Source organism: Spinacia oleracea, chromosome 5, assembly GCF_020520425.1.
Source record: "Spinacia oleracea cultivar Varoflay chromosome 5, BTI_SOV_V1, whole genome shotgun sequence".
In the NCBI taxonomy this organism is placed as follows: domain Eukaryota; kingdom Viridiplantae; phylum Streptophyta; class Magnoliopsida; order Caryophyllales; family Amaranthaceae; genus Spinacia; species Spinacia oleracea.
In genome coordinates, this window is record NC_079491.1 from 43,675,782 (window position 1) to 43,745,536 (window position 69,755).

The window sequence follows — 69,755 nt, forward strand, 5'->3', positions numbered from 1 at the left end:
GAAGTGATTAATTTTCGTAATTGTAATTAATTGCAAATTTGCGTTTATTTAATTATATGTACGCAGTTTTTTGGCAGTTTCTTCGTTACTCAACGAAATCGAGTAGTTTTTATGTCAATTCCGCATGTAAAAGGCGTTCTAAATTTTTGACAAAAATACTGTTTTTCGGCCGAACCCAGAATTCCCAAATTCGAAGCCTAACTATGACTTTTCGGGGTTTTAGTTTTTCGAATGCAAAGTTTGTAATTTTAAGATGTTAAATTTAAATATTTGCGATTCTTGTTGTTACATCTTGAATTTTTGATTGACCTACTGTATATGTTTAACAAATTTGAATGCCTAATCTTGTTAATTATAAAAACCTAATTTGTAATTGTAATTAATTTGTTGAAATTCGAATAATTTAGAATTGATTTGATTTTCATAATTAATTGACGATTTAATTAGGTATCCATGATTAAAAACCACCATAAAATTTGTTAATTTATGATAAATTTTAAATTTTTTATGACCTAGATTTGAATCCATAATAATCGGAAATTAATTGATTAAAAATTTTTCGATTTTTCTCTCTAAATTTATGAAATTAATATGTTTTATTAATTTGTCAATAAGTTTGAATTAAAAAGTTTTAATTTTTATGAAATTCGCTCATAATTGTTGCACGCACAAAGCAAAGGACGCTACGTGTTACCCTTAAGGGGTGTTGTGTAGTGCGGGCATGCGACGACGATAAAAGGAGCTCGTCGCCCATGCGGTACGAATGCAACGAGCAACAAGGAAGAGGCGCGCGCGCGAAGCAAGGAAGCTGGGCGTGTGTGGTTCGATGGGCGATGGGGCGAAGGGAAATGCGGGTGCCAGGCGAGCAGTCGCGTGTGGGCAGCGAGCGTGCTGTGCCACAGCGTGCGCTGCTTTGCCCAGCGAGCAGGGCAATGGCGTTGTGCAATGCGGGCTGCGCGCAGCGTGGCCTCGCATGGCTGCGATGCGTGTGGCCTGCTCGTACGTGCCTAGCGATCAGTCGATGGGGTGTGCATGCCTCGTGACTCGATGGGGCTTGGGCGCAAGCCCAAGTGCCTCGTCGTGTTACGATTGATGCGTTTTGAATTTAATTTTGAATTTTCAGTTCGGAAACGATATTAATTAACTTTAAAATTCGTAATTTAAATTGTTTTCTCGGAATTTAATTTTGAATAATCTAATTATTATAAATTTTAATTTATACTAATTATTTTACTAAAATTAAAACCTTGAATAAATTTAAATTCATTTAATTAATTCAACTGAAATAAATTAAAAGGATTCAATTATAAATTTATATGAGTTTTAAATTTTAATTAAATTTGTATGTTTCCGGTTAGACTAGGAAATACATTTTTATGTTTAAAATTAGTAAAGCATGTAAATTTATTGGTTTAAGTGGGAGCGTTTTAGTCATAAACTCTTGATTAGGTCTACATTCCTTTAAGGTTAAAACAACTTGATTAGAATTAATAAGGATTGAATAATTGGTAGATTATTGGAAGCCTTGATTAATTGCTGCAAATGTTTATGTGATGCATAATATGTTCTACTAACCAGCTATGTGGGCCATTCATGATAATGAATGGGTACGTGAATGGTATATATTGTATATGTACTGTTTTGCAGGTTATTGAAAAGTGACTAGTATGACCCAAATAGGATAGAAAATATGGTCTGCGTACCATTAATTTGAATGTAATATTGGTCTAAAGTACCAAATTTTATTGCTTTAAATTGGTCTGCGTACCATCAAATAGTTGTAATTAGTTTAATTATAGCTTATCCTATTTGAAGAAAATGGCACCTCCCATAGTGAAATTCAAGACGGAGTTTCCAATCCATTTTCAAGACGGACTTTGAAGTTGAAGCTTCAAGATGAAGTCGGGCCATACTAGATCACATTTATATCTTATGCATGTTTTAAGTTATTTATTGCTTCAAATATGTCTTAATTATGCATGAGATTATGGCTTGATTATGTTGCATGATTAAGGATTTTAGTTCACTTAAAATCTAACCAGCATAGTAAGAGTCAAGTTCCAAACTTTAAAATTGAGTTAAAAGGTGTCATGCCAAAATAACACTTACTTGGATAACCTTTACATCAATCTTAGTAATAGTTTTCCGCCATAGCGAGATGTTACTTATTGATTCTAAAGAGGTAAGGTACACAAATAATTGTGAGTACATGTTAGTTTTGGTGAAACTCAACGATATAAGTAAGGAGTCCTTTTACGTCGTGGCAAATGAGATAGGTTTACCTAAAAAGTTCTTAGACGTACCTATCAACCAAGAGTAGTTTCTAGACTATTAGCAAAGGCTTTGCTTACCTAAAATATTTTAGAATTGAGTCTAAATACATAATGTGCTTAATTCTTCAATGATTTAAGGATCTTGGAATCATTTTATTCACACCTGCCGGAACACATAACTTGAATAAAATGGTTAATAAATAATAAATTATGCATGTTTGCTAGAATTTAAAGTTTATTAAGAGAAACTGTGAATGGTTATTTATTTGTTTATTCTTTTTCAATTGTAGTTTTAACTATGGAAAACAACAATCAAAACATCATCATGGGTTCTGAGCTTATGGTCAAGCTGAACCTAACAAATTTGCTTGAATGGGAAGCTAAGCTAGTTGAAGTAGTCAGACTCAATAGACTTGAGTATGTACTGTTCCATCCCATTCCAAGCTACTATGCCAGAGACATGACCCCTGAAAGATTTGCCGCCTGGGATGCGGATCTCAAAAAGGTTATGAGTCTCATGCTGAACAATATCCCTGATGAATGGGCTAGAAGGTTTGTAGCTTATGAACCTTTTACCCTCATCAAGAATCTGAGGGATATCTGTCGTGGAAACACAGAGGACAGGGACCTAAACGTCCATGAGTTGATTGAATCAATGTCTGGTCTAAAGGTTGGTTCTCCTAACAGGTGTTTTAGGATGGAGGTCCAAGAAACTCATGTTCAGCTCATTCGCACTAAACAAAGGGTAGGCGTCCCACTAAGATTCCATGTGGAGCTTATGCTTTCATATATTGATCGCCTAAGTCTGCTAGGAATACCAATAAGCAAAAGGATGGCAGTCTCTATCTTGCTCAATTCACTGCACAGTGGGTTTGGTCGCTTCAAGAAACTATACCTAAGTGAACCAAGAGAAGAAACAGTTTCAGAGTTTGTTCACCTTGTCAGAAAGGCTGAGATAGTACTCGACTGTGAAGCCAAAGATTTACTCAAGGCTAAAGGGAGACCCTTCAAGAAAGGTGGAAAGTCCAAGGGCAATGCTGAGTCAAGAAAGAAGACAAAGCAGGACAAGTCCACATCAAGCTGTCTTTATTGTGATGGAATAGGCCATTACAAGAAAGAATGTCCAAAGCTTAAGGAAGATCAGAAGAACGGAACAGTCGTTCCATCTTCAGGTATTTTCGTTATAGACTGTATACTTGCTAATTCAACTTCTTGGGTATTAGATACAGGTTGTGGCTCACACTTATGTTCCAATTCGCAGGGACTAAGAAGAAGTAGAAGGTTAAGCAAGGGTGAAGTCGACCTACGAGTGGGAAATGGAGCTCGGATTGCTGCATTAGCTGTAGGAACTTATTATTTGTCGTTGCCCTATGGGATAGTTTTGGAACTAGAAGATAGTTTCCATGTTCCAAGTCTTACTAAAAACATCATTTATGTTTCTTGCTTAGATGCTAAGGGGTTTTCCTTTTTAATAAAAGACAATAGTTGTTCGTTTTATTTTAAAGAGATGTTTTATGGATCTGCTAGATTAGTCAATGGACTTTATTTATTAGATCACGGCAAACAAGTTTACAGCATAAATACCAAAAAGGCCAAAAAGGATGATTCAGATCTCACTTATCTGTGGCATTGTCGATTAGGCCATATTAACTTGAAACGCATAGAAAGACTTCAAAAGGAAGGAATTCTAGAACCATTTGACTTAGAGGATTATGGTAAGTGCGAATCATGTTTACTTGGGAAAATGACAAAGCAACCTTTCTCTAAAGTTGGAGAAAGAGCAACTAAACTATTGGGTTTAATCCATACAGATGTATGTGGACCAATGAGTACAAATGCTAGAGGTGGTTTCAGCTACTTTATCACTTTCACTGATGACTTCAGTAGATATGGTTATGTCTACCTGATGAAGCATAAGTCTGAATCCTTTGACAAATTCAAGGAATTTCATAGTGAAGTAGAGAATCAATTAGGCAAGAAGATTAAGGAACTGCGGTCTGATAGAGGCGGTGAATATCTGAGCTATGAATTTGATGACCATCTGAAAGAATGTGGAATTCTATCAGAATTGACTCCTCCTGGAACACCACAATGGAACGGTGTGTCGGAACGGAGGAATAGAACCTTGCTAGACATGGTTAGATCAATGATGGGTCAGGCCGAACTTCCAATAGAATTTTGGGGAAATGCACTAAATACAGCTGTACTCACTATAAATAGAGCTCCGTCTAAAGCTGTTGAAAAGACTCCATATGAGTTATGGTTTGGAAAGCCTCCAAAAGTGTCTTTTCTTAAGATTTGGGGATGTGAAGTATACGTCAAACGATTAATTTCAGACAAACTTCATCCAAAATCTGACAAATGTATCCTTGTGGGCTATCCAAAGGAAACAAAGGGGTATTACTTCTACAATACATCTGAGAACAAGGTGTTTGTTGCTCGAGATGGTATCTTTTTGGAAAGAGATCACATTTCCAAAATGACAAGTGGGAGAAAAGTAGACCTCGAAGAAATTCGAGTCGAACAACAAACTCTAGAGAATGCTCAAGATGACATTCAGGATGAAACTCAGAGATCTTTAGAAGTATCTGGTGAGAATCAAGGACCATCTAGAAATGTGACCCCGCGTAGATCGCAAAGATATAGATCTCAACCGGAAAGGTACTTAGGTATTTTGACGAACGAGAGCTATGAAGTTCTATTACTTGAAAGTGATGAAACTGCGACTTACAAACAAGCTATGACGAGCCCTAGCTCCAAGAAATGGAAAGAAGCTATGCAATCTGAATTAGACTCCATGTCTGAAAACCAAGTTTGGGATTTGGTCGATTTTCCAGATGGCTACCAAGCCATAGGAAGCAAATGGGTTTTCGAACTGAAAAAGGACAAGGAAGAGAAACTTGAAGTTTTCAAAGCTAGATTGGTTACAAAAGGTTACAGGCAAGTCCACGGTGTGGATTACGATGAAACTTTTTCACCAGTTGCAATGCTATAGTCTATTCGGATAATGTTAGCAATCGCTGCATATTACGATTGCGAAATATGGCAGATGGATGTCAAAACCGCTTTCTTAAACGGCGTTTTAACAGAAAATGTGTTTATGACACAGCCCGAGGGTTTTGAGGATCCAAAGAATGCTAAAAAGGTATGCAAGCTTAAGAAATCAATCTACGGATTGAAGCAAGCATCAAGGAGATGGAATATACGTTTTGATGAAGCAGTCAGTGACTTTGGTTTCATCACAAACGCAGACGAATCTGGTGTATACAAGAAGGTCAGTGGGAGCAAAATTGCTTTTCTAGTATTATATGTCGACGACATATTATTTATCGGAAATGACATTCCTATGTTGAACTCTGTCAAGATTTGGCTTGGGGGATGTTTTTCGATGAAGGATCTAGGAGAAGCACAGTACATATTGGGCATCAAGATTTACAGAGATAGATCTAAGAAGATGATTGGACTCAGTCAAAGCATTTATATCAATAAGGTGCTTGAAAGGTTCAATATGACAGACTCCAAGCGAGGCTACCTACCCATGTCTCATGGAATGACTCTAAGCAAGACTCAGTGCCCAAAAACACTAGATGAGCGTAGACGAATGAGTGGGATTCCATATGCATCATTGATTGGTTCAATAATGTATGCTATGATATGTACACGCCCGGATGTTGCGTACGCACTCAGTGCTACAAGCAGATACTAGTGAGACATAGAAGAGGCACATTGGACTGCTGCTAAGAACATTCTGAAGTACCTGAAAAGGCACAAAGATGATTTCCTGGTCTATGGTGGAGATGATGAATTAATTGTTAAAGGCTATACGGACGCAAGTTTCCAAACCGACAAAGATGATTACAGATCACAGTCTGGGTTTCTCTTCTGCCTCAACGGAGGTGCAGTAAGCTGGAAAAGTGCTAAGCAAAGCACCATTGCGGATTCTACAACTGAAGCGGAGTACATTGCTGCACATGAAGCAGCAAAGGAAGCTATTTGGCTAAGGAAGTTTATAGGTGAACTTGGTGTAGTCCCCTCCATTAAAGGACCAATAGCTCTGTATTGTGATAATAATGGAGCTATTGCACAGGCAAAGGAGCCTAGACACCACCAGAGAGTCAAACATGTACTTCGTAGATTTCACCTTCTACAAGAGTTCGTTGAAGGAAAAGAAGTCGAGATAAGCAAGATTGGAACTGACGACAACATCTCAGATCCATTAACTAAACCCCTGCAGCACAACTCGCACACTACAGCTATGGGAATCAAGCATGTTGGAGAATGGCTTTGATGTCCTTATTTAAATAGTTTTAGAGTTTAATACTTTGTAAAACGTTATTGGTTAACCATTCACATTAATGAATAGAATTCATTTTTCCATTTAATTTGTGGTTTATTAAATGATGAGTCCCTTCAATTTGATGATATATTCAAGATAGACTGTCGGGACCAGTCCTGTGACTAAGAAATGTCTATCAAGTGAACTTGAATGTCAAAAGTTGAAAATGGTCCCTGGTCGGAGTTTTCTATAAAGATGGACGCATAGAAAACGCTAGACGACTAGAATGCAAGATGACTAATAGTTCTGTTCATGCAAAGCATACATACATACATTCAAGCGTAAATAATTGGTGAACTAGTATGGCCCAAAACACTTGTCTTGAAGCATCCAATCTTCATCACCATCTTGTTAGCTTGGCATCGTCTTGAATCTCCGTTCAATTGCTAACTTAAAGTTTTAAACTTAGAAATACTTGAAAATAATAAAATTACATCAAAATTTCCATGGTACGCTGACCATATTTAAAACTTTACATTCAAAGATAGAACGGTACGCAGACAGTCTTTAACTATCCTAAATGGCCATACTAGTCACTTGGAGTACCTGCATTACATAAATTCTATGCATTCACCCATTCGTATGCTAAACGAATGACCCATATAATTATGCAAGTATTTACGTGAATTAATTAAAATTGACTTAAACGCGTCCTAAAAGATTAATCAATTTCCAAATTATTAATCCTTAGACTTTATTCTAATTAAAATTGAATTTAATTAAAATAATGCGACCTACCAAAATAATTAAAAATAATTATTTCATTTTAAATTTCATTTAGTGGCTCCCACTCAAACCAATAATTATTCCAGATAATTAATTATAAAATATTAAATTAAAACTCGCGGCCCGGCCTAAGCAAATAAAATATTAAATTAAATATCCCGTTAGCCCAAATTAATGCAATCATGTTAAGCCCAACGAAATAAATAATTTTCAAGGAAAAAAGTCTAAGTGCATGGTTGGGCTAGGCTTGCTCCCAGCCCATTCCGCCCTTGTGTGGCCTACGAGACACACGAGCAAGCTCGCATACCTTGCAGCCTGGCGCGCGCGCGTGCCCACAGCTCGTCGCTGCCGTGCGCGCTTCGTCGTGCTCGTCGCCACGCTGCGCGTCGCAGGCTTCGTGCCTTGCTTCATCGCAGCACTCGCAAGCCAAGGCGCTGCCTTGCTAGCCCTTTCCTCGCCCAGCGCGCGCGCGGCACGCAGCTCGCTTGCTGCTGTCCGCGTCGCTGCGGCTCGGCATAGGCAGCCAGCATGGCTCGTCGAGCCACACGTCCACCCCACCCTTGTGTTCGTGCCTTTGGTTCGTACTACGGACCAACTTAATTAATAAAAATTAATTTCACGAACTTTGCATTAATGTTATTTTTCATAAAAAGTTACGATTTTTATTTTCGAAAAACAACGGTTTTTACGATTTAATAAAATTTAACGACAATCCAATTTCGTAAAATATTTAATCAAGGCTAACATTATTCAAATTTTAAGAACGAACGAATCAACCAAAAATTTGAACTTTTTAAATAATAAAATCTAAAACTTTAAATCGTTCTTCAAACATTTAAATTTCAGATTTTAATAATTAGGTTTAAGTGCAATTAAAATTAACGAAACCATTCAAAATTTTAATCCAATAATTTTTAAAATTAGCCACTGACCCATGAAATTATATTCCCTTTCCCAATTAACCGAATTATTAGATCTAAAATATTCAAAAAATCAATTAAGGATCTAAATTTTACGAATTTGGGAAAAGCAAAATTAGGGTTTGTACTTATCGGAAAATCTGAAATTTTTACCATAGATTAAAAATATACCCAGTGTCATCGTGTCAAAATTTCATGAAATTCCGAGTAGTTTAGGTTGAACTTTTAATTGAATTACTTTCCGACACTTTTAATTTTTATTAAAAAATTAACAAAAACGCCCAAAAAATGACACTTCGAGGCCTGTTTTTGCAATTCCGTTCTCATGAGTTGATCTTAGAAAATCGTTTTCAATCAGATTAGGGTTTGAAAAGTCGAAAAAACCGAACCTTTTTGAAATCATACCTTATTACACAATTCATCCAATAATTCATAATAAATCCGAAAATACAACAAAAATTCCCAAAATTTCGACAACAGCAAAAAAAATAAAACATGCTAAAATATGCTTTGAATACATTAGGCTCATGATACCACTATAGGGGAATACAGTTAAACATAATAACATGTGCGGAAACAATCCCCAAAGCCAGGAAGCATGTATAAAGCACAGATTAAGCATACTTACGTTTGAAACGTGTTTTCCTCAGTAATCTGTCAATGAACACGACTTAGAACTCCACTTGTCGTTCCTCTACTTGGTTCACCGACACGATCAGATCCGTCTTGATAATCGTAGCTTAGACAATCGATCAAGAGTGTTTGCTTTTGGGAAGAACTCAGTTTGGAGGCACAGAGAGAATTAGGGTTCTCTGAGTCTCTAGGGTTTGAGTGTGATTGAATTGTGTTAGGAAAACTTCGTTGAGTAGGTTATTAGTATAACCTACTAACTGGCCAAGCCAATAAGGCCACGACCGGCCAGCAAGCCCACGCGACACACATACACACGCGAGCATGCAGCCGGCTGGGCCATGGGCCGCGCGTTATTGTTGTTGCAGCAGCTCGGCTATGGGCCAACGCTGTTGTGCTTTTGTTGCTTGCGTACCAAGCGCCCAAGCGCCCATGGGCCTTGAATGCCTCGTGCATTCGGCTCGTGGGCTGCTCTTCGTATTCGCGACTTAATATCGTTCCGGATATTATTTATCGTTTCGTATACGTCGAATCACCGTCGTACGATACGATTTATTCGTTTCGCCTAGCTTACGAATATTCGTGATACGATATACGATTCCGATGCAAGGTCGTATCGTATAATGCGTTTTCCAAAACTAATTCCCGAAAAGCTATTAAATGAATTTCCGATTCATTTAATCCGGTGATGTAATCCCCCGTAAATTTATAAATTTTATTAAATATATTTTAACGTATATTATTTATAATTAAATAGAATTTATGAAGTTTAGTAATAAATATATATTTAACGTAATTTATTTTTATACGTTCTAAATATTTCAACGATTTATGAAATCAAAAAAATAATTTTAGAATTTTATGTTGAAAAGAATTTGAATTGCGAAAACACGTTCGATTGAATTTGGAAAACAATATTAACTGGTTTTGGATTCAAACAAACTCAATTCTAATCCTAGCCCAAATTGACAAAGCCCAAAACAAGAAAACCCATATTATCAACCCATAATTCAACTTCACGTAAAATCAAGAAAGCCAAAAAAAACCCTCTTCTCTCCTCTCCTCCAATTCACGTGAAAAGCAAGCAAACTCTCTCTCTGCTTCAGCCACCGCCGCCCTCCTTGCTGTTGTCCCTCACGCCGCCGGCCAACCACCTCAGACGCTCCTCCTCCGTCGCGTGCAACCTTCCTCGCCGGTAACTTCTTCTTCCTCCTTTTCTCCTTCGGTTTTCCTTCTCCCTTTCGTTCTCTCCTCCTTAATGCTTGTGTTCATTTGTTGCGACAGCCACCTGCACCCCGTCGCTGCCGCCAACCAACCAGCACCGGCCGTTGGCCCCTTCCCTTCTCCTTCGCGAAGCATCAACACCCCTCCTTTTCTTTCTCCTCTGCGTGCGTTTCCTCCTGCTTGCACCACCAGCCACCTTCGGTCACCCTGCTGCGCCACCACCCATCGCCGCGCTGCCACTGTGGCATCGCCGTGCCGCTGCACCAACCGCCGTCAGCTCTTCCTCCCTTCACTTTTTGGTTTACTCCTAACCCTAAGCTAATTTAATGTTTTAATTATGTTTAATTAATTTAATTTATGTTTTCTTGAATTAAATTTTATAGTTTTATAATTTAATTATGAATTTCAGATTATACGTTTTGCATAATCAAATTATTAATTTTCAGATTATGTAATTGAATTGGAATTTGAATTTTAATTATTTAAAGCATGAAATTTTAAGGTTTTAAAGGTTTAATAGTTTTGAAATCATGGTAGAATGATTATAAATTATTAAAGTTATTGTTTTTATGATTTCAAAGTTTTGGGAGTAGTTTGAAATTAGTTATATTGCTGAAAATTTAAAGTATGATGTTTGCGAAGAGTTTTCAACGAATTTCAATAATTAATATAATAATTATGATGCTAGGAAACCAAATATTCAAGTTTCGATATTGAAAAATGTTCTAATTATGTTTAGGAAGGGTTTGAAGCTCCCTAATGTTGTTGAAAATTCAATATGAATTGATATGAGTCTATATTGGTTGTTGTTAGGTGGAGAATTCTCCGTAGGCGACTTTTGAATTATTAAAGTGGTCTTGCAGTTTGTTTACACAAGGTACGTACATACCTGTGTGCTTGGAATGTGTGCTAATTGTTGAAATCATGTTGATATTATTGTTGAACTTGGTGATGTTGATATTATAGACAAACTTGGTTATATGGAATGTGCATGTTTAATACTGTTGGACAAACTTATTGAACTTATTTTGCACTATAAGAACTGTAACATGTTAGTATGGATGTTTGATACAAACATGTTGGTTGGGAACACTAGATTATTCTATATGATTGGGTTGGATCAATTGGTTGTTGTTCCCTTTCTATCTTTTCACTACTTTATAAGGGCGGAGGACCTTGTTTAGTAAGTTGAAACTCTATGCCCATATACAGGGTTGCTCATGGTTAAAGGAAAGGTTGGTTAAGTTGGAATGAGTCTTGATTGATGCTTTTATGATCACTTACTTAATTCCAAGATAAAAACAGTTGTGAACAAATGTGAATTGTCTGTCTTATGTAATGGTTGAGTCATAACGGAATCTCAATTTGTAAATCATGTAAACTGAAACTGAATAGCAATAGCTTTAGACTGTGCACGTCTGAAGTGACGGACAAACAGGAGTTGGGGTTCATGGTGGTAGCCCATGGCCTTTAATTCGGACCGGATTGATCACCGTGTCCTATTTTTATTTAAATGTTCCTCGATATCGCAGGTCACTGAGGTTACGGAGTCGCGCCCGTACTTCGTCTTCCTTAGTGAAGACTTCTGGATGGTCAACTCGGTCCATTGTCTATTTCAACTAAAATAATATTTTTGCTAAAAGTCTAGCCTAGTCTAGTCTGGTCAAGTATGGTCGTCAAACTATCATGTTTTGTCTGCCCTTGTTTGTGTTCATTAGTATCATGTTAGGGTTGTTCGTTTAATAGAATCATGTTAGGATTATTATTGATTTAGTATGTAGTACTCAGCTTTGCTGATTACGTGCTTTTGCTTGTGCATGTTGATCATGGCTATGCCTTATTGATCCTGTGATGACCCAATCTTTGGTGAGCAGTCTCTAAGGATCAATAAGCATTGTCCATCTGCAGGTTTGAAGATGTTGCATCATTGGGATCGGGAATAGAGAGCTTGTATTTAGTTTTGATTTGCTAAGTTGACTTGGGTTTGCTTAATTGGACTTTAAACTTGTCATACTATTTATATTTCCTTATTTTCGTTGGTTGATTTTTGGGACTAAACCTGTAATCGATTATTTATAAACCTAAAGTTAGTTTTATGTTTTCCGCTGCAAAATTCTGAATAAGCTGTTACGTTTTCACACGGGCGATAATGCCTTGATAATTCTCTACGTTTATATTAAAAGGTTATTTTAGAAAAGAGAGAATTGTCGGGGTGTTACAAAGTGGTATCAGAGCTTATGGTTTTACTTCAATGATTTTTAGGCGCCTAAACTAGCTAGTTTCCTAAAACAAATTTCCTAGAATTGAACTTCTACTTATTATATCATTCAAAAATGCGTACTTTTTTTTGGGGGACCAAATTCATTTTATTTTGTTTAAAAAGTATATTAATATTTCTTATTTAAGTTTGAAATTAATTTATTTATTCGAAACTTTACGTTTATGTGAATTAAGTATGTTCTTCTTTTCGAATTTAAATTAAATATATTCAAAAAAAAAAAAGAAAAAAAGAAAAGAAAAGACCTTATTCTATTTATTCGTTATTATTTATTCGTTTAATAAAAATTTCTTTCTTATTAATCATTCTTGTTTTATTTTAAGAGTTTCAATGTTTACTTATTTTGATTTATTACGAGAGATGGGTAGTATAAGAAGGGCATATAAGATAGAATTATATGTGCATTAGTAGCTAGTTAATGCTAGCATAAGAAATTAATTGTTATGTACGTGCAAGTGTTTATTGTTTAAATGTTGTAATTATATGTGCATAATAGAAATTGTTTGCTTCCACCAAACTCATTGTGTTATCGAACTTTGATTATGGTTTAGTTGGGAAATTGTTAGTGAAACATTAAGTTGTTTCTTTCAGGAATAAAATATCTCTTTGTGAAGAAAGTCGTGTTTGGATGCGAGTATTTTGCTAGATACAAGACTAACCCATCTTAATGAGAGAAAACACAATAGCATCCACTATTGTTAATTGCTTACCTAACAAAATACCATATCTAGAGCTCAAAGATAGGTTTAAAGACATGCATTTTGAGGATGGAACACCAAATTTGGCCAAGCATGGGACTAGGGATGGTAGGTGGATATACGACTCAGAGATTATGACCACCATTATTGAGGCGGCAGAAAGTGGGTTTAGAGACGGTAAAATAGTAGGGAGTCATGTTGGAGATGCAGTTACAAAAGAACCTATGGGAGTAAGTGTAAATAATGACCTAGAGGAAAATGATGTAGCTGTGGAGAATGAGAATGTAGGTGTTGAGGCAGAGAATCCTAACCTAGTGGCCCATGAGCCAACCATTGAAATTTCTAGTGATTTAGATGCAGAGCTCGAAAGTGAACATGAGGTGGCAAATGAGCCTAATCAAGATGAAAATATGGAAGAAGATGAAGACCCTGGGGAAGAGTTTGATGATCTTGAGATCTAAATTTCACTCCGCAAGTTTTAGGAGCAATGGATAGGCAAGAGGCCACAAATATTTTGAAGTCATAAATAGTTAATTAGCTCTTTTATGTTTTAAAGAATAAGTAGCAAAGCTACAACAGTTTAAAGTTAAAGTTTATTGAAGTTTGAAATGTTCTTTATTAATTTCAAGGATGTAATAAACCTTTATAGAGTTAGCAATAGAAGTTAAAGTATTCATTTCCAGTTTGAGAATTCCATTATTCGCCAACAATAGTTTATGTTTGTGTCGTAGAACCTTTATGTTAATTTGAGGACAAGTGCGTTATTATGGTTTAGAAATTGTTATTAACATTCTTTTGAGGAATAGAGTTAGATTATTGATAATCCAAATGATCAAAAGTTTATTTTGGGCACGCGAATGGGAATATTATTACTTATTTGTTGTGATTGAACTTCCATTCATTGGTTTTCAAATTGTATGTCCTTGATATGGATATTTTCTTGAATGAGTGACAATGATTGCTCTATTATTGGTGTACATTCTTGAATAAGTGTTTGTTGATGCGATCTCTATGATCAAATCTAAATTTCTTTCGTAGAGGGGACATATGAGTTATGTATCGTAGAGTAATTAATTTTAGGTCGCACACTAGAATGTCAAGCAATAGTGAGTTAGTTGCTACTATTCGCCTTTTGGCGGGAAGACTGGCTGAAGAGAGAACTGAGCGTCCTGATTCTACTGGGGACATGTTTGAGAGACTAACCAAAGTTAAGCCATCATACTTTAAGAAGCAAGCTGATCCTACCTTTCTAGAGAACTGGGTTAGAGAGTTTGAGAAACTGTTTGGGGATGTGAACTGTCTTGAGAACATGAGAGTGGGTCAAGTTGCACTGTACTTGGAAGATGAAGCTGATTTGTGGTGGAGAGAAAATGGGGTTAAACTTAGCGTTGTTGAGAGATTCAATTGGGATTCATTTGTTACCGTCTTAAGGAAAAAGTTTTATCCTCTTTTTATGAGAAAACAAAAGGCACAAGAATTCATAAACCTTAGGATGGGATTGGCTAAGTTTGTACAACGCTAAGATAGACGTACTGTGAAATTCAGAAAGTAAATTTAAGGAACCATATTGGAAGATTGACCTCGTATAGATGTTTTGAGAAGTCCAAGAACCTTTAGTTATTTCTGTAATGCAAGTGAGGACTTGATGAACAAGAAGTGTGAACTATTTTTCGATAGTGTGTTAGAGGTTAGTAAAGAAGTTGGAGTGAAAATCGAGGATGTTACCTTTGTGAATGGATTCATTGATGTGTTTCCGAGTGAAATTGCGAGTATGTCACCTGCTAGAGCCTTTGAGTTCATTATAGAGTTAAATCCTGAAAAGACACCTATATCCAAGGAACCTTATAGCATGACACCTCCTGAAATGAGCTAATTAGGACACAGTTGTAAGAGTTGTTTGGTCAAGGAATATATTAGGCCTAGTGCATCACCGTGGGGAGCTCCTGTGTTGTTTGTTAAGGAGAAAGATAAGAGTATGGAATTATGCATCGATTTTAGGGAGCTAAACACCATCAATAACAAGTATCCCTTGCCTAGGATAGATGACATATTGGATCAATTGAATTGGGCGAGTGTGTTCTCGAAGACTGATTTGCGTTTGAAGTACCACCAATTGGGAATAGCTGATAAGGGTCTAAGACCTCATTAGGATTCGTCATTGTCATTATGGGTTTTAGAGTAACGTCTTTTGGGTTAACCAATGCACCTGCATTAATTATGGATTTGATGAATGATATTTTCTACGAATTCCGAATTAAGTTCGTTATGATGTTATTAATGATATCCCCATTTATGCAAGGAATGAGAAAGAGCATGACAAACACTTGAGGATTACTTGGAGACGCTTAGGAAGAATCTAGTTTTATTAAATGAAGTATACAAATCTTGAAGTCATATGTGTATAAGTGACACCGACAGAAAAGTGAAGGACTAAATTGATTGAGAACTATGTTACGTAAGGGAATAAATTTAAGAGAAGATTTGAGTGGTCCAGGATCGTTGGAAATCATTGTTGGCTGGAAAAGATGAAAAGAAATACATGAATTGGTGCAAGAGCTAAGAGTTAAGCCCAAAAGTTATACACCCATGAAAAGTGTAATGAGGTTCGGTATCAAGGAAAAGTTGAACAGAAGGAGTTTCTGTAGATCATGCTAAGATTCAAGCTGTGAGTGAGTGACCTACTCCAAAGAACGTGTCCGATACTTGAAGTTTTATAGGCCTAGATGACCATTATAGGAGGTTGTGAAAGCCTTTTGGAAGAAAGCAAAACCAATGACCAACTTGTTGAAAAAGGAATCGAAATTCAAGTGAAGTGAGAAATGTGAGGAAGCTTTCTAGATTTAGCTGTTGTCGCGTCAATTGAAACCTTATAAGGCTAATTACCAAACCCATGACCTAGAGTTAGCTGTTATGGTGTTATCTACGAATATTTGGAGACATTACCTTTATAGGGCAACATATAAGATCCTTACCGAGAACAAAAGTCTGAAATTTTGGCAATAAGGTCCAGTTGAATCTTGGGGACAACATTGAAAATGAATATTTCTTTCCACCCTGCAACCGATAGACAGATTGAGATTACTAACGGAATTTATGTTGAAAACCTGTGTTATTGACTCTAAGGGTAATTGGGAAAGCCACCCAGGTTCGATTGAATTTTCGTGCATCAATAGTTACCATGCAAGCATTACGATGTCACCTGTTGAGGCATTGTGTGGAAAGAAGTGTAGAAATCCCACTTGCTATGATTTTAGTGGAAATATAGCTTTGGGGGCATGATTCGTTGAAGTAGAAATATCCAAAGTCATTCCCTGGGGTGAGTTACGAGGGCGTAACTCGTTTTCTTTAAGGGGGTAGAATGCGATAGAAATTCGCGCTTTTTACCTATTTTATGGAATTTTTATGCATTTTATTGCTTATTTTAGCAAATTTTACAAGTTAATGCAAAGCAAATAGATTCTCCGCATAAGAAAAGGTGTTCATGAGTAACACAAATAGCTTTGAGTTGGCAAAAGAGTGCACATCGGTGGCACAAGTACTTCTCTAGTAAGAATAAGTTAAAAGCTTTTGGGAAAAATGCGGGAAATTTCGTGTCAAGTTTCGGGACGAAACTTCTTTTAAGAGGGGTAGATTGTAATCCCCCGTAAATTTATAAATTTTATTAAATATATTTTAACGTATATTATTTATAATTAAATAGAATTTATGAAGTTTAGTAATAAATATATATTTAACGTAATTTATTTTTATACGTTCTAAATATTTCAACGATTTATGAAATCAAAAAAATAATTTTAGAATTTTATGTTGAAAAGAATTTGAATTGCGAAAACACGTTCGATTGAATTTGGAAAACAATATTAACTGGTTTTGGATTCAAACAAACTCAATTCTAATCCTAGCCCAAATTGACAAAGCCCAAAACAAGAAAACCCATATTATCAACCCATAATTCAACTTCACGTAAAACTCTTACGTGCCATTGGTGTGACCTTGTAGGTTCAGTCAAGAGTAAGTTGTGATCTTAATATTCATTAGAACTCATTGATCGGAAGCATTGCTCCAGCTAGCTGTTCCGATCACTTGATCTCACTAAATTAATTGTTCGCAATTAATCTGAACCTTGGTATTAGACTTAATGCACCTTGGGTGAAGGACATATTTCCTTCAGGACAGACCTATGAAACTTTACTGTAAGAGATGAAAATCTGTCATAAGTAAATTTCATTAAAATTATTAGACACTAATCCTCAATACCTGAGTGATTTGAGATTACTTGTTTGAGAACTGGTTACTTTGACGTTGCCAAGCGTCGCACCGTAAAAGGAGGCTATAAAGGCAACGCTCGGGTAATCACCTATCAAACGAAGTCTAATCTCAAGATCGCAAGATTGGGATTGTCCTCCCATAAATCGGGATGAGATGCTGAAAGTTTTACAAGGCCACTCGGAGAGCTAGAAACTGTAAAATGCATGGTCGTGCTCAGATGAATCATAGGCTATGATTATCTGTTTATTTGATCAGTTGAACTCTAAAACCGAGAAACACCTCTGGACATAATAAGGATGACAACTCTTACCTTATGTTCAAGAGCAAGCATCAAGCGACAAAGGAATTAGGAAATGCACACTTGTCCCTAAGGACAAGTGAGAAACTGAAGGAAATAATGCCCTTGGTCCAAGTATGCATTTAATGGTAAGTCTAATAAATGCGGTTCAGTATTAATTATACAAGTTAATAATTCAGTGAGATCAAGTGAACTGTATGCCTAGCTAGAGGCCGCTTCAGTTCAAGTGGAATTAATAATATTAATCCACAACTTACTCTTGACTGAACCCGTAGGGTCACACAAATAGTACGTGAACGGATCAAGTATTTAAAGGAATTAAATACTCCATTTATGGATATTCGGAATCGACTGATCTCGGTTCCAGTGGGAGCTGAAATCGTCATAGGCAAATTATGAATACTCCGGAATCGATGATATTGCCGGAAACGGAAATATGGATCGTATCGGAAATATAAATATTATCCAAGTCGTGGATGTTGCCGAAAACGGAAACATGGTACGTATCGGAAAATATTAACGGAAATGGAAATATTGCCGGAATTGGAAATATTGCCGGAAACGGAAATATTGTCAGAATCTGAAATATTATCGGAATCGGAAAATAATTCCGGAATCGGAAATATTAAATATTTGTTCGAAACGGAAATTAATTCCGGAAACGGAAATATTAAATATTGCTCAAATCAGAAATGAATTCCGAGATCGGAAAATTAGTCGGAAGCGCATCGTACGAAATAAACATCGGACGAGCTTGCTAGACGCAAGGCCCAGCACGAAGCCAGGCCCACGCCTAGCATGCCCAGCGCGCAAGGCATAGCAGCAGCTGCCAAAGGCACGCAAGGCCAGGCCCAGCGCGCCCATGGGCTGCGAGCACTCGTGGGCTGCGAGCCAAGTCGTGGGCTTCTCCGCGCACGCGCGCGCATGGCCTGCGCTCTTGTGTGTCGTGCGCGTGTGTGTGTTGAAGTTCGTGCATGCATCGAATCCTTAAGCAATTAGGATTAGATTAAAAAGATTAATTTCCTAAAGTTACTAGTTTTAATTAAAGTCTAATTCTAATTGAATTAGATTACTTGAAACCTAGTAGACTTCTTTATACCCGGCCCTATTAATATGTGATGGCATTCACAATTTATAAACACATAATTTCAAGTATTCACATAGTTTTAAGGATTAAAACTAACATTAATTTGCCACAAATTATTCGAATAACATAAAACCTTAGGTGCAATTCTAGTTAATTAAATCTAAGGTGGATCCGAACGTGTTGTGGACTATCTACGGAGGGACGACACTTGGAGTCCTAAACTTGTTCTTGTTCGGTTCGGGAGCAGCTAGGGAAGGCACGCTTCACATGTATGTATCCTAAATTATGCTAATTGTTATGTGGCATTTAATTTGGATTCCGGCTTAATGGTTTTTCCGCATGAAATATATATGCTTTATATGTATCATAACCTAACAATTAGTCCACTCACCGAAGGCGGTGGGAACTCCTCGTAGTAGAAGGATTTCATTTCTATCCTCTAATGAAGCAAAATCCAGAACAAAATAACATTCATCATGAAGGAAACATTTATGGTAGTAACCTAGTTCCATTCCTTCACAATGAACCTCATTACATAAGAATAGAGATGTCAATGGGGCGGGGCGGATGCGGATATAGGTCCCTCCATCCCCATCCCCACCTAGAATTTTCATCCCCATCCCCGCCCCATCACCCATGGCGGGTACAAAATTCATCCCCATCCCCGCCCCAACGGGTGTAAGCTAAAATCCATCCCCGCCCCGCCACCCAACTGGGTATCCATCCCCGTCTTATCCCCGCTTCATACCCGCGCTAATACCCGCCTAATTTTTCTTATTTAGCAAACATTTGCCATATATACGAAGTAATTAAAGTTAACTATAGAAAAAAAATACCTTATGACTAAAGTAAACTATATAATCGAAAAAAATACTCGTCATAACAAAAAAAATCCAAACAAAAAACATAAAAATCTCACCTAAATTTATATTATCACATAAAGATGCAAATAAATCCAAATTCACCCATCACCCATGGCGGGTATGAAGCGGGACGAGTGGGGATGGGGCAGGGCGAGTGGGGATGGGGCAGGGGCGGGTGGGGATGGGGCGGGTTCAACATAAAATCCACACCCGCCCCATCACCCATGGCGGGTACAATTTTTATACCCATCCCCGCCCCATCACCCGCCAAACCTACCTCCATCCCCGCCTACTTGGGGCGGATGCGGGGCGGGTCTCCCACAAAACCCGCCCCACTGACATCCCTACATAAGAAATGGTTGGATTTTCCCCAAGCACAAAAATCACTACTGCATTTTCCCATTTCCCATTTAGCAGTACATTTATCAATTTCAGCTTGCTGTAACTAAACAACAACCTTTCCCTCAGTACATAAAGGAGCAACATAGGTCAGTGCTTGCACTTTTGCAGCAAGATAACTACCCTTGAACATACTAGACCAGGTTTTAGGAGGTTTCTGGACATTATGGTCTTATGGACACTAGAATCAACCCCCATTTGAAATTTTCTACTAACAAAGTGCACAAAAATTAGATCCAACAAAGCTACCCAGCTCAAGAATTGCATCCAACATTCCAGTACGAACTAGCCTATTAGCTAGATTGACCTTTTTCAACAGAAAATAGAGAACACATTAAACTCATGAATTACCTCTTGAATTCTAATCGGAACAGGTCCAACACTAGGATGAACCAATTTTGGGCCAATAAGTGACTTAGGTTCGTGCAAGGGATCCTCGACCATGGCAATGATTGAGGTTTGAGTGTTCTCCAAGCTTCACATGTGAGTATTAGATTGTTGTTCAATGTTGACCGGAGAATAATATCCATTGTTACCGGTTTGGAAACTTGAGTTGGCTTCTTCTTCCTCCCCATCAATGGACGTAGGCACAAGATAGTAAATTGCCCTTATCGTACGCCGCTCACCACGAGAGAGAGAGAGAGAGAGAGAGAGAGAGAGAGAGAGAGAGAGAGAGACCAAACTTATTATAAACTTTTTGCCTGCATACAACTTCAAAATATTCTATTATTCAACTTTGAGTTGGTAATAATTTAGGGCTCATTCGGTATCACTGTGAGTTTCCAATTTTTTGTTTTTTGATTTAAAAGTCATTTGATTTTAGATTGAATCGTGAACCAAAATATAGTCATACCTATAGTAATCATGTTGATTTTGAAAACTGACAACAAAAAACTTAAAACTAATTTTTGTGATTTTCATATTTTGGTTTTTAGTTTTGCAAAAAACCAGAAAACTAAAAATAAAAAATGATACCGAATGGGCCCTTAGTTTTTCACTCAACATTCCAAAACTGTACTTGCTAGTAAAAAAAAACTTTTGAACGGAATGAATTGATTATAATTTGTCTAAAGACGACATTATTTAAAACAACCATAATTTGTCTAATAGTACAAGATGGACCAAACTATTATGTACTACTCCCAATTAAAAAGAAACTATTTCTTGTATATTAGTTGAAACTATCTTGTAGTTGATCATTGATTCATTGCTTTGATGAGGGAGAATAACGCAAACCAATCCATAACTTTATTAGGTTTTCGATATACATGATGAATATTAAGTATATTACAAAGTTTCATAAAATACTCTTTGTACTAGAATCTCAATTTTCTTTCACTGAAGATGTCGATGGTAAAAAATACATCTACTTATTTTCATTTTTAACCAAAACTTTTCACAAAAATTAGAGTTAGAGCATGCTCCCTCTGTCCCTAATTGTTTGACCCATGCACCAATGATGCTTTACTAAGAACTATTTGTGTGGAATTGAGAAGAATTCTAATTCTAGAGAGAGGGGCTCTCCCTTCTCTCTAGAAACCCTAGCCCCAAATAAGAAAAAAAATCTAGATCTAACCCAAAGCCCTCTCAAATTCAACCACCTTCTTAGATATTCTTCTTCTTCAGTTAATCATCTTCAAGACCCAGCTTTGCTTCCTCTTTGTCTTTGGTTTGAGTTATCAAATGGGGAAACACTTTTTTGAGCCCAAATCACCCGAACAAATATCCAAGTGAGTTGTTAGATTTCGATCTGAAACTCAGCTACTCGTTGGTTTGGTTCGTATCTTCGGACAACAGAAATGTTCTCGACACCACCAAATCCGAAGACGGTGGCTAGAGCCCAGCCGTCCTCTTCGTCCGGCTATCCCATGTCGGTATATTCTTTGTTGCCAGTTTGGTATCCATGGTTTTTGTCCTCAATCGGACATACCAATTTTCCGTTACCATCATGACCATTGTTTCTTCGTTCCCTGTTCAGATTTGGTTATGGAGTTCCTTTTCTTAAGAATCTAATTTGGTATCTCTTTATCTTGGAGCTGTACATTGGACTCCATTTTTTCTTCTCTTTTTCATGTAATTATTACTTGTATATGTTTAGATTTAGTTTTAGCTAGATTTGGTTTCTTTTTGTTAGGTGTAGTGCAGTAGTACTAATAACTCCGGCCTTTAATTGTGTTGGTCTTGGCCTCGGAGCACTGTTATAGGTCAAATATGAGAGTAATTTTTTAATAGTGTAGTGTTTCTTGCCCCCTGTGAAAGACTACGTGAAGATTTCTTCGGTCGGGTCTAGGGAGAGGCGTTTAGTGCCGCGACAAAATTAGATGTAGGTGTTTTATGGCGCTCTCCAGTTCTGTATTTTTGTTTCTCCGATGCTTGTATCTCATCATTGATTAGTGCTTCTTAAGTAGACACTATTTGGTTTCATTTCCTTATTAGAAAAAAAAAAGATTGTGTGGAAATGAGAAGAAATAACGTGGTGGCCCAATTGTATTTTATGTGAGAGTAAATTGTGGTCCATTGAGCTTTTATAGTAATGCACTTCATCCGATTCTTTTTAGTCACAACACTTGCTTTTCCCGCTTGCCAATACATATCTTGAACAATTAATATATTTAATAACCGATAAGTAAAATTATAAAAAAATTGATTTTCGCAAAATATACACTAAGACGAATCTAACAAAAATACCACATTTTTTTTTTTTTTTTTTATAAAGTATAGATCATAATAAATAAATAAAGTAGATTATGTGAATAATGCAAAAACAAAGTGTTGCAACTATTTTAAATCCGAAAAATACTACATAACAATATTTTAAGAACGTGCTATCAGCGCGTCTCCTGTGAGACCAGTCACACCATCAACTTGATGGTGTGACGAGCGCGAAACCAATAGCGTACCTCCCCTAAAACTATATAAAAAAAAGTAACAGATCTAAACTATAGAAGTAACATACATAAACTTAAAAAAGTACCTCCTCTAAAATTATATATAAAAAAAAAGTAACATGTCTAAACTATAGAAGTAACATACCTAAACTAAAAAAGTACCTCATCTAAAATTATATAAAAAAAAGTAACATGTCTAAACTATAGAAGTAACATACCTAAACTAAAAAAAATACCTCCTCTAAAATTATTAAAAAAAAGTAACATGTCTAAACTATAGAAGTAACATAACTAAACTAAGAAGATATCTCCCCTAAAACTACTCCGTATAAAAAAAGTAACATGTATAAACTATAGAAGTAACATACCTAAGCTAAAAAAAGTACTTTGTCTAAAATTATAAAAAAAAAGTAACATGTCTAAACTATAGAAGTAACATACCTAAACTAAGAAGGTATCTCCCCTAAACCTACTCCGTATAAAAAAAGTAACATGTATAAACTATAGAAGTAACAGAACTAAACTAAAAAAAGTACCTCCTCTAAAATTATATAAAAAAAAAGGTAATATTTTTTTTTTTTTTTTTTTTTTTTTAATAGGTAAGAAGAATGGACCCTAACTGAACCAGCACCTAGCACAGGTTAACCAGTCCAGCTCCGCAGGTCATCGCTTGAGCCACTCCCAAGCATTTGGCAGTTGATGGGGCTCGAACTTGTGACCTCCAAGTCACAAGATGAGTTCCCCACCAACTCGCAAGTGTGAACATACCTAAATTCGCAAGTGTGAACTGGTCTCACCATCAGTTGATGGTGAGCACAGTCTCATATAAGAATTTGGGTATATGAATGGGGCAAACAAAAAGAGACTATTAACCTAAAATGAGAGAAAAAGGAAAACCCAAAAATTTCAAAGAGACAAAGTTGTCCCTCAAAACAAATTGGCTTTCCCTCCTCTCCCAAAATTTTATCTCTCTCCTCAAAAATCAAAATTCCCCAATCTTATTCCTAATATAATGGAGAGACGACCAACACAAAAACAATTCGAGCGACTTCTTACTTCCTCTGTAAAACCCTAACTATCCAAATCCCCCATTTTCTCTCTCTGAAACTCTCTCTATCTCTCTCCCTTTTCGTCTTCTTCCCTTGAAATTGAACTCTCTCTGTTCAATTTTCATCCAGATTTCGATCGTCCTGATAATTAATCGATCTATACCTAATTGATTGATTTTTCCTTCAATTCAATTTCATCGTTTTTTCCTTTGTTATTTTTCTGGCGTTCTTGGATCTTTTTTTTTCCTGTTTAATTTGGGGGTTGCTGATTAATTCTAGGGTTTCGTTGAAATTTTTTGGTTGTTTATTAAAAAATTAATCGAGGCTGGCGAGTTTAGAGGTGTAGTAAATGGCGGATCCGCCTGGTCTCCGCCTACCATTTCCTCGGTTGGAAGCCATTAGAGTTCAAAATTTAGGGTTTCGAAGCTTTCATTTGGGGAGTTCCAAGTTATCTTCTGTGATAGAAAGAGAAGAAGAAGCATGCTGAGCGTGGTCAGGGTGCACCTCCCGTCCGACATTCCCATTGTAGGCTGTGAGCTTTCACCTTATGTTCTACTTCGAAAGCCCGATAAGAGTGTCATTAACGACGATGTTCCTGAGAATGCTCCAATCGACGGCCAGTTTTTGAGATATAAGTGGTAAGTTATCTTTTTAATTATATAACTGTTCATATTTTTATAAATTGAGATGCTTTTAATGGGTTATAATATTTCTTTGTTTTTGTAATTTTTAATTATTTTTGAAAGCATTGCCTTTTATGAATTTGATTTTATGAATTTGAATTGTGTTGTTTTTGTTTTTAATCCAATTTATTTCAAGTTTCCTGTCAAAGCACGAATATTTTCCAAAAGAAATGCCATATTGTTTTTGCATCGTTGTTAATTTGATGATCTAGCCCCTCTTAAGAGAATAAGTTATTGCTGAATTGGAACTAGGTGCATTTGTTATGCCGTTAGCTTTGTGTTTACTAGGGATTTGTTGCTTAATTTGCTAAGATTATCATGGAATTTGCACATTTGATATGTGAATGATCTGGCATTTTTGTACTTGATATCCTTTCAACTTCCAAGGGTAATTTGATGTTCGTCATGGACGATGGACGTGTGTTACATGCCAGATTCTAGATCAGCATGAGCGAATACCGATTTTTTGGTTGATTTTTTCATCTAGGGGATCTATTAAAAGCCTTTAGATGCCAATCAAACTTCGTGTCTTGATTCTTACTGAAGAGCTCCTAATTCTAGTTTGCACTACCCTGTTTAGTGTGTTTACTATGTCTTCCCTATATGCATCTATTTTGGAAGCTGAAGGCTGCCTATTAGTCTTGAAATTAGGAGTAGAGCAAAGAACCTGGTCTTTATAAATTATAAGGCTTTTATTTCTTTAATGGTGGAGCTGATAGTGATAGTGAGATAGCATAATTTTGAATTGTTCAAAGCTATGTATTCCATCTCTTCTATTATCTCAAGTTTTCGTGTTCGACACTCGAAACTCTATCAAGGGTATGCAATTCTTACCTGACATAATTACTTTTTCCTAGACACCTTAATTATATTGATCCACATGTGTAAAGTAAAACATAAAATAGAGGGGCATCAAAGTGTCATGCGATATTTTCCCGGTAGTAGCAAACAAGTTGATCTTAAATGTGAGTATTTGTATTTGAAACACGGAAAGACATAGAGAAAATTTTAGAATCCTGAATATTATTTACTAATTCCCTGTCCATGCATCCAAGTCCAACTCTGGACATGTTGGACACCTGTTCAAAAATTTGAACTTTGCTGTGTCCGACACTTGGGAATGTATCCATGCTTGTCTGAGTAAAATAAGGTCAAAGAGTCTTTTAGGATCTGCCATGCATACTTTTTTGTATGATGACAGTCTCTGTCAGGAACATGTCCAGCATCTGCTCTCATTTAGAGAAATCAAAGGCCGATTACAGAATTGATTGTTCATTAAAAAAAAGTAACGGTTTGAATGGCTTACACTTTGGTAAATGCATACTCCATTAATTAGAAGTTAAAAGAAGATGGGGAGTTTCCATGGAATTGAATGGATTGAAGACATGAAAAGAGGGTGAATTTAATTCCCAATTTCCCAGAACACCGAAGGAAGGAAAATTGACTTTTAAAGGATATTTCGTTTTGGGCCCTCTAAAATATGGGGCCCTGTGCTATTGGGCTGTTTGCACACCCTTATCAACAGGCCTGGTTTCAAATTCAAACAGTTTGTAATTGCTGATTGGGCTACAAGTAGTTGCCTCTCTTTGAATTTATCCTTGATGCTATGACTAAGTGTTTGAATATATGCTTACACATCTAATATCTTGCTGAAAATAAGAATAATTAGCCTGATAGACATTGCATACGTAGAACAGGGAGTATATTTGATGTGCACTTTCTAAACAAGTTGTACACTTGCAGTACACTGTTGATTTTTCTGTTTCAGTCGGAAAGGTCAATATCAGTACCTTTTAGTGGATATAGTGAGGCATTGGCTGTGGCACTTGCAGATTGAGAAGCTTGCGCCTTATATATCCTTCAAAAGAAAACAGGAGGGAGTAGGGGTCTGGCCACAATCGGAAAAGAAATATTGGCTAAATATATCCTTCAAATGCAAGGGCGGGGGGTAGTGGAAGGAGGCATTCTGGGAGGTTGCAATTTCATGCCTTTTCTGCAGTTTCTTGCCTGAACCCTAAATGATGGATGCTCTATCATAACTGGATAGATTTTTTTGTTCATGAACATGAATAGAGAAGGTTTCACAAACCATAATAAAAGAAAATGAACATACAAGAACAATTGTTCTTATGTTCATGTTCAAGATTTTTGTTAAGTGGGTTTCAATTTATTCAAACTTGTAATTTGAATACTTTTGGTGGTTCCTTGTCCTCCAGCCATATTATATATTCTGCTGCTCTAATAAAATTTTACTTATAGTATAAAAAAAGATCTTTGATGTTCAGATTCTTTTTTTTTGTTTTTTTGGTTTAATTCACCTCTTGTCTTGCAAGGTTGTTTCTTTTTCAAGTATCATAAGATGGAAACCTTGCCTTTCTGCAACGAAAAAAAAAAAATATTACAACCTTCTTACAAGCCATTACTTTGTCCAGGTCCAAAAAGGCTAAGTTCCTTTTTTTCTAGCATCAAAAGATTAGAGTTGAAGGGAAAAAAAATATTTGACTTGGTTCTTGGTGGTATTAGTTTGTGTCTCCCTATTCATGGTCAATGTCTCAAGATCTTCTTTGTAATTCCCTGTATAGACTGTTATGTGTAAATTGATGCAGTATCAGTTGTTCAGGTATCTTTTCTTGGCCATCTGAGTGGGTAGGTTGTTGATCTTAACATAGAGCAGCATCCAAAATGAATTTCTATGAATTGGTTAGGGGATTACGGCTCTCTGCCTAAACTACAGTTATCTTAAGCTTAAGGAAAGTAGAGAACAGTATCTGGCTATAAATGGATCATTTGTGATTGTGTTTTAGATGCAAATTGTCCTTTGAAGGATCTTTTCTGGTGATATGAATATTAATCAGCATGGCAGTGTTTAAACTAATTGCGTAGCTCTCTTACATTATTCCTGATCTATGTATATGCTGGGAACAGGTATCGTATACAGAGTGACAAAAAAGTTCCTGTTTGTAGCGTCCATCCAACTGAGTCAGCCACTCTACAGTGCCTTGGTTGTGTCAAGGGAAAGATCCCTGTGACTAAAAGCTACCATTGCTCTCCCAAATGTTTTTCAGATGCCTGGCAGCATCATCGTGTTTTGCATGACCGCGCTGCCAGTGCTGTGAATGAGAATGGAGGCGAAGAGGATGAATTGTTTGGACGCTTCAATAGCTCAGGTTCTGGAGTTCTGAATACTGGCTTGCCTCCTTCTGCATCAAGTCCCAACTTGACGAATGGATCAACACCGTTGTATCCTGCTGCTGTTACACAAAGGAGTGGTGGTGAAACATGGTTTGAAGTTGGCCGTTCTAAGACATATACACCTTCTACTGATGATATTGGCCATGTTTTGAAATTTGAATGTGTTGTCATAGATGCTGAGACAAAACAAACTGTAGGACATCCTATGACGCTTACCACATCCCGTGTCATCCCTGCACCTACACCAACTCCACGTCGCATGATTTCAGTTAGTGGCGCAGATGTAATGGGACATTTGGATCCAGATGGCCGCATTTCATCTGCCGGGACCTTTACCGTGGTTTCATACAATATATTGGCTGATGCTTATGCCACTAGTGATACATATAGTTACTGTCCTTCATGGGCCCTTTCTTGGCCATATCGTAGACAAAATCTGTTACGAGAAATTGTTACATATCGCGCGGACATTGTATGTCTTCAGGAGGTACAGTTATTTGCTCTTAATCTATAAGAGTCGTGTTTTTGCTAGTTTGTCAATTAAATTGTTTATGAATTTTTGTCTATATGCATCTTTTACTGGTAGGGTTATTTAATACTTCCTCACTAATAGTTGCAACATTTAGACTTCAACACTATTCACAAACGTTCGTTTGATTCTATTTGGTGGCTTATATGTAAGGCAAAATATAGTCATGTGAGATCTTCTTAGATTCATCTCTATGTTAAGCTTTTATTACTTTTACATATCTACAATTTGTGATAAATAGAGTTAAAGTTATGCAATGACAAACGTGAAAAGCCAGACGTTGCAACTAAAAGAGAACTGAGGAAGTAATTGTTAAATACTTTTGTTTTATTAGCATTGTGGTCAACCTTTGAGCCTTTGGGGAGGTCTTGTTGCTGATGGCATTGTCTTTTTGGTGTTAGTCTTAGAGTTAACTGCTTTTGTAAGGAAGTGAGCTTGCAAAGAAAAGGGGATAGCGTCTTATATCCTAATCATTCATTGGTCAATTAAATTGGGGTACAGGGAAGGGCAATCTGTGAAGAAATTTGTGTGAATGTTCTTCCTGTTCCAAGTCTGCCGGCTGCATAAATTATCAAATTTATGCTGTTGTAAGGTTTGGGATTGGAGATTGGAGGTGATTTTGCATGTTTTGTATAATTTGTACCTAGCAGCATGCTGCTGTATGAACTTTGCAGATGTCAGGCTCGTTGATCTGGAGTCTGAGTTGCTACATAGTTATTTGCTGTATCTTAATTTCAGATTTCATAACTCGTCTATATTTGAAAGGATTAGGGTGTGATCCTGTGTATGAATGCAATCAAAAGAAGAACCTGCAGTATTTTAGTATTTGCTATAACAAAATATTAGTTGTTTTGTCAAGTATTATGATTAAAAACATAAGTTATTCTACTATAAAGAACTAACTTAGCATGTATGTCAGTTTTATATTTAATTTTTATACTTAATGATAAAATCGTAACTACCTTAAACTAAATTTTGAATGCACATAACAATGTCTAAAACAACTTTTTGTTAATGGATCTGGGATTTCATTGTTCTAGTAATAGACTAGCTTTCTATGCACGCTATGTGTGCTTGTAATTTAAAAATGCACACACAATTATACTTTTACCTTTTTATTTGAGTTTTTTTTTGTAGTTTTAATATTTGGTGATTTTGGTAAATATCTTTGAAATAGATTTCCTTTTATGTTGTATTATAAAATATTTTTATGTTTTTATTTCTTATTTAAGTGAAGGGGAAAGTAGGCAATTACTATTTCGACGCCGCCTCGGGCGTTCCCTTATATAGTAGAGTTGTTCTGGAATGCTACCAGCACTTTGAGACATAGTGCTATATTCTCCAGGTTATCACTGTTGAGATATTTATTAACATATCTTGCTTGCTAATGATGGCAACAACTATTTCTTTTGCAGGTTCAATTTGATCATTTTGAAGAATTCTTTTCTCCCGAACTTGACAAACATGGCTATCATGCTCTTTATAAGAGAAAAACTTCAGAGGTATACAATGTGCTACTTCCTCCGCATTTTAATATGTACTGTATTGACTTTTGAAACTATTCACATATGTTCATTGTATTAACTTTTTATATTTTTCTTTACTTGTACACAATAGTGATATAATTATTGAAGTTATGCGCAGAACGTTGAAAAAAAATTGTAGATCTATTATCATAAAACGAATGAAGTACTCTGTATATCTTTTGAATTCTTTTCTTTTTAAACACTCCCTTGACTTCTTTTTGATGCTTTCTGTAGGTTACGCATACAGTTGATGGCTGTGCCACGTTTTTCCGAAGGGACAGATTTTCCCATGTAAAAAAATACGAGGTCTGTTTTTCTTTTTCTCCTTTCTTACTGTCGATCTTTTTATGTTTCGGCTCTGCTGCATTCTGAAGATTTTAATCATGATTACAGGTAGAATTCAATAAGGCTGCCCAGTCTTTAACAGAGGCTGTAGTTGCTCCTGCCCAAAAGAAATCAGCTTTAAGTCGACTTGTCAAGGTTAGCTTAATGATTCTTGGTTTTTGATTTTTCTTATAGTTTGAAATTATTAATCGCATTTTCGTTTCACCTGTATATATGTTATGCTCGGACTTATGAGTTCTCTTGATTCCATTTGTAGGATAATGTAGCACTAATCGCTGTCTTGGAAGCCAAATTCAGTCATCAGGGTGCAGATACAACCCCTGGAAAGCGACAACTTCTTTGTGTTGTGAGTACCGTTTAGTCTTGTAATCGTAGTAATTACAGATAATATTTTTTGTGGAATCATGCACACTTCATGAAATTACATTTCATCTTGGGACTGTAGGAGGCATTTTGTTGGACCACCATTGATGTTGTTAATTGAAACCAGTACATGCATGTTGTGATATCTGAAATGTGTTGCTATTGAGGTATCAAAGGGATTCCATGACATTACAGTGATTAGCTTTCTCATCATTTACATCTCAAATTTAATCATTAAAAAGTTCAATTTTATGTGTTGTTGAGTTGCTAATGTTCTGGTTAATATTCCAGACTTTATTTATGTCTCCATTGTAAGGCAAGCAAAATTATATGTGATGCAGTAAATCTTTGATATCAACCTTAATTTCTCTAATCTCACGCTTAATGACTTGTGAATGTTGTGGATTGAATTTGGTATCTTTTTGCTTGCAAGTCATGACCACATTAATTAAATATAAGGAGTAGTGTTGTACTTATATTATGTATATCATACTACCCCCATTTATTGGCGGGCCCCTTGAGACCTACTATGTTACTCGGACTCTTCGTTTTACCTCAAGTACCCGTGTCGGATCCTCGACACTTGGACATGGGTATGGACACTCCGACACTTCATTTTGGTCAAAAATTAAGGAAATTTCCTCAATTTAGCCGTGTCGGACACTTGGACACGTACCCGTATCCGACACTCATACCCGAGTCTTAGTAACATAGGAGACCTATACCTATATTTTTCACGTAGACCGGGATTCGCCCTTGATCCATTGCCTTCTTTTTAGACCCTTACCCAGATCCAATGGGTCCGGCGTGTCTTGGGTCTAAAATGGGTGTTGATTATTATTAATCTTTTACCTTTATTGTCCTTATATTTTTGCTAGGCCAATAATTTCACCATCATATTCGTGCATAAAATATCACAAGTTAATACACCATATTTCCCATACAATCTAATGTCTAAAATATGCCTAAAAATAAACTTAATATATTTTATTAATTTATGGGTCGCTAGACTGGACCTGGGTCTCAAAATATTTATGGGTCCCAACAATGTCTGGGTCGGGTCCTAGACTCATGCCCATCCCTATTTGCGTGTTGTATAAAAGAAAGACATTAGGTCATATTAGATTTGTTTCAATTTGTATTTTCATAATATCAACATTTTATACTCCCTACGTGTTTATTAATCGTCGTACTAAGTTTTTCACGGAGTTTTATGCGATAAGTTGTTGTGGGCTTATCTATTATAGTTTAATAGAAAAGTAGGTGGGGTGGGAAATAGTGGAACTTTTTTAATTAAACGCGAGAGGATGTGGGGTCATAATTTTGGATAATGGAAAGAGTGAAATGATAAAATATTAGTGAGCTCATGCCATAGAAGGAAATATGACAACTAAATTGGGACATGCGTAAATGGAAAGTGTGACAAATAAATTGGGATGGAGGGAGTATCTTTTACTTCTAAACATTGGAAAATATTAGTAACTCCGTATTTTAATAATCAGTTTCACTTTTTAAAAGCGGTCATATTTGAATGAGTTATACTCTCTATTTTTGGTATGTCATGGTCTCTACTCCTAATTATACGGAGTATTAATCTTTCTCCTCCTCCAATGATCCTCACACTTACTCACATCCTCTTTTTACCACAATAAATAATTCACCCACTATCAATTTATTACAATAAATAATACAATTTTTTATATCCAATAACCCTGAGGTTTAACTTAATTCACCATATACCCTCGAGATATATCCTTGTGTTTTCAGTAATTTACCATATACCCCTGAGTTTTGGAAAATTGGCATGACATGACCTTGCCGTTCACTCCTTAATTCTCTCATTTTTCATCTTTGTTTCTCCTCCATCTTCATCTCTCCCTTCATCGTCTCTCTCCACCTTCACAAGCATCTCCTTTTAACATAATCTCCTCAATCAAACAAAAACACTCGACGACGTTACCTGTGCCATTGGAATCTCGCCGGGAAACTCTCCTCATTAGCGAGTGATAAAACTCTACAACCTTCGACACTCCCTACACCTCTGAAGCCCTAACTTTCGCTCCCTTTGATCGAGCAAGCGACGGTGGCCATCTGAAAACGAGGAAGATGAGGGACAGGGACAGAATAAGAACTAAGGTTAGAGCACTTTAACGGGGATTTAGGTAATCTCAGAATTCGAGATCGAACAAGCGGAGACTCGGAAGCATCCACCGTGTACGACGGTTTAAACGGTGGATGCTGGTGTAGGAATAGCTAATCATTATTTTTGACACTATTTTCAAACACCTTACCGACCATGGCCGAGGAAATAGTAACACTTGACTTACTAAAACTTAAATTTTTAAATCAAATTAGATTTTCCAAAAGCTTTACTTAACCCTTTAATTAACCCTTGAAATATTTGTGACGATGATTACTGTTTAACATCCTCATTTTTTGACAAACTCCGCAATCTTTGGATCTCTCTCTCCTCTCCTGGTCAAATCCCTCCTTCATGAGCTCCCGCTTGTGAACAAGTTTCTCATTTTCGACACGTAGCTCTACAATTTAATTATTTAATTATCTACCGCTCTCTTTCCGACTTTCTTGAGGCCATCTCCACCTTAAGAGAGGGCACAATGGCGATGGTACGAAGGCGACTGCTCCACGATGTAGTAGTTGCTGGTAGATGAGTTGGGTTTTAATGCGAGGCGCGCTGAGGTGCAAGGTGTTTGGCGCCAATGCCTTTTATGGTACGGGCGAGGCGATTTTGATAAGACGCAAAAAGGCCCACCTTGAGGAGCTGAGGTGCAAAAAAGCGCAACCACCACATACCCCCATCCCCGAGACACCATTTTCCCACAAATGTTTACTTTTTATTAGGGTCGCCTCACTTCATTGAGGCGCGCGTTGGGAACTCCATATCACCTTGGTGCGCCTTGAGCCTTTTTATACATTTTTGGGTCTTCCACGAGTTTAACGAGTTCGGTGATGTCAGGGGGTTTAACGTAGGTAAGAATAGCGATTGTGGTGTGACATTAGGTATAATGAAGGAGGTGGTCGATCCGATGGTGGAGGTGGGTATAGTGGTGGAGCCGTGGAGGTGGTGTGTTTGGTATGTGATGGAGGTTTGGCTCCATATTTTCGTCAACGTTCGCTCCGACGAATTGTTTTCTGTTTGGGAGGAGAGAAAGAAGGCGTGTATGCTAGTGGTTGGGGTGAGGAAGAAAGTGGGGTTTGTGGTGGTTGAAGAGTGACGTTAGTGGCGGTGAAGTATGGATGGAGATGGGCGTTGGGTACTTGGGTGAGGGTGTGATTGAGGATGAAGGTGGAGGAGGAAAATGCGTAAAGTAACGGAAAATTGATGTCAAGGGCAAGTTGTTAAATTTTGAAAATGTCAGGGGTATATGGTGAACTTATGAAAACCTCAGGGTATATGGCGAATGGCGAATTACTGAAAACACGAGGGTATATGGTGAATTAATTTAAAGTTCAGGGGCATGGTGAAAAAACCTTACCCACTTCCATCTTATTTTATTAAGATCAACTCACCCTCCAAAAACCCTTTATCGGTCAAACTGTAACTTATTAATATATGAAGGAAGTAACAATAAAATCAGAGACTGTAAATTGCAAGTGTTGGTAGAAAAAATAAAATAAAATAAAGGTAGTGTTATATTTTCTAGTTAGCTGGCTGTAGTACATGTATTTTAAGGTGAAGGAGTATGAAGTATTAGACTACATGAGAACATGGGCAGGTTTCTAGCAGTCATAGGGAAAGTCAAAGTTGTATCTGCATTAAATTGATGTGTTTGTATATCCCCTTCCAATTTGTACATTGTGGCACTGTACGATGATGTTCCAGTTTCTTGGTGTATTTTAATTGGTTATTTGGAAGCTAGTAATATACTTCCTCTGATTTTCAATACTCCCAACGTTTGGACTTTTTACACTATTCACATATTGTACTTTGACTATTGTTGGTGACTTATATGTAACATAAAATATAGTCATGTGTGATCTTGTTAGATTCGTCTCAATGTGTATTTTCAAAATATCAACATTTTATAATTTTTGCTTAAATAGAATTAAAGATATTAATGATCAAAGTTGTGCATTGGCATGCGTGAAAGTGACAAACGTTGCGAGTAAAAACAAACGGAGGAAGTACATAATTTAGTCTGCCTCATCAGCCTTTAAGACTGCCAATCTCTGTATTCTGTTTTTTAGATCTTTATTTGATTTTAGAGGAATTGTAACTTGTTCATTGTAATATCTGTATTCTGTTTTTGGGATCTTTATTTGATATCAGGGGAGTTATAACTTGTTCATTGTTCTTTTCTTGTCACGTAGTCCTAGGTTCAGAAAATTTTAATGATCTGATATCTGTGACTTCTAAATACCTTTTCTCTTTATCTTTGGCGATTCGGTTCAGGCAAATACACATGTAAATGTGCATCAAGAATTAAAGGACGTCAAACTCTGGCAGGTATGCGACACAAATATTCTTGTTTTTTTTCCACTTTTGTCTGACTGCAGTCCTTTTGAAGATTATTGCATAATTTATCTTTTGCTTATTGTGTTTAGGTCCATACTTTGTTGAAAGGGTTGGAAAAGATTGCTGCCAGTGCTGATATTCCAATGTTGGTGTGTGGAGACTTCAATTCAACTCCTGCAAGGTCTGTATGCTGCTATCTTGATAGTTGTGAGTTCAGATTTGCCGCTATCATTTGAAATGTTAAAGAGGAATATATGAAAACGCATTATTTACCTTCATTACAGTGCTCCTCATGCGCTTCTTGCGATGGGTAAAGTTGATCCACTACATCTCGATTTACAAGTGGACCCTTTGTTAATATTGCGCCCTCATACTAAACTAGCACACCAGCTTCCATTGGTAACATTTCGCTGCCGACGTTGTTTGATTTGTATTTTCATGGCTCAGATTTAATAAACTCCGGTTTGCAACTTCCAGGTCAGTGCATATTCATCCTTTGCAAGAGGGATTGGCCCAGCTTTAGAACAGCAAAGGCGGAGAATGGACCCTTCTACAAATGAGCCCTTGTTTACAAACTGTACTAGAGATTTTATAGGGACCCATGATTACATATTCTACACAGGTAATAATTGATGCTTATTGTACTGTTTTCGAGGCTTCCTTTGTTTATATCATATTTGCGTTTGAGATTAGCTCATCCATATTTATGATTTTGGTTTCAGCCGACTCTTTGACGGTGGAGTCATTACTTGAATTATTGGATGAGGATAGCTTAAGGAAGGATACAGCCCTTCCTTCTCCAGAGTGGTCTTCAGATCATATAGCACTTTTAGCTGAATTTCGTTGCAAATCAAGAATTCGGCGTTAGCACTTGGGGTATGCGACATGTTCACATGTTCTCTTTAGTTCAAACAAAACATGTTTTCTCTTTAGTACTCCCCTCGTTCAAATATTAACTGTAACAAGGTTACTCAAGCTTTTAGGAAGCGGGAGTTAATGCATTGATACTCAAAACTGACTAGTTCATGGATATTTGAAATGGATAAAGTTGAGTAGTTAGTTAAGAAAGTAGGATTGGAGCAAGTATCTATTGCTATTTTCCCGTTGATTTTTCCCCCTTCAGTAATTGTTTTCGCGTGGTTTACTGCATAACTAGGATTTAGAGTTCCTGGGTGAATTGAGCTTTAGATATTATACTCTGCAAATATCATTTCAAAATTTTCTCTGTTTGGTTGAGATGGTTGCTTCTGTTTAGCTCTGCTAATGAGTACTCTTCTATCAACAGGCGGCCTGGAAGATATGTTGACGAAAATTAACGAGTTGATGAATATATCTTTTTGGAAGTCATTGTATGAATGGTGGATCAGGCCTGTGTGTTCTTCCCCAGGTATTGTCACCTCATGGGGTTTCCAATTCCGGCTATGATCTGCCCTGTATCATGTCACCTTGTCCCATAGAAAATATGATCCTATTCAAATTTTCTTTTTTACAATAGAAATTATCACAGCTTATCTGTGGGCTCAATGTGAGTAGTGATGATGTTTTTACTCTGTCAGTTTCTACAACAGCAACACAATAGCTTTGCAATTCAGATGGGCTTTACATCTTTAGGTTTTATGTATTTTTCCTTAGAGTGGGTAATAGTCCTCCCCATTTTTCTCAGTACAAAAGCAAGATAGCAAAGATACAGTTGATCTCGTCTGCTTCTGTCAAAATATAGTATAATTAGTCATCTCAGTTCCTTTTGAAGGTGCAAAATACCACCTGATTTTTTACAAGTTGTTTCTTGTCTTGTATTTGATAATTTTATGGTGCTCATGCAAATTGTTCTGTTCCTTGTTCTCTTTTTGTTGAACCCTTCCGACCACAATGGGAAGCGGAATTTCATTGAATAATAACCATATTCAATGTTCAGGAATGGTTTCCTTGGATGCGAGTGTTTTAGTATGTTTGGAAGTCTTGTTCATATTCAATGTTCAAGAATGGTTCTCTTTTTGTTCATATTCAATGTTCAGAAATGGTTTCCTTGGATGCAAGTCTTGCAGGTTTTTTATAGCTTTTCTTAAAGTTATATCTGTTATGCATTAGCAGACTAGCCTGTCAGATTGAACATTACAGCAGTTGAAACCAGTCTCTTTATTGGTTGAAAGTCGAGGTGACAAGGTTGTGATCGAACTATGTGCAATTCTGTTGCTGTTTTTACAGATACTTGATATATTTCAGATTTTAATCAAATTCAACCTACATGTTTATATAATATCTTAGTTCAGACAGTTTGTTTTTAGTTACGGTTTTTGTTTGTTAGGTGCTGAGGTCGCACTAACAGTGATGAGTTTATGCGTAATTTTCCAGTAAAGGTTCCATTCTAATGACAGGTAGTGTGTATGTAACTATGTATCCCTAGGTGTTTGATTTTCTTCTATTCTTGTGACGATGGTGTAGGGGGTTGAAAATCTCGATTGTTTTTGAATTCGGAAAGTTTTTGAATGGTGAAGTTTTTGAAGGGAATTCGGAAAGTTTTTGAATCGTCTTGGCGACTTGTTGAAAACACCAAACTTGAACTGGGATATAAAAATTCATGTATGAACAATGGCTTGATTTTCTCTATCCAGGCCCAAGGGGAGTCACTTGGAGTTCATGGTTATAAATACCCTAGTTTCTACATTTGAAATCTTAGAAAGTTCATAAGCTCCTACGGTCCTTTAACATGTATTTTGAAGGAGTCCCCACCAAATAATTTATGGTCTATATGCAAATATTATAAGACTCGATAGAGATACGGGTTCCGCAATGAAACTCTTATTCGGATTAATAAGGTGTCTGTGAATCAATATAGGATTTTTTTTCGTGCAACAATCATAACTTGCTTGAAATTAGGCGAGTTTGAGCACGCTTGAAATGAGAACATTTGAATATAGAATAATATCTTATTGGTGATCGCTTCTAGTCCGGTTTTCTAAAATAATACTCCCTCCGTTCCTAAATAAGTGTCACATTTCAATTTTTGGCGTTCCCTTATAAGTGTCACATTTCTATTTTTGAACATGTACTTTTTTCACTTTTCCATACACTTTTCATACTTTTCATACACTTTTTTCACTTTTCTATAAATCATAATTACTTTTACTTACACATTCTACACTTTTCCACTTTTCAATCCCCACATACACTTTTATTTGTACTTTATTCAATTAAACAATTATCTACTTTATCCTTTCCCCAAAAAAAGCATTCCCAATCATTAACTCTTACACACTTTAGAATTTTATTAATTACCGTGCCGGAGCCCAAATGTGACACTTATTTAGGGAACGGAGGGAGTATATTATTAGGTGCGATGGAACTTTGTAGGTCTTTCAATTAGTATTTGAAAAGGTGATACAAATAAGAAAAAACATATATCACAAATGTACATAGAAATTAAATTATACAACAACTAGAAAGACCAAGTCTAAGTGTAACTGAATGAATGGAAATTGCAGGAATTGAATGAAAAGCTTTTAATAAGGGAAAGCATATGTAATTGTCGAAAATTAAAAGATGAGTTTGAAAAGTTGAAATTCGAAGAATATGAATGTTCAAGAATGAAATCTTACTATTAAATTCTTCGAAAACGTGTACTAATCTAACTTTAAAGTGAGGTTGCTTACTTAAAGTATCATTGTTTTGAGTTAGAAGTTGGAATTTAAGTTGGAAATTGATTTGAATATTGAAATTAGGACTTGAACTTGAAAAGATTAGGAGACTTAGCATTGAAAGAGAGATATTTCAAGTATGAAAATACCCCACTTTCGATGCTCCTAATAACGGAAAAGTTATAGTTTAAAGAGAGGATGTTCTAATTCACCAATAATGAAACTTGATGTTCTCGTTTGGAAGACGGATTTGCACATTTTCAAACATCCTTGAACATTTTAAAACTTGGAAAATTGGAATTGTATGATGATTGTTGTAAAAGATAATTTCATAGAGCAAAATCCCTAAACTAATCATATGCTTTGAAAATTTTGAAAAATCAAATCTTTTTGAAATTGTAAAAGGAGTTTGAATGATCATTTGGAGGAAACATTCAAGTTTGATGTTCCTCCAAAGAATACTCTTATCTTTCAATCAAATTTCGAAGCTTTCACTCAATTCGTCGCTCATAATTTCGGTGTTAATTCATTCCCTATCTTATTATTCTAGATTAATTATGTTTTCAATTAATATGTTTGCATTATTTACTTCAATTATGCGTGAAGTTTTAATCTAGGGTTTTGGGAATCCATGAGCTATTATGAAGGGATGATTGATTATTGTTGATTGTTGTTATTATTGGTTAGTTTCCTATTGATTGATTTCATTACTATGCGATTAGATTTGCGCAAGTTTAATTGTTATAGTCAAGCAATGTCAAGTTAAAATTCGAGAGATGCAATTTGATGTTTAGGCTAGTTTCAATAGGTAGGATTGTGTTTGATAAATTGCGAGAGCCTATTAATTCCAATTCTATGATTTGTATCGATTCGAGAGAGCATGCTAGTCAGATTAATTGTTTTATTGACTGTTAGTGATTGCTTATCCCAGATCATTGTTCATTAGTGAGCCTATACCCTAGGCCTTTGATTTCCCCTTGTTTAATTATTGCCGTAGTTTAATACTCAAACCAAACCATACTCTTGTTTCCCCAATAGTCTAGACCTTTTTAGTAGGGGAAAGAACGTTGTTTCCCTGTGGATTTGATCTTGACTTCCCTTGCTATCTAGTTAGTGAATTTAGGTTTATCTTTGATTAGGTGATACGACTTTAGCCTATCAAATTTTGGCGTCGTTGCCAGGGAAACGGTTTAATTTGCTGCTATTAATTGTTTGTTCTAGATTATTTACTACATCTCAAGGGATTCCGTTCCTTTAGATCGGATCTCACAACTGTTTGTTAGTTTTGGTTGTCTATGCCCAGGACCGTAGATACTAGTGATCTTACTGCGTTCGATCATAAACCTGAAAGGACCTTTTGTAATCAAACAGTTGGGAGACTATTTTGACTCTGAATCCGATCATCTTGTTGGCAATTTTTTCCTACAGATTCAGAGATGGGTGACAAAACAGAACCAAGGCTTACGGATTACTCCAAGACAAGTCTTTCCGTGCTACCCAAGGCAATAATGCCTAATATTGTTGCTGACAGTTTCAAAATTGAGCTTGCTTTGATAAAAACGATAGAAAGGCATCAGTTGGGTGGGGAGAAGGGTGAAGACCCTAATCTTCATATTCAGTCTTTTACAATATTGCTCTACTATCAAGAAGAAGAATGTGTCTGCAGACCAGACTATGGAGATGCTTTTCCCAATTTATTTGAGTGGAAAATCAAAGTTATGGATTAATGGGCTAAATCGAACAACAATGAAAATCACTGATTGAGAATCTTTGGCCCTTGCGTTCTATGTGAAATATTTCCCACCTGAGAAAACAACTCGTCTAAGGAGCCAGATTATTGCTATCACACAACAGGCCGGTGAGAGATTGTTTGAAGTCTGGGAAAGGTTCAAAGATCTTCAGAGAGAGTGCCCACACCATGGTCTGCAACCGTGGTTTTTGATCCAACAGTTTTATAATGGTCTGGGTAACTATTCTAGGCTTATTCTGGATTCTGCTGCTAGTGGGAGGTGTATGCAACTTCATGTGTCCAGGGATATGGAGGTGATTGAGGAGAGATGGCCATCCATAATTCCCAGTATGGGAATCCTAGGGGTCTTCCCAACAAGGGTGGTAAGCATGAGATAAATTCTATTGAACAACTTACTGCTCAAATGACTGCTTTACACTATAAGTTCGATAATTTGCAAGCTACATCATCTCAATCTGCTCAACCTCTTAGTGTAGCTGCAATGAATGCCCAAGCCGTGAATGTCTGTGATAGTTGTGGGATGTCTGGCCATTATGCACAGGAGTGTAGAAGCTCCACTGAGCAATGTAACGCATTTCAGGCCTACAAGCAAAACAACCCGTACTCTAATTCTTATAATGAGGGATACAAAACTCTAATCCCCTACTATCTTACATGAGTACTAATGTTCAGAATCCACACCAGATTCAATATCCCCACCACCATAGCAACAATATCAACTAAGGATCAATTATAATCATCAACAAAGTCCGGCGGAGCACAGACACAGACTCCACCATCAGAGCCTCATGCCCCTAAGTCTGACCCTATGTTATAATATGATGCTCCATATGCAAAAGTCTCTTATGGAAAATGATGCAAAAATTGATGCTCTTGCCGCTCACAACAAGATCATTGCTAATCAATTGGCCCAGATGGCCACTACTCTTGCAGGGAGAACCCAAGGGTAACTCCCCTTACAGCCTGAGAATAAAGAGACTGCAAATGCTATTACACTGCGGAGTGGACATGGGTATAAAGTCCCTTCTATGCCTGTTGATGATGATTCTAGAGTGTCTGCTAGTGGTCCGGTTGAGAAAGTAACTGAAGAGGTAGTCATAGAGAAGATAAATGCTGAAAAGGTAGTCCGTGAGAAGGAGGTTGCACCTGAGGTTAATAAGGGGGCCGATATTCAAGTACCACCTATTGACTCCCCTTCCCAAACCGTCAACTCAAGAATAAGCTAGACAATCAATTTGGTAAATTCTTGGATGTGGTCAAAACTTTGCAGGTAACTGTCCCTTTTACTGAACTAATTCTATAAGTTCCTGCCTATGCTAAATTTATGAAAGATATTTTGATCAGGAAACATACTTTCTGTGAGGTTGAGACCGTGGCTTTTACTGAAGAATGTAGTGCTTTATTGCAAAATAAGTCTCCACCTAAGCTTAAAGAGCCCGGGAGTTTTTCCATCCCATGTAACATTGGCACTGTTTTTATTGATAAAGACTTATGTGATCTAGGTGCTAGTGTGTCTGTTATGCCTTTGTCTCTCTGCACTAAATTGAACATGGGTGAGTTGAAGGTTACTAATATTACCCTACAAATGGCTGACCGTTCTGTAAAATACCCATTAGGTGTTTTAGAAGATATTTTTGTTAGAGTAGGTAAATTTTATATACCTAAGGACTTTATTGTGCTAGACATGCAAGAGGATACTCAAATTCCCATTATTATAGGCAGACCCTTCCTTCATACGACGAGGGCGATTATTGATATGAAAAATAGGAAATTGACTTTGTTTGTGGGGGACGATAAGGTGACTTTTAGTCTGAATAGTGCCTTCAAAATTCCTATGCTTAAAGAACAATGTTATCGAATTGATGTGGTTGATTTTATTGTACAAGATAACGCCTCTCAAGTCCTTGAAAGGGATCCTTTGGAGACAGTGCTTTGTTGTGAATCTTCTGCAGGTGATAGTAGTTCTTGGAGCGCTGAAGTGGATGCTCTGTAGTTGGGTCTTGAAGGTGAGGATCTTGGACCTAAAGAGAGCACCAAATTAAAGAGGTTAGTTCGGCCCGTATGTTCTGCAAAAGAGGTAATGTAACACCCAAAATTTGGACCTTTTATATAATAAAAAAACTCAGTTTTTATTCCATTAAATCATCGTCCAAACCTTGGGAGTGTCACTGCTACATTTATTCTCCATAGAAAATAAAAGCAAAGCAACAAAACAATTTAAAGCCATTAAGTCAAAATTAACTAAGTGGTCTAAAAGGTGGCCCATAAAATATTACAATCAAACCCCATAAAATAAATAACAAAATCCAACTTAAACTGAAATAGAAATTGTCCCTTGACTAGGTGGTTATTCTAAGCGTCTCCTCACTCGTAGCCAAGTACCTTTACCAACCTGCAAAAATAAATAGAAAAGAGACAAACTCCCAAAAATCAGATAAATTGAGTAATTCCAACTCCATCCCGTAAAATTAATAATTTTAGTTTAAAAACGTTTTGAGTACATAAAATAAGTAATTAAACAACAAGTATCAATTTAATAATTCCATTATTAAACTTATCACATAAGATGAATATTAATTAAGTGAGGGAAAGAGAACGCTAAGGATCGCGCGTAACTCTTGAAAATGGCCAAAGTAAGATGAGTACATAATGTCCCTAGTGTGCACACCCCTAACTAATTGACTATGGGTCTCCGTGACCGCGCACCAATAGAATTAGGAGGAAGACTAAGCATAAAGTTTAACAGAATAATAGAAACCTACTAAAAGCCTACCGGGTCTCCACTAAAGTGCACCTATAGAACAACATCTAGAAGGACAACCTGTTCCTAACCCTTACGCCAAGAGAACCACTAGTTCAAAGTGCGTGCGTGTTCAAGGTAATTTTCGATGTCCATCATCTTTAGGTCCCGTTAGAAAAATATATTTTATACATGTATATGTGTTATTATGTGTTAAATAGATAAAGTGTTGGGTATATAAGCTATGTACTTTAAATCTATTAGCATATCTAGTACTTCGTATTAGTATTTTCTTTTTATGATAAAGATGATGGACATCGAAAATTACCTTGAACACGCACGCACTTTGAACTAGTGGTTCTCTTGGCGTAGTCCCTAGTAGCCTCCGTCTACGGTTACACAAAATTTACGAGCTTAAATTAGTGTATAGTAGACAGCTTGTTAGAAATAAAATCTAAGTTAGTACACGCAAATTAGTATTTCAAGAAAGCCGCTCCGAAATTTTCCTTACTTCCATACCCAAACAATAAGGAGTAATTAAATTATCTTATGACAATCAAGACCAAAATAGTGATTTAGATAATGAAATCCTTTAAAACCAAAATAAATTTTTATTATTAAGACAATCAAATGCTTATTCGTACATGATACTGCAATTGGGATCAACGGAACAAAAGTCCATGTTTTGATTTGAAAGTAATTTTGTTTTTATAAATCAAGGCATAATATAGATAAGGCACGATATAGATAAACAAAGCTAGTCTAATAATGCTCGTAGGTTTGCTAATTGATGGAAAAGAAGTCGATGAGTATTAACAAGAATAAAACCACCTATTTTTTTTTTAATAAATCACTGCACACCTGCTAATCGGCTATACTACTACCTACGAACTAATTCAAAAAGGAAACAAGAGGAAAAGTCCAAAACTCAAAATCATAAAACTTGAAGGTAAACTCATTACTCGTCGAGAAGAATGGTTTTGATGATGATGATACTATGGTGGTGGGCGGAAGAGATGCGTGAGGCCAAGGTTTATTGTAGTTTTTTTTTTTTTTTTTGTGTGAGATTTGAGGGTATATATAACGTATGGTTTAACTAGGAGACTTAATTTCAGAAAATTTATAAAATAAATCTGAAAATATACTTTTAAATTTGAAACTCATTAAAACTGTTACTTTATTTGTAAAATTATCTAAAATTACCAAAATAATTTATTAGAAAATACCCGAAAATTCGGGGTATTACGGGTAAAGAACCCCGAACTCAAACCCCTTCCCTCAAATCTGAAATATGTATATCTGGATGATGAGGAGCTTTGCCCTGTGATTGCTAGTACTGCACACAATAATGACCAATTATCTCAGGTTCTAACTGTGTTGAAAAAGCACAAGAAAGCCATTGGGTACAATATTGATGATCTAAAGGGTATTAGCCAGGACTTTTGCATGCATAGGATACATTTAGATGAAAATAAAAAACCATGCATTCAACCCCAACGTCGTCTAAACCCCATTATGCAAGATGTTGTAAAAGCTGAAGTTATGAAATTGCTTGATGCGGGTATTGTGTATGCTGTGTCAGATTCTAAGTGGGTGAGTCTGGTTCAGGTACAAAGAAAAGGGGGACAACTGTGGTACGAAATGAAAAGAATGAGTTGATCCCAACGGGTAGTTACAAGATAGAGTATGTGTATTGACTATAGGCGTCTGAATGTTGCTACTAAGAAAGACAATTCCCCCCTTCCCTTCATATATTGATCCGATGTTAGAGAGATTAGCATGTCACAAGTATTTTTGCTATCTGGATGGTTATTCTGTCTTTTTCCAAATTCTCATACATCTAGATGATCAGGAGAATACCACTTTACTTGTCCCTATGGTACCTTTGCATATCGTAGGATGCCCTTTGGGTTATGTAATGCACCTACCACTTTTCAACGTTGCATGATAAGAATCTTTTTTGAGTTTATAGAGTCAGTCATTGAAGTGTTTGTGGATGAATTTAGTGTGTACGATTCTTCATTTGATACATTCTTAATTAATCTAACTAATGTTCTTAAAAGATGTGAAGAACGCAATTTGGTGTTAAACTGGGATAAATGTCATTTCATGGTTACTGAAGGGGTGGTATTGGGGTATTTAATTTCTGAAAAGGGAATTCAAGTGGATCGGGCTAAGGTCCAAGTGATTGAACAATTTCCCCCTCCAGTTAATGTGAAGGGTGTAAGAAATTTTCTTGGTCATGTGGGGTTTTATCGCCGCTTTATTATCAAGGAATTTTCTAAAATTGTTAAACCATTGACCCGACTCCTCCTCAAGGATACCCCATTTGTGTTTACTGATGCTTGCATTGAGGCTTTTGACAGGATTAAATAAGCATTGATCTCTGCTCCTATCAACCGTTCTCCTTAGTAGGATCTCCCATTTGAGATTATGTGTGATGCAAGTGACTATGCGGTTGGGGCTGTTTTGGGACAATGCAAGGACAAGGTCTTGCATGCTATCTAATATGCTAGTAAGACCTTGGATGAAGCCCAGGTAAATTATGCTACTACTGAGAAGGATCTTCTAGCTATAGTATATGCCTTGGACAAGTTCCGTACCTATCTTATTGGGTAGAAGGTGATAGTCTATACAGACCATGCGGCTCTCAAGTATCTGCTCTCCAAGAAAGAAGCCAAGCCTAGGCGTATTCGATGGATACTACTACTACAAGAGTTTGACTTGGAGATCCGAGATGAGAAAGGGGCTGAGAATGTAGTTGCAGATCACTTGTCTAGATTGAGGTACGATGATGGTAAATATGCTACACCAATTGATGACTCATTTCCAGATGATCATTTACTTGCAGTTACCAGTCAATCACCATGGTTCGCAGAGTATGAACTATATTGTGAGGGGTACTCTTCTGGATGATCTGTCCTACCAACAGAAGAAGAGGTTTCTCCATGATGCCCGTTATTACTTTTGGGATGGTCCGCACTTGTTCCGGGAGACTACAGAAGGTTTGTACAAGCGTTGTATTCCTGAATGAGAAGTTCACGGTATTCTCACTAGGTGTCATTATTCACCTTATGGGGGGCACCATGGGCCTTCCAAGACAAACGTTAAGCTTTCTCATTCGGGTTTTTTCTGGCCTACTATGTTCAAGGATGCACAGGCTTTCATTATAGCTTGTGATGCGTGCCAGAGGACCGACACTATTTCGAGGAGGTACGAGATGCCACAGACCGGAATACTTGGGGTAGAGATCTTCGATGTCTGGGGGATTGACTATATGGGACCATTCCCATCGTCTAAGGGTAATCTGTATATCCTTGTTGATGTAGACTATGTGTCTAAGTGGGTGGAAGTCGTTTCCTCACCTACTAACAATGCTAAGACAGTCATCTCTATGTTTAAAAAGATCATCTTCCCTAGATTTGGAGTTCCTAGAGCGTTGATTAGTGGTGGAGGTTCTCACTTCCATGAGCGTCATTTGGATGCGCTTTTGCGTAAATATGGAGTATGTCATCGCACCAGACTAGCTTACCACCCTCAAACAAGTGGGCAAGTTGAGGTCTCTAACCGGGAGATCAAATCTATTCTCGAGAAGGTGATAGAAAAATCTAGGAAAGACTGGAGCGATAAGCTTGATGATACCCTATTGATATACCGGGCTGCATTCAAGATACCTATTGGTACTTCCTTGTATCGATTGGTGTATGATAAATCATGTCGTCTTCCGGTAGAGATGGAATACAAAGCTTAATTAAGGAACTCAATATGGATGCCAAGCTAGCCGGTGAGAAGTGGATACTACAGTTGAATGAGCTTGAGGAGTTCAGATTGCAAGCTTATGATAGTGCCCGTATATACAAGGAGAAGACCAAGCTATGTCACAACAAGAAGATCTTACCTAGGGAATTCGCAGTGGGTGATAAGGTACTACTGTTTAATTCTATACTTAAGATTTTTCCTAGAAAAACTTAAGTTAAGATGCATGGTCTGGACCATTCACTGTGACTATGGTCAATAAGTTCGGATCGGTAGCGGTAGAGAACGATAAGGGTGACAAGTTTAATGTTAATTGGCAACGTATGAAGTTGTACCATGAGGGGGCTACTGTAGGAGTAATTGAGGTTCAATACCTCCAATATCCCGCCCTATGTGCTACAATGAGGTAATGAGGTCGTGCGGGGACTGAAAATAAACCAGCGATTTGCGGGAGGCAACCCGTACTTTATTGCTTATCTTAGACTAATTTTCATTTTTCGTACTTTTTTGTGTGTTTTAGCATAGTTTTTAGTATTAGAGAGGTGAGAGAGGAAAATTTTACAGTTTGAATGTTCAGTTGTGTGCACATTTTAGGCCCAAGTTTGTAAAAGTTGGAAAATCGTTGAAACGGGGTACCAAGCCGACCGCCCGGTGGCAATTGGGCGATGGGTGCCCGATCGGGCGCGTGCGCAAATTATAATTGGTAAATATTTTCGCCCGACGGGCGGAGAAGCGCCCGATCGATCTGTTTGCGAGCTATTCACCCGATCGGGCGACTGGCAGCCCGATCGGGCGGAATTATACGATGAACTTTGAAGGTTTTGGGTTGAAAATCCGGCTAAGGAAGAATAAATGGACCATCAAGCCGACCGCCCGGTGGCAATCGGGCGATGGGCGCCCGATCGGGAGCGTGCTGATGGGAAGAAAAAGAATTAAATTCTCCCGATGGGCGAAAACTAGAGGAAAAAACCTATGGCTAGGTCACTTTTGTAAAATTATCAAAAGTTGTCCTTAACAAGGGCAACTTATAAGCTTCACATAAGTTGCTCTTGTTTGCAACAAGGGCAACTTATAAGCTTCACATAAGTTGCTCTTGTTTTAAACAAGGGCAACTTTTGAGTTTTTTTTTTTTTTAAAAAAAAAAAATCTGCAATATAATTCCTGATATTCTGCAATATAATTTCTGATTTTGCAATATAAAATTCTGCATTATAATTTATAGAATACTGTTTCACCAAACATCAGCTTGACATTCCTCAAAAATGATATAAATTTCAAATTTCCAATAATATTACCGAATTAATTCAAATGTAATTAATTAAATCGATAAATTACAAAATAATGTAAGAGTCACGGATAACTACAAGCCTTCTCTATTTATTACATTGAGGGTAGTTCACAATCGTTGAAGTAAGTATCCCACTTGTCTCGAACTTCATCCAACTCCTCTTTGGTAAAGGGCCGGGCCCCTCCCTTAGAGTTTTAAAAGCCTTTAAAAGAACAACGTACATGCAAACCAATAAATTAAATTAAGTTTCATATGCGAAAACAGAAATTATATTGGTCGAGAAAACAACTTTCTGAGTGTACTAAGATTCATTTCAAGTTCTTTATGCACATCTAAGGCTCATTTGGCTCGATATAGATCATATTTGGCCATAAATGGCATTTTCGATCGCAAATATCAACAAATGAACCTAAGGACACTTTCTAAATCTTTTTCGTGATTCATAAGATTAGTTATATGTTTATAAGACTCATTTCAAGTTCGTTATCCACGCCTATGAGTCATTTGGGTCGATATAGGTCATTTATGGCCAAAAATGGTATTTTTTATCCCAACTACCAGAAAACAAACCTATTTCCATATTCTAACCCTTTTTCATGATTCATATGATTATTTATATGTTTATAAAACTCATTTCAAGTTCATTATGCAAGCCTAAGGGTCATTTGGGTCGATATAGGCCATTTATGGCCAAAAATGGCATTTTCGATACCAACTACCAACGAACGAACCTATTTCCATATATATTCTAAACGTTTTTCATGATTCATATGATTAATTCTATGTTTATAAGTCTCATTTTAAGTTCGTTATGCACGCCAATGGGTCATTTGGGTCGATATATGTCATTTAAGGCCAAAAATGGCATTTTCAATCCCAACTAGCAACAAACGAACCTATTTCCATATTATATTCTAAACATTTTTCATGATTCATATGATTAGTTATATGTTTATAAGACTCATTTTAAGTTCGTTATGCACGCCTATGAGTCATTTGGGTCGATATAGGTCATTTATGGCCAAAAATGGCATTTCCGAACCCAACTACCAACAAACGAACCTCTTTCCACATTCTAACCCTTTTTCATGATTTATATGATTAGTCAGATGATTATAAGACTCATTTCAAGTTCGTTATGCACGCCTATTGGTCATTTGGGTCGATATAGGTCATTTATGGCCAAAAATGGCATTTTCGATCACAACTACCAACAAACGAACTTATATCCACATTCTAAACCTTTTTCATGATTTATATGATTAGTTATATGATTATAAGACTCATTTCAAGTTCGTTATGCACGCCTATGGTTCATTTGGGTCGATATAGGTCATTTATGGCCAAAAATGGCATTTTCCATCCCAACTACCAACAAACGAACTTATATTCAAATTATAAACCTTTTTAATGATTCATATAATTTTTTATATATTTATTAAACTCATTTCAAGTTCGTTATGCACGCCTAAGGGTCATTTGGGTCGATATAGGTCATTTATGGCCAAAAATGACATTTTCGATCCCAACTACCAAAAAACGAACCTATTTCCATATTCTAAACGTTTTTCATGATTCATATGATTAGTTATATGATTATAAGACTCATTTCATGTTCTTTATGCATGACTATGGGTCATTTGGGTCGATATAGGTCATTTATGGCCAAAAACGGCATTTTCGATCCCAACTACCAACAAACGAACTTATATTCAAATTCTAAACCTTTTTAATGATTCATATGATTAGTTATATGTTTATGAAACTCATTTCAAGTTCGTTATGCACGCCTAAGGGTCATTTGGGTCGATATAGGTCAATGGCCAAAAATGGCATTTTCGATCCTAATTACTAACAAACGAACCTATTTCCATATTATAAACGTTTTTCATGATTAATATGATTAGTTATATGATTATAATACTCATTTCATGTTCGTTATGCACGCCTATGGGTCATTTGGGTCGATATAGGTCATTTATGGCCAAATATGGCATTTTCGATTCCAACTTCCAACATACGAACTTAAATTCAAATTCGAAACCTTTTTCATGATTCATATGATTTGTTGTATATTTATTAAACTCATTTCAAGTTCGTTATGCACGCCTATGGTTCATTTGGGTCGATATAGTCCATTTATGGCCAAAAATGGCACTTTCGATTCCAACTATCATCAAACGAACTTATATTCCAATTCTTGAAGGAAATAATGCCCTTGGTCCAAGTATGCATTCTATGTTAAGTCTAATAAGTGCGGTTCAGTATTAATTAACAAGTTAATAAATTCAGTGAGATCAAGTGAGCTGAATGCCTAGCTAGAGGCCGCTTCAGTTCAAGTGGAATTAATGATATTAATCCACAGCTTACTCTTGACTGAACCCGTAGGGTCACACAAATAGTACGTAAACGGATCAAGTATTTAATGGCATTAAATACTCCATCTATGGATATTCGGAATCGACGGATCTTGGTTTCAGTGGGAGCTGAGATCGTCACAAGCAAGAAATGAATACTCCGGAAACGATGATATTGCCGGAAACGGAAATATGGATCGTATCGGAAATATAAATATTATCCAAGTCGTAGATGTTGCCGGAAACGGAAACATGGTACGTATCGGAAAATATTATCGGAAATGGAAATATTGCCGGAAACGGAAATATTGTCAGAATCGGAAATATTATCGGAATCGGAAAATAGTTCCGGAAACGGAAATATTAAATATTTGTTCGAAACGGAAATTTATTCCGGAATCGGAAATATTAAATATTGTTCGTATCGGAAATGAATTCCGGAACCGGGAATTTAATCGGAAGCGTATCGTACGAATAAGCATCGGACGAGGCCTGCCGGACGAGGGCCCAGCACGAAGCCAGGCCATCGCCCAGCAAGCCAAGCGCGCCACACGAACAGCCAAGGCCACGCCAGGCCCATCACAAGGCCAGGCCCAGCAGGCCATGGCAGCGCGCGCAGCGCGCGCAGCAATGGGCTGCGAGCTGTGCTTCTGCTCGCGTGGGCTTGCGGCTCGCGTGGGCTGAGCGGCCGTGTGGGCTGTGCGCGGGCATGGCCTGCACGCTCGTGGGTCATGCTCGTGTAGAGTTTGTGTTCACATACGAAACCTAAATTGTGTAGGATTTGTTTGATGATTAAATTCCTAATCCTAAAAGGATAAAATTAATTAGTTAGAGTCCTACTAGGATTCTAGTTTAACTAATTAGTATCCTAATAGGATTCCAGTTCCTTTTCCATACCTCTATAAATAAGGGCCTAGGGTCATTATTTGCAGGAACGATTGAAGTATTCAAAGGGTAAGTTTTTGAAATAAAATTAGCCATACACTTGCAAACACTAGCCGAAAATCCTAGCAACCTTAAGGGCGATTCTAGTTGGTCTAACTTGAGGCGGATCCGGACGTACTGTGGACTATCTACGGAGGGACGACATTTGGAGTCCTAAAGACTTGTTCTTGTTCGGTTCGGGCGCAGCTAGGGAAGGCACGCTACAACATGTATTCATCAATACTATGCTAAATGATTATGTGAATATAATATGCTTTCCTGGCTTTATGGTTTTTTCCGCATGATTTATGAATTGTCATATGTATCATAACCTAACAGTGGTATCACGAGCCTCTTATTATTTTCATAATCTAAATTGCATAAACATGGTTAAATATTACAAATTTGCAAGAATTAAAAGGGGTGATTAATTTTCGTAATTGTTAATTAATTGCAAATTGCGATTATTTAATTATACGTACGCAGTTTTTCGGCAGTTTCTTCGTTACTCATCCAAATCGAGTGATTTTTGTGTCAATTCCGCATGTAAAAGGCATTCTAAAATTTTGACAAAAATAGTAATTTTGGGCAGAACCCAGAATTCTCGAATTCAAAGCCTAACTATGACTTTTCGGAGGTTTTAGTTTTTCGAATGCAAAATTTCGTAAATTTAAGATGTTAAATTAAATATTTGCGATTCTTGTTGATAAATCTTGAATTTTTGATTGACCTACTGTATATGTTTAACAAGTTTGAATGCCTAGCCTTGTTAATTATGCAATCTAATTTGTAATTATGATTAATTTGTTGAAAATTGAAATAATTTAGAATTAATTTGATTTTCATAATTAGTTATAATTTAATGAGAAACCTATGATTAAAAACCACCATAAAAATTGTAAATTTATGTTAAATTTTAAAATTTTATGACCTAGACTTGAATCCATGTTAATCGGAAATCAATTAAATAATAAATTTTCGATTTTTTCGCCCTAAAATTATGAAATTAATATTATTTATTAATTTGTCATTAATTTTGAATATAAATTTTTAATTTTTATGCGACTCGCTCATATAACTTGCACGCACAAAGCAATGGACGCTACGTGTTACCCTTAAGGGGTGTTGTATAGTGCGGGCATGCGACGACGAGCAAGGGAGCTCGTCGCCCATGCGGTACGAATGCAGCGAGCAAGGGCATGGTGCATGAGCACAAGGCAGCAGCCCTGCCTTGTGTCGTGGGCTGTGAGCAATGGGCGTGTGGGCAGGGGCGAGAGCAAGGCACGAGCAGTCGCGTGTGGGCAGCAAGCGTGCTGCGCCACAGCGCGCACTGCCTCGCGCAAGCATGCGGAGCCTCGCGCGCAGCGAGCGCAAGCTCGCGTGCCACGAGCGCTACGCACAGCGTCGATGGCTCGTGTGATGAGCGCAAGCTCGCGTGCGGGAAAGGCAGGCGCGCAGCGAGCGATGGCTCGCATGGATCGAGCGCTGGCAAGCGAGCGCAGCGAGCGATGGCTCGCGTGCATCGAGCGCTGGCGCGCGCAGCGAGCACCAGCTCGCGTGTTCGATTGATGCCTTGCGATGGTGAGCAGCAGCGATGCGACGCAGCGCATGGGCTGCACGCACATGGCCAGCGATGGCTGTGTGCGTGTGGCCCATGGGCGTGCGTTGCGTGGGATTGTTGCGTTGCGATTAGATCGTTTTGAAATTTTAATTTGAAATTTTCAGTTTACGTAATTTTAATTAATTTTAAAATTAATAATTTAAATTATTTTCTTGGATTTTAATTTTGAATATTGTAATTATAATAAATTTTATTTATTCTAATTATTTTACTAAAATTAAAATCATGAATTAATTTAAATACGACTGAAATTAAATTAAACTTTTTGGATTCAATTATAAATTTATATGAGCTTTAAATTTTAATTAAATTTGTATGTTTCCGGTTAGACTAGAAATACATTTTTATGTTTAAAATTAGTAAAGCATATGAATTTATTGGTTTAAGTGGGAGCATTTTTAGTCATAAACTCTTGATTAGGTCTACAAATCCTTAAGGTTAAAACAACTTGATTAGAATTAATAAGGACTGAATAATTTGTAGATTATTGGTGCCCTTGATTAATTGCTGCAAATGTTTATGTGATGCATAATGTGTTTTACTAACCAGCTATGTGGGCCATTCATGATAATGAATGGGTGAATGGTATATATTTTATATGTACTGTTTTGCAGGTTATGAAGTGACTAGTATGGCCCAAATAGGATAGAAAATATGGTCTGCGTACCATTAATTTGAATGTAATTGGTCTAAATTACCAAAATTGTTTTTCAATTCAAATATGGTCTGCGTGCCATCAAATAGTTGTAATTAGTTTTAATTATAGCTTATCCTATTTGAAGAAAATGGTGCATCCCACGGAGATTTTCAAGACGGACTTTGAAGTTGAAGCTTCAAGATGAAGTCGGGCCATACTAGATCACATTTATCTTATGCATGCTTTAAGTTATTTATTGCTTTAAATATGTCTTAATTATGCATGAGATTGTGGCTTGATTATGTTGCATGATTAAAGATTTTAGTTCACTTAAAATCTAACCAACATAGTAAGAGCCTTAAGTTCCAAACTTAAAAATTGAGTTATAAGGTGCCATGCCAAAATATACACTTGCTTGGATATCCTTTACATCAATCTAGTAATAGTTTTCGCTCAGCGAGGTGTTACTTATTGGTCCTAAAGGGGCAAGGTACACAAATAATTGTGAGTACATGTTAGTTTTGGTGAAACTCAACGATATAAGTAAGGAGTCCTTTTATGTCGTGGCAAAATCGATAGGTTTACCTAATAAGTTCTTAGACGTACCTATCAACCAAGAATAGTTTCTAGACTATTAGCAAAAGGCTTTTGCTTACCTAAAATGTTTTAGAATTGAGTCGACAAACTGTGCTTAATTCTTCAATGGTTTTAGGGTCTTGGAATCATTTTATTCACACCTGCCGGAACACATAATTCGAATAAAATGCTAATGACTTGTTTAAATTGCATGATTGCTTTCATTTTCAAGTTATTATTCATGATAAATGTTTAGACTTTGCATGCTTCAATGTATGTTTTAATTATTGTTTATAATTAAATATCTTGCACGGCAATAAATCCTTTTAGAAAGGTAACAGTAAATTTCCTCGATTGATAGTGAATTCAAGAACGATTCACGGAAATGAGAGAAAATGAGCGATTTAAAATGTACGTTTCTTTTAGCGACTTTTATGGTTGTTTTCGAGTATCAAAGTCGAATGGCAAACCGATTGGTGCTTGTGAATTCAAAATACAATGTAGTTTTGAGATCATAAAGCATTGAGTTTAAACACTTAGCTTTACCAATGGTTAACAACCTAATATCTTTGTCCATTTAATTCTCGAATGAGTCTAGTCCCTAGACAGTCGAATAAGATTGATGCTTAGAGAACTTTAGAAGCTTCTGGTAAGATCATCTAGTTGAAACAGAATATTCAACATAAATAAAATGGTAAGAACTCTGTTGGAATGACATCGGACATGTCTAACAAAGTATAAAAGTCAACACTATAGAATTCAATTCTTAAGACTATAAGAAAGGGTACAAGAAATATGAAAACAAGGAACAAATGAAAGGAATTTACGATTCCGTTTCTACCTATAAGTTTATGTTTAAAGAGAAGTGACCTAGCAATCAAACTTCCTTGGTATCATATACCGCTTGAGGTTCTTACTTCGGTAATAACTCAAACAATGGAAGCTAGGCTACACTAATGACCTACAAGTGGGAAATGAAGCATGGCAATGCTACATTAGTTGTAGGGTCATCTAGTTTGTTTTAAGTCCTTTCAAAGGCTGGAACTTAATGGATATTTTGTTCCATAATCAGCATACCTAAATTTCTGTTTCAAACACAGAAAGACTCACATTCAGAAGAACAAAAACAATGTTTGTTTGTTTATTTGAATGAAATGGTCATTTACGGGTTGAGTCAATATGCTTGATTAAAACAAACAACTCTTTAAAAATAAAAACTTTACTAGGTTCAAATCAAACCCTTGATTTGAGTTCCACTAATCTTTGGCATTGTTGCTTAGACCATATCAACAAGTTAACATTCAAAAGCTCTATTTTAATGGACTTTTGAAAGCTCATTGATTTCTAGATCAATTTAAGACGACTAGTCTTACTTGTTGAAAGTAACAAAAGATATGAACTATTGTTAGAACGCCTAGACAATAGAGTTCAAAGCTAAAGAAAGATTTTATGACTTTATTATTTCACATGGATTTGAGTGAATATAGGTTTATTGACTCAAATGTGATATAAGTTGAATCTGTTTGGGTAGTTCCAAGATTCAGAAGTATAAAATCCACTTGGCAAGAGATCATAAAGATCTAGGTTAGATCATGTTGATGATTACTTGAGACCAAATATGATCATCAATGGTTGTGTGTTGTAATTTCACAATCTAGGTCCATAAGATATGGCATATCTTAGTTGGAATAATCGAAGTCAATTAGTACTTGATTCGATTAATGATGAATCATAAGGACTTTTCCTATAATTTCTAAAACAAAATGCTCAACTACCACCAAACTAAACCAAATTCGTCAAAGCTATTGAAAAGTAATTTCAGAATAACTTTTCATAAAATATATCTAGAGAGTTGCAAAACTCAGTGGGAGCTTAGTGTTTGTCATTCAACAAACTAAGGCCCAAGTATAGATATATGTTTCATTGTGATTTATTCAAATGAGACACAAGGGTATTGTTTCTACCACGAACTTTTGAGAACATAATGTTTGTTTGCTCGAAATAATGTCCTTTTGGAGATTCGTTTCCAAAATGACAAGTGGGAGAAAATAGACCTCGAAAGTCTTCGAGGCGAACAACAAACATAAACGGACATTCCGGAGGCTTTTCGAAGTTCTTTAGAAAATCCGAACACGTATTCTTTAAGGACTTTAGAAGTGGCTTTAAAGAATAGACATCTCTTAGAAGACTTTACAAGTGCTTCAAGGAGAACAGAATATTCAAAGGACTTTTAAGTGGCTATTGATATTCTGTTGTTTGATGTTCTATACCCTTGTAGGCATAGAGTTCAAGTCACTGAAACTATGAGATTCTTCTATTAGATAGTGAAGAAACATGGAGTTCAGGTCACTGAAACTATGCAATTCTTCTATTAGATAGTGAAGAAACCTACAACTTGCAGTCAAACTATTATCATGTAGATTAATGAGTTTGTGACTTGTAAGAAAGCTATGACGAAACCTAGATTCCCTAAAATGGTTAGAGGCCATATATAGACTCAAATGTTTTAAATGGTTAGAGGCCATAAAACATACTCAATGTTTTGATGACAAAATTGAAATTTTGTTGATTTGCAAGAATAGTTTCACACCTATTGGTTGCAAAGTTTGTTTTAAGGATAAAAACCATCAAACATGAAATTGTGTTCACACACAAAGCTAGATTAGTTGCTAAAGGTTACAAGCAAATTCACGATGTGGATTGTGTTGAAACCTCATGCAAAATCGTAATGCTTAAGTCTATAATTCAAGCAATGATTGCATATTGGTACATATGGCATTTGGATGACAAAACATCTTCCTCAGTCAAATGTTGGAAGAAACTATGTACATGGTATGTCATAGGATTTGTGGATCCAAATAAATGCTTGAAAAGAAAAGCTAGTTTATAAAATCTAAGTACAGATTTAAGCAAGCAATTGGGAATTAGAAATGTATTTTAGTGAAGCTAATAAGTATTTTAGTTTCATAAAATGTACATGATTCTTATAGATATATAAGAAGTTTAGTGGGAGTACATAAAACTTAATTGGTCCTATGTGTATCACACACATATCTCTCTATTGTGAAATAACATTCAAATGCTAAATACTTAGATTTGAGATTATTCATCAATGATGGACCAAGACGAAACTTAGTACATACTGGGTACTAAGATCTATTTACAAAGATCTTATAATATTGTTTTAGATTAAGTAATGGCATTTACTAAATCAAACACGAAATACTCCATTGGAGATATTCGACCCATGTGAATAAATCTAAGTAAAAGAATGTTTGAACTATGTATAAGCATTTACTAAGTTAAAACATCAAAGGATCTAAGTGAGATTCTTAACCTATATTATATGTCAAAGAATTTAGCTGGATTCAGTATCTACTGAAATTGAATGAGCTAAAGTTACATGAATACAATTCAATTGAGAATTATTCTGCAAAAGAATTTATCATGTATGATATAATATGAGGATCGCCAAAAATGTATCGTATGACTTTAGGCATGACGAACATATACCAATCTCTATTGATCTAAGTAAAGATCAACTAGATTGAGATCAAGAATACTTATGGTACTTAAAAGGGTACATAGGAATAGTTCTTGATTCAAGGAAATAAAGATGTGCTAAATATTGATGCTACACGCATAAACACTGGCAAAGGATCAAGCAAGACCCTATGGAATTAACCATTGACAAAGACGAGCCATAGAGCATCGTGATTTGAAATGGCAACATGGATTGGAGACCATGAGTTGTTGCGTGGGAAATTAAATTTCTAAGTTCTAAGATATAGTTGGAAAGTCTTCCGCATATCTGTGAACTGCTTGGATAAGTAAATCCAAACAAAGCATCACTAGCAACCTATACAGTTGAAGTAAAAGTACTTATTGCCTAAGAAGCAATAAAATAGAGTTGTTTATATTAAAGAGTTCTTCATTGAACTTGGGTGGATCACATGTCTACTACCTTGATGGTTCTTCATTGCAAAATGCGTAGAACCACTATTTAAGTAAGAAAGACTAGATCACATAATAAACAAACTCAAAAGATCTTATCATCATATCTCGAAAATCATTCGATGAAAAGGATATTAAGATTGGCAAAGCATGATAACTAAACCTATGCAACAAGTGAGAAGCAACACTCACATTGTAGCACTGGAAATCAAACATAGCTTTGAAATTTCATGAACTGTTTTAAAGATGGGTTTAAGGCCCATGGTTGTAAAACATTGGGGTTGAACATTTATCATATATGAAATGTATTTTCATATTCCATTTAATCTTGGTTTAGTATTAAATGATGAGTCCCTTCAATTCGACGAAATATTCAAGATAGACTGTCAGGACCAGTCCTGTGACTAAGAAATGTCTATCAAGTGAACTTGAATGTCAAAAGTTGAGAATGGTCCCTGGTCGGAGTTTTCTATAAAATTGGACGCATAGAAAACGTTAGACGACTAGAATGCAAGATGACTAGTAGTTCTGTTTCTTGAACTATGTGGACATGGCAATGTCATAATCATTTGCATAGATACTTACTTTGGGAAGACTAGTATCGGACAAGACCTATGAAACTTTACTGTAAGAGATGAAAATCTGTCATAAGTAAATTTCATTAAAATTATTAGACACTAAATCCTCAATACCTGAGTGATTTGAGATTACTTGTTTGAGAACTGGTTGCTTTGACGTTGACCAACCGTCCCACCGTAAAAGGAGGCTATAAAGGCAACGCTCAGGTAATCACCTATCAAACGAAGTCTAATCTCAAGATCGCAAGATTGGGATTGTCCTCCTATAAATCGGGATGAGATGCTTAAAAGTTGTACAAGGCCACTCGGAGAGCTAGAAACTGTGAAATGCATGGCCGTGCTCGGATGAATCATAGGCTATGATTATCTGTTTATTTGATCAGTTGAACTCTGAAACCGAGAAACACCTCTGGACATAATAAGGATGACAACTCTTACCTTATGTTCAAGAGCAAGCATCGAGCGACAAAGGAATTAGGAAATGCACACTTGTCCCTAAGGACAAGTGGGAGACTGAAGGAAATAATGCCCTTGGTCCAAGTATGCATTCTATGTTAAGTCTAATAAGTGCGGTTCAGTATTAATTAACAAGTTAATAAATTCAGTGAGATCAAGTGAGCTGAATGCCTAGCTAGAGGCCGCTTCAGTTCAAGTGGAATTAATGATATTAATCCACAGCTTACTCCTGACTGAACCCGTAGGGTCACACAAATAGTACGTAAACGGATCAAGTATTTAATGGCATTAAATACTCCATCTATGGATATTCGGAATCGACGGATCTTGGTTTCAGTGGGAGCTGAGATCGTCACAAGCAATAAATGAATACTCCGGAAACGATGGTATTGCCGGAAACGGAAATATGGATCGTATCGAAAATATAAATATTATCCAAGTCGTAGATGTTGCTGGAAACGGAAACATGGTACGTGTCGGAAAATATTATCGGAAATGGAAATATTGCCGGAATCGGAAATATTGCCGGAAACGGAAATATTGTCAGAATCGGAAATATTATCGGAATCGGAAAATAGTTCCGGAAACGGAAATATTAAATATTTGTTCGAAACGGAAATTTATTCCGGAATCGGAAATATTAAATATTGTTCGTATCGGAAATGAATTCCGGAACCGGGAATTTAATCGGAAGCGTATCGTACGAATAAGCATCGGACGAGGCCTGCCGGACGACGGCCCAGCACGAAGCCAGGCCAACGCCCAGCAAGCCAAGCGCGCCACACGAACAGCCAAGGCCACGCCAGGCCCAGCGAAAGGACAGGCCCAGCAGGCCATGGCAGCGCGCGCAGCGCGCGCAGCAATGGGCTGCGAGCTGTGCTGCTGCTCGCGTGGGCTTGCGGCTCGCGTGGGCTGAGCGGCCGTGTGGGCTGTGCGCGGGCATGGCCTGCACGCTCGTGGGTCATGCTCGTGTAGATTTTGTGTTCACATACGAAACCTAAATTGTGTAAGATTTGTTTGATGATTAAATTCCTAATCCTAAAAGGATAAAATTAATTAGTTAGAGTCCTACTAGGATTCTAGTTTAACTAATTAGTATCCTAATAGGATTCCAGTTCCTTTTCCATACCTCTATAAATAAGGGCCTAGGTTCATTATTTACAGGAACGATTGAAGTATTCAAAGGGTAAGTTTTTGAAATAAAATTAGCCATACACTTGCAAACACTAGCCGAAAATCCTAGCAACCTTAATGGCGATTCTAGTTGGTCTAACTTGAGGCGGATCCGGACGTACTGTGGACTATCTACGGAGGGACGACATTTGGAGTCCTAAAGACTTGTTCTTGTTCGGTTCGGGCGCAGCTAGGGAAGGCACGCTACAACATGTATGCATCAATACTATGCTAAATGATTATGTGAATATAATATGCTTTCCTGACTTTATGGTTTTTCCGCATGATTTATGATTTGTCATATGTATCATAACCTAACAATTCTAAACCTTTTTCATGATTCATATGACTAGTTATATGTTTATAAGACTCATTTCAAGTTCTTAATGCACGCCTATGGGTCATTTGGGTCGATATAAGTCATTTATGGCAAAAAATGGCACTTTCGATCCCAACTACCAACAAACGAACCTATTTCCACATTCTAACCCTTTTTCATGATTCATATGATTAGTTATATGTTTATGAAACTCAGTTCAAGTTCGTTATGCACGCCTATAGTTCATTTGGGTCGATATAGGCCATTTATGGCCAAAAATGGCATTTTCGATCCCAGCTATCAAAAAACGAACTTATATTCAAATTCTACACATTTTTCATGATTCATATGATTATGTATATGTTTATAAGACTCATTTCAAGTTCTTTATGCACGCCTATGGGTCATTTGGGTCGATATAGGTAATTTATGGCCAAAAATGGCATTTTCGATCCCAACTATCAACAAACGAACTTATAATCAAATTCTACATATTTTTCATGATTCATGTGATTATTTATATGTTTATATGACTCATTTAAAGTTCATTGATTCTCTCCCACTAGCAATCTAAAAGCTAAAGAAAACTCACTCTCAACAACATTTTCCATGCCTTCTCTCTCCGAATAGCTCCATTCATGGAGCTTCTGCCCTAACTGACTCAATACCTTCCTCTTCAAGCCACAAAATAACAGAAATATTCATCCTACTACCACTTATATAGTTATATTGATGCTTAATCCTTGTTGTTCCATACAAACAAGAAATGAAAAAAAAGTCTGAAACATGGAATTGAAGCTCTTTCATAGAGAAAAGAGAATGGCATGCTAAGGTTTCCCTGGTGTAGACACCTACTTTTGTTCCCATTCCCGAAAGGGAAGGATCGATGATGAGAACATAAAATCTCCACTTGGCAACGCGTCTCCTATAAAATAATGGATCTCAATCACCCTTTCATTTCAGCCAAAGCTGCTATTTATAGAAACCTGCTAAGAATAGTAACCGCCGTAAAAGGTAGTTGTTAAAAGTGGCAAAGTCATAAAAGATAGAAACCTGTCAGAATTAGGTGTTGCACTCCAACATAAATCCTAAAAGAGATAGAATTTACATTCCTGGTATAATTCGAAAATAAGAGTTACGTATTAATTAAATTCCTAACGAACCTAGAGTTCGTAACGGGCCCAGACGCATTCCGTCATAAAATTAATACGCACTAAAAGACTCGGATAAATCTCAAAAGCTCCATATTCTAAGATTCCAAATCTCACAAAGAACTCGGCCCAGATCCCATTTTCAACGCCTGGATCTGGGCGCCGAAATCTTCGGTGCCCAGCCCTGGGCGTTGAAAATGCCTGGGGCCGTTTTACCTCCGGATTCTTCTTGGATTCGTATCTTAAAATCTATCTTTCCACACACCCTTTTCCTATAAATACAGCCTAAAATCGACGTGAAAAAGAACACACAATTCCATAAACCTGAGTATTGACTCTAGCCTTAAGCCTAAGCCTCACGCTGCAAAATTGATCCGGCGTTCTGTCGCAATCGACCCAAAAGTCGAACAGAACGCATCCTGCCCTTGTAGCTTGATGAATTAAGCCTAAATACTGGAACATTGCTTAGAAACCCGAGATTCGTTAAATAAAAGGAGAAATAGCAAAGCCAAGTGGTTAGTTTTATGAGAACCACAACGCACCTCTCAAGGGTGCGTTGTAATGTGTCCCTCGTATGATTTAATCGCTTTCATCACCCTTTTATAAAATTGTCAAACTATTAACTTTATTGATTTATCACGCCTAATAAGATAATACCTCGGACAATTGAATTATCATGCTAGGTACCTTAAATCAATCTAAATAAGATAATCACGATCGATTTAGTGTTATGTGTTGCATATTGCTAAAATCAATTCAAAATAGTTTAATAGTTTAACGCATGTCCCTTCAATTATTTATGCTGAGCTAGTAAGGATAACATGCCTCTGGAGTATTATCGATGAGCACTCCTCTCGGTAGCTACAGTCCCTTGAACTCTCAATCTCTGCCCTGCGGGTGTACGTTGAGCGATCCCCACACCAGGGATCACAAGGGAACCTATGGCCGTCGTGGTCGAACATAATTGCACTCCCTTTATGTCACGATAACCGGGTTTTGTCAGTTTTTCTCATTGTCGTTAAAAACTGAATGGCGACTCCTATATTACTAGTCGATTGGGTGTAAACTCACAGGAAATCCAATTACACTTGATCTGACGACGTCACGCCCACGAGGGACGAGATTACGCATTAGCCTCGTGCTTTTTCGACCCCCTCACAGTGGCGACTCCACTGGGGATGTTAATGAAATACTCGTGCTCGTAGGTAATCAAAATAGCCGAAGGGTGAAACGATCCTACCCCGCGTTTATTTCCCTATCAAGTTGGGACGACCTGAAAATCAGCATATTAATGTGAACGGGCAGAATCGCATAACGAATCTTGGCTCCCTTGGCATGTTTCATCTCGGGAGTTGGGAATAAGGATACCCATCGCCACCCGGGGGATGCAAACGCTTCGAATGTTGTCCACTCGGCACTTTCGCTAGTAGTACACCTGTCCCAAACCCAATCGCTCGCCCATTAGGTCCCTCTCATTGGTGCATGCCCCCTTGGTTTACATCGTGATTGGCCTCTTGGGACGAAATTCGCTCGTGAAGGCACTACCTCGACCGGGGCATGTGTTGGATCGACGATAGAAGCGGTAACAAGCCGGCGCAAATATTACCCATAGAAGCCTATCATAACCTACGTGACATATTATTTTTGCTTCATGTTGTAATGTTAGTTATGTGTAGCGAATTATGTGATTGTGTGTGACAAATAATACTAGAGAACCAACGACCCTAAAAATTGCCCAAACATTCATAAACACCAATTCGCCAAAGAGTTATACCAAAATACGTGTTCCGTATCCCCGGGCAATCGCCATAAAAATAAGCGACGCCCAGGACTGTAATCCCCCGTAATTTTATACATTTTATTTATATATTTTAACGTATATTTAATATATTTAAATAAGAATTTACGAATTTTAGAAATAAATATATAATTAACGTGTATTTATTTATTACATTTATAATATTTTTAATGATTTACGAAACCAAAAATAATTTTAGAATTTTAAGTTGAAAAGAATTTGAATTACGAAAATCGATTGAATTTAGAAAACGATCCTATTCAGTTTTGGATTCGAATCATAAAAGCCAAATCCTATTTCTAGCCCATTTTGCAAAGCCCAAACCATAAACCCAAACTCCTCCCTTCTCTATTTCCAATTCACGTGAAAAACAAAAAAAAAAAAAAAGAAACCCAAAACCCATTCCAAGGCTCTTCACGTAACTGCTTAACTGCTTCCCCTTGATAGCTTGTTGCCGCCGTCGTCTAGCCACCACCACTGGCTGCTTTCTCTACGTCGTCCCTCTCCGTCGCCGCCGGTAAGGCTTTTCTCTTCCCTTTTCTTTTTCGTTCCTTTCTTTGGTTGTTTGCCCTCCTTCTAATCGTGGCCTTGTTTCGAGCAGCACCGTCGTCGCGACCACCTTGCTCAGCCCTCGCCGCGACGCACCGCCGTGTGCCGCCCAACCACCAGCCTTGTCGCCCGACCAACGACCACCCTCGCCTGCTGCCGCGCCGCCATTACCGCCGGCCAGCAGTCCTTCTTGGTTATTTCATCCCCTCCAATCTATTTAAATTATTATTCATGTTTTAATAAATTAATTAATGTTTTCATGATTTAAATTATTGGTTTTAATGATGTATATTTAGAATTCAGATTATATGTTGTTGAAATTAATTTCATTATTTTCAGATTTGTTAATTACATTTAAGTTAGGGTTTTAATGAAGTTTTATTAATTTAATTCATGTTTCTTGAATATAAATTATAAGTTTTTATGATTAAGTTAGATTTTCAGATTATATATTATGCTTAATTAATGATTTAAATTTCAGATTACATAATTGAATTGAAATAAAAGTTTTAATTATTTAAAGCATGAATTTTAAGGTTTTAATGACTTTAATCATAATAGAATGATTATATATTATTAAAGCTATTATTTTTATGATTTTAAGAACGTTGATTATGTTTTGTGGATGTTTGAAATTATTTTATATGGCTGGAAATTTAAAGTATAATGTTTGCGAAGAGTTTTCAACGAATTTCAATCACTAATTCAATAATTATTATGCTAGGAGATTAAATATCCAAGTTTTGATATTGGGGAAGGTTCTAAATATGTTTATGATGCAATTAGAATGCTTTATGATGGTTGCCAGTGATTAGAAATTGATTGGGATTATTTGTTGGTTGTTTTAGGCGGAGAATTCTCTCTAGGCGACTTTTGAAAGTGTTAAAGTAGCCTATTAGTTGTTTACACAAGGTACGTACATACCTGTGTGCTTGGAATGTGTGCTAATTGTTGAAACCATGTTGAATTGTTGATGAACTTGGTTATGTTGATATCGTTGATGAATTTATTCAGGTTGAATATTGCATGTTTAATACTGTTGGTTAGACATATTGAACCTATATTGCATTTTGAGGATTATAGCATGTTAGTATGGATGAGTGATACAAACATGTTTGATTGGGAACACTAGATTACTTTGTATATAATTCAGATCAGTGGATTGTTGTTCCCTATTAGTTTTTCACTACTTTATGAGGGCCGAGGACCTTGTTTAGTAAGTTGAAACCTTATACCCATATAGAGGGGTTGATCAGCATTAAAGGAAATGTTGGATTTAATTGGAATAAGTCTTGTTTGATACCTTTGTGATCACTTACTTAATTCCAAGATAAAAACAGTTGTGAATAAATGTGAATTGTATGCCTTATGTGATTGTTGCGTCATAACAGGGTTTCAATTTGTAAATCATGTAAAGTGAAACTGAGTAGCAATAGCTTTAGACTGTGCACGTCTAAAGTGACGGACAAACAGGAGTTGGGGTTCATGGTGGTAGCCCATGGCCTTTATCTCGGACCGGATTGATCACCGTGTCCTATTTTTATTCAAACGTTCCTCGATATCGCAGGTCACTGAGGTTACGGAGTCGCGCCCGTACCTCGTCTTCCTTAGTGAAGCTTCTAGCTAGAAAACTCGGTTCATTGCCTATTTCAATTAAAATAATATTATTGTTATAAAAGTCTAGTCCAGTCTAGCCTAGTCTAGCCAAGTGTGGTCGTCAAATTATCATGTTTTGTCTGCCCTTACTTATGTTTAATAGTATCATGTTAGGATTATTATTGTTTTAGTATGTAGTACTCAGCTTTGCTGATTACGTGCTTTGTTTGTGTGTGTTGAGCATGGCTATGCCTTATTGATCCTGTGATGACCCATCTTTGGTGAGCAGTCTCTAAGAATCAATAAGCGTTGCCATCTACAGGTTTGAAGATGATGCATCATTGGGATCGGGATTAGAGAGCTTGTATTTAGTTTTTTTTGCTAAGTGACTTGGTTTGTTAATTTGGACTTGAAACTTGTCGTACTATTTATATTTCCTTATTTCTGTTGATTGGTTTTTGGATTTAATATGTAATCGATTATTTATAAACCCAAAAGTTAGTTTTATGTTTTCCGCTGCAAAATTCTGAATAAGCCGTTACGTTTTCACACGGGCGATAATACCTTGATAATTCTCTACGTTTTATGTTAAAAAGTTATTTTAGAAAAGAGAGAATTGTCGGGGTGTTACAAGGAAAGCCTGTAACGGATCCCACAACGCTGCACAACGCGTAAAGGACGTTATTAGGCGAGCACGCAAAATTAAGTCGTATATACGAAAAAAGGATACGCGAACAGAATACGAGTACCAGTCAGGGACGCATTTTCAGCGCCCCTGGCTGGGCGCCAATCATTTTCAACGCCCAAAGCTGGGCGCTGAAGTTGCTGCCTGGCCTTTTGGTCAGGCACAGCAGCCTCGGTACCCGTGCATAAAGTATACGTAGCAATAAAAAAATTCGTAACAAATTTGCTACGAGGACGTATGAAAAAGGCGCTCGATTCTAAGAATGACTTATAAAATAAATAACTCCTTGTGTCGTTGTTAGGCTGCCTATAACGACTACGTTAGGCACTAAAACCGAGCATGCTGATTAAAATAACCTTGAATATCACACGGGCAAAAAATTTCAAAAACATAAAAGAGTTCAAAGTGCACACACAATAGTCCAAATGTACTAGTCCGACTTAAGGGTAGTCATAAAGTGTCTAAAAGCCAACTCATGAAATAAACTAATGTGTCTCCTACTCCATAATGTTGATACAGGGCCCCTGAATACCTACCCGTGATAGCCATCAAGGATCGCAATGGAAGTAGCATATCCTGAACATCTACTCCTAGAGGCCGCACAAAACCAAGAGATGCATGCTCTGGGACACGACCCTCTACATTCTAAAAGGCCACTCGCCTCAAAGAACTGCACGATGCCAAAAGCCTCCCCCAACGCACATGCTTTCGGGCTGTTGTTTGGGTTAGAAAAGAAAAGAACAAGGAACAAAACAGAAATCATGGCATTGGCCCTTCAAGATGAATTATTTGATCCCACTAAACTGATCGCTCCATCACCCCTAAAGGTCGACCAAACCCAACAAGGGTGGCGCAAGACCTTCAAATGGACTAATGCTCGTGGAATGAAGTTCAAGATATCTGCGGGAGAGGGCCCAATGTGGGAAGAATTTGAGTCTGAATCCGAGTCCGAACCTAATAAAATTGTAATCCCTCCGAAAACTAGTTTAGACCCGGAAATATCCACCCCGGGAGATCTTTTTGATGTAATGCTTCACGACTTTAATGAGATAAACAAAACTTTTGAGTATATGCAGCTTAAAAATCCGAGTAGTAATGCAGAATGCCTCGCCACTAATGAGCACGAAAAAGAGCCAGAAGAAGAATACACCGAATTAATAAAAGCTGTAAATGAACAAGAACTCAAAACCCCTATAATTGAGGACACAGAACCGGTAAATATTGGAACAAAAGAAAATCCTAAATTCATCAAAATTGGCCTCACCTTAACTCCCACTGAAAAAACCGATCTAATCTCCACTTTACGGGAATTCGAGGGTGTCTTTGCTTGGTCCTACAAAGACATGCCCGGAATAGATCGAGAAATCGCTGAGCATAGGATTCCACTGGATCCCAAAATGACGCCAGTAAAACAAAAACTACGACGGCTTAAGCCGGAGATAGCCTTGAAAATAAAAGAAGAAGTCACTAAACAATTAGACGCAAGCTTCATAAAGGTCTCCAACTACCCAGCATGGGTGGCCAATATTGTCCCCGTGGCTAAAAAAGATGGACGAGTGCGAATGTGCGTAGATTTTCGAGATCTCAATAAAGAAAGTCCCAAGGATGACTTCCCCCTACCTCACATTGACATATTGGTAGACAACACAGCGGAACATGCGCTTCTCTCCTTTATGGATGGGTACGCAGGATATAACCAAATACTTATGGCAGAAGAAGACATGGAAAAAACAACCTTCATTACCCCTTGGGGTACATATTGCTACATTGTAATGCCTTTTGGTTTGAAAAACGCGGGGGCCACCTATCAAAGAACAGCCACCACGTTACTTCATGACATGATACATAAAGAAATCGAGGTTTATGTAGACGACATGATCGTCAAATCTAGAGACCGGCACGGTCACCTCCCGACACTTAGGAAATTCTTCACCCGAATCCTAAAATATAACATGAGACTAAATCCACAAAAATGTGTGTTCGGGGTAACCTCCGGAAAATTACTAGGATATGTGGTTAGTACACGGGGGATCGAGATTGACCCATCCAAGATTAAAGCCATTACCGAAATGCCCCCACCAAAAACTGAAAAACAGATAAGGGGCTTCCTAGGAAAGCTACAATACATTAGTAGGTTCATTTCCAAGCTTACTATGACTTGTGAGCCAATATTTAAAAAATTAAGAAAAGAAGAAAGAGCCGAATGGGATGAACAATGCCAAACTGCCTTCGATAAAATCAAAGAATACCTAAGCAAACCACCCGTCCTTTCCCCTCCTTTGCCCGGAATTCCTTTACGTCTATACCTAACCGTCACGGATACTGCAGCTGGAGCTATGCTCTCACAGTATGTACGTGGATCTGAGCGAGCCATCTACTACTTGAGCAAGAAGTTCATACAGTACGAGACGAGATATACAGAACTTGAGAAAACTCGCCTCGCCCTCGTTTGGGCGTCCAAAAAACTCAGACATTACCTATTAGCCCACACCGTTCATATAGTGTCACAACTAGACCCCTTAAAATACATGTTCGAAAAGCCCGCACTAAACGGTCGCTTATCCAGATGGCTAGTCATGCTCTCAGAATTCGATCTAAAATTCATGCCAGAAAAAACAATCAAAGGAAGAGCGGTAGCCGAATTTCTGGCCGAACATGCTACGAATGAGGAAACCACGGAAGCTTACCTCCTCCCCGACGAGGAACTTCTGATGATAAGAGACGACTATTGGACACTATACTTCGACGGTACATCCAATAAAAAAGGATGCGGCGTTGGAGTTCTCCTAGTCAGTCCCGAAGGGGCCTATATACCCATTTCCGTCAAACTTGACTTCGAGGCCACAAACAACGCCGCCAAGTATGAAGCCTGCATAGTCGGGCTAGAGGCCGCGGTTAGCCTCGGAGTCAAACATTTACAAGTCTTCGGGGATTCTTCCCTAATAATCAACCACATATCCAAAAGATGGAAAGTCCGAAGCACTAGTCTCTCAAAATATCAAGCCCACTTAGACCAAATAGTTGAGCAATTCGAAAAAATCGAGTATACATACTTACCAAGAGACGACAACCAATTCGCGGATGCACTAGCAAAATTAGCTTCGATGCTCAACATCCCGAGTGAGTGGGACGGAATGACCCTTCGGGTCGAACGAAGAA

General features: G+C 37.1%; 1 protein-coding gene, 1 long non-coding RNA gene and 1 other non-coding gene across 3 annotated transcripts; 2 read left to right on the forward strand and 1 right to left on the reverse strand.

Annotated features, from left to right (window-relative positions):
* Positions 1 to 10,766: 10,766 nt before the first annotated feature.
* LOC130461892 (uncharacterized) lies at positions 10,767 to 12,205 on the forward strand. Its single transcript, XR_008921855.1, has 2 exons — positions 10,767 to 10,986; positions 11,984 to 12,205. It is a non-coding gene; the product is annotated as an uncharacterized lncRNA (long non-coding RNA).
* An 11,635-nt stretch (positions 12,206 to 23,840) lies between these two features.
* Positions 23,841 to 36,831, forward strand: LOC110795937 (carbon catabolite repressor protein 4 homolog 1). The gene is made up of 12 exons (XM_022000973.2): positions 23,841 to 24,576; positions 27,547 to 28,300; positions 29,758 to 29,844; positions 30,103 to 30,174; positions 30,262 to 30,348; positions 30,470 to 30,559; positions 34,991 to 35,044; positions 35,143 to 35,234; positions 35,338 to 35,452; positions 35,531 to 35,675; positions 35,776 to 35,929; positions 36,339 to 36,831. Exons 1-11 carry the CDS (start codon positions 24,419 to 24,421, stop codon positions 35,919 to 35,921), a joined length of 1,800 nt encoding a protein of 599 aa, XP_021856665.1. The 5' UTR covers positions 23,841 to 24,418; the 3' UTR covers positions 35,922 to 35,929; positions 36,339 to 36,831.
* A 3,675-nt stretch (positions 36,832 to 40,506) lies between these two features.
* LOC130462212 (small nucleolar RNA R71) lies at positions 40,507 to 40,613 on the reverse strand. Its single transcript, XR_008922330.1, has one exon. It is a non-coding gene; the product is annotated as a small nucleolar RNA R71 (small nucleolar RNA).
* Positions 40,614 to 69,755: the final 29,142 nt, after the last annotated feature.

Bases quoted from the DNA above. Each gene is read 5' to 3' on its own strand.
- LOC110795937 (XM_022000973.2), top strand. From the start codon at position 24,419: ATGCTGAGCGTGGTCAGGGTGCACCTCCCGTCCGACATTCCCATTGTA. The intron at 28,301-29,757 runs GTACAGTTATTT...TTTCTTTTGCAG, and splicing joins ACATTGTATGTCTTCAGGAG to GTTCAATTTGATCATTTTGA. The intron at 35,235-35,337 runs GTCTGTATGCTG...CCTTCATTACAG, and splicing joins TTCAATTCAACTCCTGCAAG to TGCTCCTCATGCGCTTCTTG.